We start from the raw sequence: 52,448 nt of genomic DNA on the forward strand, positions 1-52,448 counted from the left end.
CGTGTTAAAGCCAATGTCAATCCAATTTTAGCGGGCAGGCAAAAAAAAACCACATTTCTCATTTTAATGATATTGTAGCAGGTCAGCGGCGGGAACATTAAATTTTGTTAGTGGTGTAAGCATAATTCCACTTCGGCGAGTGAGCGAAAAAAAAATCACTTTATGTATTAATTACGATTAAAAGAGAATTGATATTTATATACCAATTATTATTGAAAGAATAGTGTATTTTCCAGCTTGGCTCGAGCTTGCTCGCCAAAATTGAATTAACATCACCTTAAACATGGTTGTGTAAGCCCCAATCTGCAACAACAAAAAACTGAAAATTATGTACCAATCAGCATCATTAAATTGTTTTGCTCGCTCGCTCGCCAAAATAGAAGTAACATCGATTTTACTATAAATCACGCTTGTGCCCGCCCCCGACATGGAACAATAAAATCAATTGTATGTACCATGTTCTCACTAAATGAGAACTTGTTTTTATTGCTGCAGGTCGGGATGGGCGCAATCGCGTTTAACGCGATATCAATTCCTTTTTGGCGAGCCGGAGAGGGCGAAAAAAACACTTCCATTTTTAATGATATTGTTGCAGGTCAAGGGTGTGCACAATTGTTTTCAAAGCAATGTATATTCCTTTATTCGCAAGCGAGCGTATAGCGAGCGAGAAAAAATGAATTAGTCTCTTTTAGTAACATTTGGTACATAAATTGGGTGTTATTGTTGCCATGGTTGCAGGTCGGGGCCCGTCGGGGCAGGCACAATCGTATTCTAGGCAATGCTAATCCTTTTCTTTTTTCAGGGGAATGAGCAAATGAAAACAATTAATACAAAATAGGCTAGCAAGCAGCTCGCGCCAGCGAAGAGTTTCAAATTTGTTATATCACTTATATATTTGTCTTTTTCAGGGCCGTATGCGGAATATTTTTCTGATGGGGGAGGGGGAAAGATGCGTAATTTTTTCTCGAAGAAACTCAAACGCGAAAGGAGTGAAGGGAGTTCGAGCGACCGAACTGGTCATGAGGGTATACTTCTGCATTTTCAAAAGTAGAATTGAAGGATTTGATATAGGCCTACAATACTTGTGAGCTTTGTTAAACATTTTCAGGAAAAAAACTGTACGTTTTCAAAATATCTGGGGTTAACTGCCCCCCCCCCCCCCGTGCGTACGGCATGGTCTTTTTTTTTTTTAATTTCCCCATTTTTTTCTTTCCTTTTCTTTTCCCTTTTTCTTCCTGTTCTCTTCTTCTTCCTTTTTTCTTTCCTTTTCCTTTTTTCTCTTTTTTTCCTTTCTATTCTTTTTCTCTCCTTTCTATTCTTTTTTTAGTTTCCCCTTTTCCTTTTTTTTTTCTTTCCCCTCCTTCCTTTTCTTTTCTTTCCCCTTTTTCTTTTTTCTTTTTCTTTCCCCTCCTTTCTTTTCTTTTCTTTCCTCTTTTTTCTCTTTCCCCCCTTTTTTTTCTTCTCCTTTCCCCTTCCCCCTTTCCCCTTCCCCCTTTTTTTCCCCTGGAGCCCGTCAGGGGGGGGGGCACTCTGCCCCCCTGCCCCCACCCCCTCAGGTACGCTACTGGGGAGGAGAGAAAGGAGAAAGAGAGAAAAAAAGCTAGAGAAAGGGAGAAAGACAGACACAGAGAGAGATAGATAGAGAGAGAGAGAGAGAGAGAGAGAGAGAGAGACGGAGAGAGGGAGAGAGTTCGAATAATGACAATACATTATAAATAGGTCTAACAAGATTTCAATTGATTGAATTTAGCAAACGAACAAGAGAGGGAACTGTCGATTGTTTGTAGCGCTGAGTTCTGCATCGTGGTATAGACAAATTAGTGCCCCCCCCCCTCTTCCCGGGCCGAATCATGAACTCACAGCTGACGTTTGGCCGATCGACATGGTGCTAATGTCAGGGAAAGGATAGAATATCAAGAAGACCAGTGTTGTGGTCAGAAAATTGATGTTGGACATCCATTGTCATTTTCCGACCTAATTATGACGTCGCGACGTCATAATTAGGTCGACATCGGGCCGACATCGCGACAAAAGAGAGAGAGAGAGAGAGAGAGAGAGAGAGAGAGAGAGAGAGAGGGAGAAGGGGGGGGGGGAGCCAGGGGAGAGAAGGGAGGGGGCGGGCGGGTATAGGCCTACGTGATATAATTCAAGATATTTATAGACTGGTAGTGGTAAAATTGCAGTTCAAAGGTTTTGGGTGCAAAATATCCATTCAATATTGTTTATTGCCTTCAGAGGTTTAGATGGCAATACATTTGCAAAAAAGCAGAAATATATGCACAAATGTTTAATGTTAAAGTGCATTCGCGATATCTAAAAGGATCTATCCAGGCCGGATTGATATGATAATGTACCAAATATATAAATTAGTAGGCAGTTTCCCGGCAAAATTTGGATCATCACGTATTATAATCAAAACATATTCTTTCACACTCAAAAAATGAAATGGAATTATAGCTTGTACCATGGTACAAGCTAATTCCATTTCATTTTTTGAGAGGGGGCGTTTCCCAAACTAGTCTATGAAGTTCCCATGGTCATAGCTGAGATATTAAACGTGGTGAAAGGCCTCAAAAAATGTTTGTGATACATTTTGTTTGGTCTAAATATATTTAGCAGCAAAACAATTACCACATAGCAAATACACATTCACTATAGTGGTTCAATGTGTTCTGCGCAAGACAAATATTATTACCATTTAAATATTGGTCGCTAGCTTCCTTATTGGTCACTGGTTTATAATTGGTCGCTAGCTTCCGAAATCATGAGAAATAGGATAATCAAAACATGGAAATTGGGTAAGATGTTTAACGGATTTGTGATCTGTCAATAAATGTGATTTAAATGTATTCGAGAACGACTATTTTTACATGTTCTAACTGGAAACAATTGTCTGTTTTTTAAGTAGCAATGTTTCATTTTTGTCGTGTAAACTATGATGTTTAGGTTTATGTCTACGAGTTATTTCATGCGATCATTCATAACGGTCCCACTTGTAGAAAACCCTGTATTGTGATGAGGCATAGATTGCAGTAGCCCGACAAATCGAAAGCTTCAGTCTCTGCAATCTCTATGCCTATGGGAAGGATTTTAGCACACAAAACCGAGTGCGCGATCAGACACCATAATTTTAGCCGATTCATAGTCATCAGTAAGGCCAAGGGCGGTGGTCCGAGAATGAGGATCGTCCACATAAAGTTGATAAACGAGGGTTTCCTCGTAAACGCAGATTAATAGCGTCTGAAACAGTGAAAATTGAAACGAATATTGCCATGGCAATTCGTGATTTTTTTCTGGGATTCTTTTTTTGTTTAAATAATAATAATATTTGCTTCATGATTTAAACAATAAATGATAATAGATCTAGACCTAGTCTAATAGGAAGTAAAGAGTCCCAAAATTAGAATTTTGTCTAATTTGTAGTCGGAAACCCCCTCCTATGTGTGTACCTATGCTGAGTGTGCGTCAGTTATGTGTGAAGTGCGCGTGCGTCACCTATTTAAAGCATGACATGTCAGTGTGTTATGTAATATTACGTGTTGGCATTGCCATTCAAGTTGCGCTTAAGTTAAGTAGGCCCTCTCTCACTTAAATTTGAAGCCACTCAACGGATCGGCCAATGGGAGCGCGTTTTCTAAATGTACAACACTCAATGTGAAAGTTCTATGTGCACCGTTATCTTTTATGGATTGTTCATCTTTCCGAGGATTTATCGCTCATAATCCGTGAAAGTTTCTGTACAAAGTCAATGTAAAATGCATCAAGAAAACCATTGCGGAATACTTTCTTCGCTTCACCAAAGCGCAGATCTGAAATATGATGATCCTTATTTTTGAGGAAGCATCTCTCCGCGTTTACGAAAACGATCCTCATGTACAGTATGTGGACGATCCTTATTCTCGGACCAGCGCCCCTGCTGATCATTCATACCCAATTAGGAAGGCAGATTCCCGGGCGTAAGTGTCTACGTCTATGATTTGTGCGCTCGTCGTCAAATTATGATAATTGCTAGATCTAAACAAAGTAGAAGATTTAGAAATGAAAACATTCTTTCGATTGAATATATATAAAACGAATAAACCTGTAATAATAATAATACATGAGATTTATATAGCGCCTTTTTCCATTTTAATTAAATGCTCAAGGCGCTTCAAAATATTAGGGAACACATTACATCATGACAAAGAATTGTGTACATTTACATAAGAAAGAAAATGCAAAAATGAAAGAATGAATGAATGTCTGTCTTCAAAACGCAAAATTAAACAAATAGGATTTACGGTACATGGAAAACAGTCTATATACTCCAATTGTGATAATAGGCAGGAAAAAACGTGCCATGCATTGAAGCTGTGATCATAGGCATGTACATGTAGGGCAGGTGCAGGTAGAGAGAGAGAGAGATAGAGAGAGAGAGAGAGAAAGAGAGAGAGAGAGAGATATACCTGGAGATTTGAGTGCTGCCTTTGCACGAACAAGAACAAAGGGAAAGAGGACAATAGGATCTCGTTCAAGTTGATTGTACAGTAGACTGAAATCATTACTCATTAGGAAATCAAGTTAAATTTAAGTAAAGGTAAAATCTAGGATTCGAATACATGATTCATTAGCCTATGTATTTGGGATAGGTGAAAGTACTCTGAATCACAAGAAAAGTAGTTTTTGAGGAGCCGAAAAAATTCAAATACTAAAACATGCATCCAATTGCATAGCTGGGATTATTTTGTCATTTTGAGTTGTTGTAGACCATGTCCGTTGATGTGAAGTTTGTTTTAATGGTGAAAGGCTGCCCAGGAGTCAGGGATAACTTGATGACTCGATGACATCTAACAACTACTCTATTGTCCAAGACGTTTTTTCAACATTTTTGTTAGCCTCTTTGGGAGACGATATGTTTTGCTTACATTTTCTGTAATATCTAGAACTAATTGAGACTAATTTTTTACTCTTTGTTCAAGATGTGTTTTTATTTCTTGTTAAAGTCTTAGATTGATAACGATCTCTGCATTGATCTTGATTTCATCCCCCTCAAATCCACTTCAAATCTGATTATGTATTATATTTTAGGCATCCCCTGATACATTTCCTGGAGTCGGAAAGAAAAGACTTACGGGTTATAAGAATTTGACATTCCTGTTATTCTTTCAGGCAACTTCGAGAGGTGCAGCAGGGAAGCCAATTTTATTCTTTCATACTTTGTATCCTACATACATGTATGTGCCATTCTATTGTACCTTCTATTGTATGTTTGAAATGCCAAATAAATAATAATAAATAATAATAAAAATACAATCTCCCTCTTTTATTATCTGCAGGAATTTCACTTCTTTCTTCCTACTGATATCTCTGTGCTGATTGAGAGCTTTACATCGGTCTTGACTTGGCCTTTGATCTATGGATCCGAGGATGGATCCCCGGCGGCGACGGAGACGGCTTGCAGACAACGGTGAAGACCTCTTTGCTCAGCTCCTTGGGCGCCGAAACATGTACGTCCCTCCACCCATTGCTGCTAACCACATACAGCCTGGACCTGTGAATGTAGGCAATCCATTCCGGGCCCCAAACATACCCCCAGGGATCCCTCCTCCAGGGCTGCGCTTCGGTCTTCAGGAAGAAGATAAAGAGATTGAATTCTTAAAGGGCCAGTGCTGCACGCTGCTTAATCTGTACGGGAAAGAGAGAAGTTTCAGGCATACAGGAGGAAGAAATAAACTGACTGCAGCATGTATAGCCTTGGTCGATTTAACAGAAGAAGAAAACTTCTTTGAGGTATGTAGATAAATCCCTAGATCTCCAAACCAAATGTAGTGTCAGAAAATGTTCCTTCTAAAGTTAAACTTGAGTTCTGGAAAAAAATTAAATGAATTCTCACAGAATTAAACGGAGCTTACACTGAATGTTCAAGATTACAAATAAATTTCATGTGCCAAACAATTTTGGAAGAAAATGTATACTGGCTGAGTAATGAGCATAAAAAGATAAGGAAATCAAGGTAAGCTAGCCCCGACACCATTTGTGTTGTCCCATATACATCTTTCTGTGTAAGTGCTTGTTACTTTACCAAGACTGGGCCAAATTTATTATGATTTTGATGACTCTAGAACCTTGCAGTGCACACCAATACTTACATGCTACATGATCAACTTTTTCTGATCCATTCCACACCTTTTCTTTCACAATGCAATGGGATGACCAGAACTCGTCTTTATCTTTAATTAGACATGGTTTGATAGATCAACCAGCTAGATGACGGTAGATCAGCTTTGTGCAAGATATATCAAGTTGTTTTAATTAATACTTGACTTTTAAAGACCGTCGGTACTAGTTTGGCTAGGAGGGATTAGACCACACAGCGAGGTCACTGACAGGTGGCTATCTCATCAACTCAGCTCTCAAATAACATAAGAAATAGAGGATCATGGGGGACCAACAGGCATAGATTGAGGAAGTTTTCTGTATAGAGGGAGCAATTAGCTACAAGTTGGACAGTGGGGCCTTAAATACAAATAATACAGTACATGTTTGTAGGTGATATCGTAATACTATGCATGAACCTGAAGTCTAACACTTTAACACTTTATGAAGATCATTGTAGGAGTATTTGGTCATGGAGTTCCTCCTCTCATGCTTATCTAATTGTGTGCATTATCAATGTGAACATGCTTCTAGGTGGAGATCAAGGGACAAGGTGTGGGTAGTGAGGAGATACGTGTTGGCCTGGCAATGCAGACACACCCTACAGATATGCATCTTGGTTCAACTAAAACTTCCATTGGATATAGCGTGTATGATGGTAAAGGGTACGTCTCTGCTGATATTCAATTAATGATAATAAATAATGATATCAATTTATATAGCGCATTGCTGTCGTCCCGGCTTTTATTTCGTGTCAGGACATTGCTTCAATTAATGGCTGCTGGGACAACAGCACCACAGCGCCTAGAAACAATGTATTATGCGCGTTATAAATGTGATCTATTATTATTATTATTATTTATATACTCTGCCCCGCTGTAATAAAAGCAAAACTTCTAACAGTGCTACCTTACAAACACAATACAAATATAAAAAAACATTAACAATTTCCTGAGAACTAGTGTGTCCTCAACAAAAGGGTCGATGAAAATATGTTATTATATTATATCTATTTTATTGTGATTATTAAGACACTTTAAAATAATTTATGAAAATAATGTTCATATATTCATTCTTGGGAACCTACAAAAACAAGCTATGCTTTCCTGTTTCATTTCATAATTTTGAACTTTGTAAAATATGTTCTTTATTGTGTAAACAATTGATATATATGAAATGGAATAAATTTGGAATCAATCAACAACAAAAAAGATCAAAGCTTTGAAGACAGTAATAGATGGGGCTTTTCAATTCTACTAGATCCACTCGCACTCGCATCAGGATCGGTCTCAAACTTGCACGCCTGTAGGATTTAAACAGAGCTGCCCCTAGATAAAAAACAGATTTAATTAAAGTCGTGTCAACTTTTTTCGTTGAGAAAATAAACTTCATTATAAGAAGTCTTTTCTACCGGGCCTCTGTTACAAAGTTGACATGACGTCTTGTAATTAAGGCTGGTTTGTGTCTTGCTCAGCTCAAATCAAGTTATTTGCTTTTCTGGGTCCCATCTTTAATGTAGCCTAAAGAGTTGCAATTGATTCAAATCAGTTGCCACTCCTGCAATCAACAGCAAGTTTGCAGTCTCCTTTCTCTTCATATTATGTATATAGTTACGATTGATCATTGATATCAATCGCAAATAAGATGCGATTAATATCAAATTTTTAATAAAGACGGGGGCCCTGGCACAACTAATGAAGAATATCGATTTAGCACGTTACTCTTTTTGCATTGTTATGCAATATATAGACAATAAATATATAATTCATCATCTTTCTTTCTTTTACTCTTTTTGTATTTTTATGCTATATAGACAATAAATATATAATAAATAATTTTTATTTTTCATTTAGCTACTTTGGCAAACCAGACATGCTAGTCTGCCCTCCAGCCCAGAACTTTGACAAAGTTGGAATCGCTCTTCACTTTGAAAAGGCTGAATGTTTGGATGAGGATGCAGGCACAGTCACCTGCCCACTCTCCGTTGTGGTCAACGGAAAAAGGGTAATTGACCGAATGACCCATTCTGAATTCTCTGAATTTCTTGTCCACTGTGGTTGACTAACAGAACAAATAGTGGACTGCCAAACTCAACAATCATCACATACCGAACAGTCTTAAAAAACATACTGTTCGCTTGAGCTCTTTTAGGAATTCTTGTTGTGTGACTGTGATTTTCTCATAGTGATATTAAAGTTTTTTATTGTTTTTTACCAGAGCACTTTCAGAGCTTTCAAGAGCTAAATCATTTAAAAATGAACACATTTTTCTTTATTATTTTGGTCAAAAAAGTGTGAGGTAGGCATTATTTTTATTTGCAGAACAGTCAAGATGATATTCACTACCCTTTTTACCTCTTATCAAAGATCACCTTTACTTTATTTCAGCTAAATGATAGTAAAAAAAACCCCTCTCACTCAGATACCAAATAATGAACAAAAAAATTGTTCATTTTGAAAAGATATACTGTTCAAAGTGAATGGAAAGAACGTACAGAAAGCTGAAATCAGAAAGCATCAATTTAAAAATTTAAAAAAAAATCAAAAAATAACAGGCTCTGATATGCTGTAGAGATCATAATCAGTCTAAGACTTTAACAAGAAATGAAAATACCTCTGGAACAAAAAGTGCAAAATTTTGATTTTGTCTCAAGTGGCCGAAAACCTCCTCCCTTTTTCCCCAACACTAATGCTTGTTTTCTCTATAGGGGCTTTTTTAAGGAGTTTATGTAGAAAATGTGATATTTCTGTCATTTCTGAAGAAGTACCTGATACAGTGAAACCTGTATATAAAGACCGCTCAAGGGAAGCACTAGAATTAATTGGTCCTTATATGAAGAGGGTCTTTATGTACAGGTTCCTTTAGAACAGGTTTCAATGAGAAATTGTATGGTCTTTATAGACAGGTGTTCGCTGAAGCAGGTTTTACAAATATTTAAAAAAATATTTTTTAATGGGTACTCAGGGATAACATAAAAGCCAACTGGCTATTTACAATCATGTACAGGAATGTGAAATGACAAAACATCCACTACAACTCAAATATAATGTTTTGGAAATGGAGGCTTAACTTGTCATGCTTAGCCGCAATTACATATTTATATAATATTAACTGGCCTTGAGGGAGATAAAACATATATTTCCCAAACTAGACTCATAGTGCCCGAGTCAAAGACGAGGGCTATATGGGTCTTGTGATGTATGTGGTATCTCCCGAAAGTTAAGCCAGTCAATATTTTTATCGTTATCCAAATCAGACATCTAGAGCAAGTACATAGATCAACCATGACAAATCTTAAAGAACTGAAAAAACTTTGTCAAACCAGCACTGTGCATCCAGTGCTTGACAAAATTTATGATACACTGCAACCAGTGTGCCTTTGGTGTGATTATTGTGTCACAATAGAGTGCATGCAAAGTGCGCAGGTTGTTGTACTCATAATAGATGCGCAATGAAATTTACAAAATACGGCACGGTCAATACGGTCTTATATTTACTGCTTTTTTAACATATAAAGTCCTTAGGCTTTTTCATGAGAGAGTAATATGGTCTTATATATACTGATTATCTCTTTTAGGATTACAACAACTGTAATATGATTTTGTAAAACCACTGCTCAGATTTAAAAAAAAAAAAAAAAAAAAAAAAAAAAAAATCAGATTTAGACTAAATTTTGATCAAAGATATAAGACCATGAATATTTTATTTCTCTTCTTTAGATCCTTCAACATGAGATAACCCTTGACCCCCAGAAGCCTTTCTACCCAGCATTCAGTCTCGGGGGCAGAGAGCAGCATGTTAAGTACCTGGGCCTGAGCCGATGGGCCTACCAGGAAGAGGACATGCTGATAGATGATGTCATGGAGGAACAGATGTGGAGGAGGGTCAACCATGCTACCACCAATGGACAGGTAAAGGTCAAAGGTCAAAGGTCAATCTTGTTATTAAACACCAAGTTTAAGTAGAGATGTGGGGAGAAGATGAAGATTTACAGTGCAAGAAGCCTTGATTAGATGCGTTGATAAACCACAGCTACCAACTATTAAGAAAAGTTTGTAATTATTACTTATTTCATACCCTCTGCACGAAATTCCAAATGCAGCTTCAATTATTACAAATGTGAGTGCACGTATGCATGCATGCATTGAATACACACATAGTACATGGTGCAATAGCGAACTCATATGAGGGCAGTTGGCTATTCCCACTATACCCATGTCAGTACATGTATGTACACACAGCCTTGCATGTACCGGTGTGTTGGCTCAGCCAGTAGAGCGTCCGCCTCACAACCGGGAGGTCGTAGGTTCAAACCCCGACCGCGTCATACCAAAAATGTTAAAAGACGGGAGTTGCTGCTACCTTGTTTGGCGTTCAACAATAAGGGATAGAGCAACGTCGATCTGGCGCTGCTCAGTGGCTGCCGGGCTCACGATCAATTGGGCAAAAAGAATTTCCATTTTCGGTTTAACTTAATAAAATTTGAGTTCGACTTTGAAAGATTATTATTATTATTATTATGTGAAGATTGCCTCGTAGGCTGGCTATCCAGAATGCTTGAGTTCAGTGGTTCAAATGTAGGAGCTCATTGAATATCATACACAGAATACGTTGCGCAACAGCGCACTTTTTTATAAATGTAATGCTTCCTGGGAGAAATTTCAATTATTAAATATATTTGTGGCTTCCACACAGTAAATAAGATCAATTGATCGATCTGTATCAATAAGGTCGATTGATCGACCTGTATTGAAAAACACAAGTCAGACTTGTTTTTCAATACAGGTCGATCAATCGACCTTATTGATACAGATCGATCAATCGATCTTATTTACTGGGTGGAAGCCACAAATATATTTAATAATTTCTCCCAGGAAGCATTACATTTATAAAAAAGTTACTGTCCTATGGCGGACTAATGAATATTAATGAGTCAGAATTAATCAGGAGAGCTTAGGTATTTGTTTCTAGTTCATCGTGACTGTGCCATGGACCAGTGATGGCCTGGTGGTAGAGTCGCTGCCCGGCAAGCAGTAGATGGCAGGTTCAAATCCCGCTGGTTCCAAGATTTTTTCTGACTTGTGTTTTTCAACAGCGCACTTGTTAGGTCATGGTCGGATATTCTTACAACATGCATTTGCAAAGTCAGTATGTACACAACAGCCATATGAATACTAGAAGTGCTGTGTGGGGTAGAACCAAACACTAGGTGTTAAGAAAGTTAAATAAGAATTATCAGAATTTATGCTCTGATCACAGATATTGCTTATTATACAGTTTGAAAGACTGCATGTTGGTAGGAAAATGGAAGAATTATTGTCACCAGCATGAGACAAACAGGCACAATCTCAATATTTTGTTCTTGTATCGACAACAGATTGTGACGTACACTGGCAAGGGGGAGGATTTCTCAGAGTTTGGCGTGGCACAGGGGCGTAAACGACTCGGCCCAGCAAACCACTATTTTGAGTTGGAGATTATTGACCCAGGAAGGAGTTGCTATGTGGCCCTTGGAGTGACCCGGAAGGACTACCCAGCTAATATGCATCCTGGCTGGGATAGGGGGTCCATTGCTTATCATGCAGGTGAATTTGAGTTTATACGTAACCTGCAACGCAATTTCATTTCTTACCATAATACTTCATTTGACGGCCCATCACACAAAGATGACGCAAGGCTCGTTGTTCGCCCATCTTTTGTCAAGATTTGGGAGAAGCTAGCTACCTGACACCGAATGCATATAGTGTGTTGCTAGCACGCTGTGCATAAACATACAGACCATATACAGAGCGCACATGTTAATAAATACCATGAATGTACAGCGTGTTGCTAGACTGCGGAAAGGTCCAGGCATGCACCGCGTGCTCAACGCACAGCCAGCTTGCGAACGGCAGCGGTCAGGTGACTGTGCCTATTAAAAGCAGCGGCTCGTCATATCAATGAGAGTCGACGAGTGTACAACTGAGCTCTTCAAGATGCCACCCAAGAGAATTAACCCAACGTCCCTGAACCCCATTACGCTATTTACATGCTAGGTATACGCTAGGAACACGAAAGAAGAACGTTTGGTACACAAGAGACCAGTTCAGCACTCGTTCAGCATGCTCATATTCTTGACATGCATTTTAAGCGCGCAAGGTATGCCCTATGTGTGCACTAGGCTTTTGCTAGACCGTGCGTCCCCCTGTGCCTCCCCTATGTGTGACCGCCCCATGAGATAAAAATATAACCCAGAATAACTTTTAACTGAGGTTTTGTTAGAGCATCACTATGCACTATGAACATGACGGACTAAGAAAGCGGACAAAATATACAGTTCCTCAGGCAGACAAAGGAACGTCCCTTCACTGCTATTATGTAAAAAGGTGAATATGCATGTGACACCTGTTCTACACATTTTTACATAATAGCAGTGAAGGGATGTTCCTTTGTCTACTTGAGGAACTGTATATTTTGTCCGCTTTCCTTGTCAGTCATGTTTATAGTGATGTCTGCTCTTCCTCAAAAAATTATAATAATTATAATAATAATATTTTTGTTTTGCAATGGAAGCCTCATTAGCATCAATGCTGTGTACACAAGCAATTGTCAGCTATCCATTTACACCTGGGTGGAGAATGGGAAATGCAGAGTAATGTTATAACTTTGGGGAATTTTTTTAATAAGAAAATGGGGAATTTAAAGACTCCAGGGTATAGGTTTAGTCTAGCCTATATAAGCCAGTTCGTAAATAGCTTAGGAACGCATGACCCCCAAATATCCACAGATCTTTTACACGATGGAAACGTCCCACTTGTGTATTTTAGAATAATCACTGCCGAAGTGATGGAGGTGCTTCATGAATACCTTTTGTTTGCCTCTTGAGAAGAATACTTCCACCTGTGTATCAAATAAATGTACTGTCAGTGCATAAGAGAGTACTGATTACATAACTTTCATGAGCACGATACCCGCATTTGTCTCGCTGGTTTTACTATTTGGGAACGTATGACCTTTATCTGCCCATGCGTAAATCCTAATTACGAACTCGCTTATTAATGCTCACGCAAGGCCAGGGCCAGGTCACAATCACATACAATTGCAGTCTCTGAGAGAAAGGAGTTATCAAACAATGATTTTTATATGACTGATGTTTATATTCACCAGAAACATAAAGGTGATATCCAATATATTTACTTGCCACAAGCTAATTACAGTTACATTTAACTCGCATTTGTACTGGTTCTTGCCCTTTGACTTGAAAAGCTCCCAAGCAACATCTTCCCAGCTCCTTCTAAGTTCCAAAACTGGTCTGACATAAAAACTACCTCAGCTCCAAAATTTTTACACAATTCCAATACCCCTGGCCAAATTGGGGGCTAGTCTCCCAATTCAGACCTCCCTTTTAAATTTTCGAACATCCAATTTCTGTAACAATATTATATTTCTAAAGAACGTTAGTTCCATGCGGGGTTCCTTTGATTGAGAATCCGATAAAGGGACCACTATCCCACGGCACTTTCACGTCATGTTTTTTTGAAAATGATCTTTTTCTTGCTTTTGATTTGGTAGATGATGGAAAGATCTTCACAGGTCACGGAGTAGGGAACCCTTTTGGACCTAAGTGCCACAAGGGAGACATCATGGGATGTGGTATTATGTTTCCTAGAGACTATCAAACGGACAGGTAAGGTCACCCCTCTCACCATCTCTCTCTCTCTCTGCCTCTCTGCCTCTCTCTGTCCCCCTCTCCGTCTCTCTGTCTCTCTCTGTCTTTATGTTTCCTAGAGACTATCAAACAGACAGGTAAGGTCACCCCTCTCACCATCTCTCTCTCTCTCTCTGCCTCTCTGCCTCTCTCTGTCCCCCTCTCCGTCTCTCTGCCTCTCCCTGTCATTATATTTCCTAGAGACTATTAAACAGACAGGTAAGGTTATCACTCTCATCATCTCTCTCTCTCTCTCTCTGCCTCTCTCTCTGTCTCTCTCTGTCTCTCTGTCCCCCTCTCCGTCTCTCTGCCTCTCCCTATCATTATGTTTCCTAGAGACTATCAAACAGACAGGTAAGGTCACCCCTCTCATCATCTCTCTCTCTCTTTCTGCCTCTCTGCCTCTCTCTGTCCTCCTCTCTGTATCTCTTCCAACTCTCTCTGTCTCTCTGCCTCTCTCTATCCCCTCTCCACCTCTCTATCAACTCTCTATCAACTCTCTCGATCACACATTATCTCTCTTTCTCTCTCTCTCTCTCTCTATCTCTCATTCTCTTATTTTCTCTTATCTGTAATTTTTTTTTGGTTTAATATAATTCTTTGTCATTATATTTTGTTTGTTATATCACTTAGAGACTTGTTGGAAAGCGCTTTATAGGCACCGTTTTGATATTATTATTACTATCAAAATCTGTCCCACCCCCTCTCTCTGCCCCTCTCTCTGCCCCTCTCTCTGCCCCTCTCTCAAGAAAAACAGGGTGGTCAGGTTTTGGGTCGCTGACACCCAACAAACTTTTGACAAGCAAAAGATATAACCATTATCAACATTGTCATTAGCATTACATCATCCTCATCATCCTCCCTCTATTCCTCCTCATCCTCAGTATAATCCTCTCTCCTATCTTTCTCTCCTTTCATGTCAGTGATGATGGTAGCGATACTGAAGAGGAGATCATTGATGACTCGAGACCTCATCCTCAGTATAATCCTCTCACCTTCTCTCCTTTCATGTCAGTGATGATGGTAGCGATACTGAAGAGGAGATCATTGATGACTCGAGACCCCATCCTCAGTATAATCCTCTCACCTTCTCTCCTTTCATGTCAGTGATGATGGTAGCGATACTGAAGAGGAGATCATTGATGACTCGAGACCTCATCCTCAGTATAATCCTCTCACCTTCTCTCCTTTCATGTCAGTGATGATGGTAGCGATACTGAAGAGGAGATCATTGATGACTGGACACCTCATCCTCAGTATAATCCTCTCACCTTCTCTCCTATCTTTCTCTCCTTTCATGTCAGTGATGATGGTAGCGATACTGAAGAGGAGATCATTGACGAATGGACACCTGGGAAGCCCAACCCTAACAGACTAGGGGAACCAGCTCAGCAAGATAACAATGATATCCGTCTCTACGACTTCTCAGATGACGATGATCTCTGGCTTGATGATGAGCTGATCAACGCTATGGGCGTCGGCGAGAGGAAGCAGGAAAGAACAAAAGTACAAGTAAGCAGACCTTAACTTTCAATATATTTAGTGCAAGGCCACTTTTCTGTAGGGCACATTCCTATATTACAGAACAAATAGGAAGAATTGAAAAGGGCACAACAAATATCCAAGGCCAGTAAGAGGGGCATTGAGGCCACTCAAAGGGGCATCCACGGCCATGGCCTTGCTGGCCTTGGATTAATTCAAGCCCTGAGTAAGTTTTATCAATAACAAAGGCAGATATACCATTTAAATCAGTTGATGTGATGTTTATTTATTTATATATTTATTTATTTATTTATTTATTTATTTATTTATTTATTTATTTATGCATGCATGTTCACAATTTCAATATTCATTGGAGTTAACATCACATGAAAAAGAATACAATATAACAAATCATTTTCAATTTTACAATCCATTTGAATTGACTTCACATGAAAAAGAATATAACAATGTTTTATCAAAGACAAGTTGCAACTCTTATACAGTTTAAAGAATGAACACACAATGGTGATGAAACATAAGCAAATAGAGCTTGAATCATTACAACACCTTTCAAATATATAATATATGACAAATAAAATTCCTGAAGGGTTGTGGACTATTTACACTATTTACAAAGAACAAGATTTTTAAAATATTTGTTATTAAATATGTATAATCGTAGAGGTGTTGTGGTCCAGTGGATAAGACTCGGGACTGTGAACACAACACTAACGTCCTATGGCAAGACGCTAATCTACATTTGCCACACTACACCCAGGTGAGGTAAATGGGTACCTGGTAGGATTATTTAACAATGTTAAATGTGAACTGCACGGCCCTACGTGTTATTATTGTCTGTGATATGGTGTAATAATGAAGCCCTAACAAAATTGCGCTTTCAAATGATCAAGAAGTGCCTCAAAAAAGTAAAAATCTTTGAGTGACCGGTTTTACCATACTCGTTTTCCCCAATAGACTGTAGTGTAATGAAATCTGTTTGGCAAACGGGTTTCAAAATTTGTAATTCCAATCATAAATATCTGATAATCAGACAGGCGACCGGCTTGTAAAAGTCATGGGGTTCTTGACTGACCTAATGGTTTATAATTATCATTGCAGCATGAGCTAAATCCAGGATTTTGTTAGTTACTGTATCCCTTTAAAGGAGACAAACTGATTAGATCTTGGGGTCAGTAGGTGAAGAGTCATAGGAACCGTTTGAGAATTTTGACTTAAAGGCTGTCTGTACTAGTTCAGCCAGAAGGCATTAGACCACCCAGCAAGCCAGGGAGGTCACTGTGACAGGTGGCTATCTCATTAACTCAGCTCTCAATTAACATAAGAAAAAGAGGATCATGGGGGACCAACAGGCACGGATTGGGGAAGTTTTCTATATAGCGGGAGCAAGTATCTACAAGTAAGACAGTGTGGCTTTAAACTAGATGCTAGTATGTATCACGATAGCAGGACAAAACGATCAGATTTCAGGGTTATTGGGTTAAAGGTTAGGGGTCAGGAAGCGTATGTTCTAGACTAATTAATCATTGGCTTGCTTTTGCTATTTCATGGCTTCATGTATTAGATAAATAGTAGTTATTGTCATGAAGTATGATGCATCCTGAAATGAAAGAACCCGAATGTAGGCGTGAGCATGCTTATCATCTTGTCTTCTTGCAAGTCTTTACTGCCATTCAAAGACAAACAGACTTTAGAGATGAATTTATCTTGTTTCTTTTAATACGTCTTCTTTACACGCGATGGAACAATGATACGCAGAAGAGAGATTGTCTCTTCACCTCTTCACCTACTGACCCCAAGATCTAGTTTGTCTCCTTTAATGCTGTTACATACTATCTCCAAGTTAAGAATTCATACCTCAGACATCATTTCAAATATTGCGATGAGGCTAAAACCTGTATTTTAATGGAAATTGGTCACTGTGACCTTTGACTTTTAACCTCTGACCCATTTATCCCAAAATCTAATTACATGTAAATGTTCTTCCTTCAGTGCAAAGACAAAGACAATGAATTCATCTTGGTTTTTTTCTTTCTAGGTCTTCTTTACACTTCCTAACAATTTCCTAACAATTTTGTTTTCCTTTGTACATGTAGGTCTTCTTTACACGGAATGGAACAACGATTGGTAGACGAGAGAACGTGACCATCCCAGCTGGAGGCTTCTACCCGACCGTAGGCCTCCTCAGCCCGGAGGAGAAGGTCAGGGTTGACCTTCAACCTCTCAGTGGATGAATATTCATCAAGTTCATTCTCATCAATATTCATGAGGTTCATTCTCATCAATATTCATGAGGTTCATTCTCATCAATATTCATTTCACAAGGAAGTTGGATGCTCCGCCGTAGGAAACATTGAGTCGAAGAATCTTGCTGATAAACATCCTTCTGGCTTTAAAATTTGTAGGTATAACTGAGCGCAGTAGAGTATATTTATATAGTAGCTGCACTATACAAATTCAACTTATTAATGTTTACGTGAATATCTATAAAAATGTCCATTCCGTGAGCAAAAATTATGATAATAATACATGTTTTATGCAAAAGATTACAATTAGAACTGATGAATAGTCATGAGGTGCTTTTCTCTTTTGAGGATTCTCAAAGAAATACCTCTGTCCTAATAAGAACAATCACATAATGCACATGATTAATGGGCTTATGAATACCCAGTAGTATTATGAATATTCATAAGGAAAGTAGTTGGTCATGGCTAAGACTCATGAATACCCATGAGGTGTTAAGTATCGGTTCGCTTCAAATAATCTATTTGTAGTAGACCATACATAACATTTGAATGCATTCGTAAAACGCTGTATTGAAATATAATATAATAGATGGATAATTTTTCATTGGTAAATGAATATTCATTCATTAGTAGATGAATATTCATGATGGTCACGGCATTGAATGAACACTCAAGGATATAATATCATGTTTCTTCCATTGCTGTAGCTTTATACAAAGTAGCCTAGTATTCTATATTATGTGTTTTACGATGCAGCGCTATTGCTATTGCAAAACAGTGTAAATATGTGGCAATCAACCGCGCAAGACAAAGAGGAGATAAGCTTAGTGCGATCCAATATCTTCTCAACCTTATCTAGTTATGAATTCTTGTAATGCTGTCTCACCATCGTTACATTAATTCAATCTAGCATTGTATTTTAAATTGTTTGAATTCATTGCCATCATAGGATTTTCTTCCTAGTCCTTATTTTAGTTCATATGTTTATTTCGATTTTGTCTTGCCTTTTAAAGAAAAAAAAACAAGAAAAGGAATATATATTTGAGAGCCATGTGGCCATTTATCTGAAATTTTGTGTTTTATGTTGCATATTTCAAATGGAATTGCGATTTCCTAGCAATCTGTTGTATGAAATTCTAGCTTTTGGATATTATCTTTGCTATAAATTAAGATATTTTTTATCACAACATTTTTTTGTGTGTGACTAGCTCTGCTCCCATGAAACTCCTTTTATCAATTAACATGTAGAGCAGAATTTTCAATTTTTTTTTTATCAATTCCTGTTTTTCCTTTCCTTATCATTTGTTTTGTCTGCTGTCTTTAGCGAGGAGGTATACTTTTTCTTAATTTTGCAAGCATTAGAACTGGATTTCGAGTTACAGCACACATCAAATACTTTTCTGTTCACAGGAGCCCATTATTGATTTGGTCTTGTTTAAAGCTGAAGACCAGTTATGGTCATGCGATTGCATTGTGAAAGAAAAGTTACCAGCACTGTACACAGAAAGATGTATACGGGACTACGCACACGTGCCTGACACGTGCGTTTATCTCTCACACACCAATAGATAAACTAATTTACCATATATATATATATATATCAATTAGTAGGCAGTTTCCTGGCAAAATTGTTATCATCATGTATTAGTCAAAACATATTCTGTCACATGATTGGTAATAAGAGCTTCCATTTCATTTTTTGAAATTGGGGCGTTTCCAATACTGGTCTTTTACCTTTAAGTGTGATTTTCATACATTTATGTTTTTTTTTCTTCCCAGAGCTCATTATTTTGTGGAGCTTTTGAGAGCTAAATCTCTCACCATTCTCAAGTATTTTTTTTTGCTGTCCTGAATACTGATAAGATTACATTTACAAAGATACATTGGGTGGTATTCTCATAAGTTAAGTCAGATACATTCAAAATTTGACCATTTTGAAAGAAATAGGAGCTCATGTAACAATGGACATCAGATATATTTCCAGTAATGTCATGAATATTCATAATAAAGGAATGTGGTGATTTAGTATTTAGTCATTATGCAGCTGATGAATATTCATATTATATGTAAATAACAAAACTTGATAGATTTGAAGAGCTTCATGATCCAAATGGTGAAACCTCTGGTTGAACTATTACAATTTTTTGTTTAGGTAGAGAACATTTACTTCATCTGTTTTTTTTTCTTCTTTTCTTTTCTTGTCTATTTCCTGTGAACATTGGAGGGGGGGGGGGGGTTATAAGAAAGAACATGTAATTGAGGGAGGGAGGGGCAGTGAGAAAGGAGTACCGGTGAGAAAGGAGTACCGGTATGTTTGTGTTCCTTTGATTCTCGTAAATAAAAGGATTGGTTTAGAAGATTTACCCACAATGCTTTCCAGTAATTCCTTCTTTTTTGATCATGATAGAGGGAGCTCTATAAATCATCCAAATTTTAAAAAGGTGTACAGCATTGATAATATCTTGTAGATGTATGAGGGTATAATGCATTGAATTACATTGAATCAAATTGAATTGAATTGAATTACCGCAGTTACAGCAGTTACAGCAGTTGTTCATTTTCTATATCAAGAAGTTATTGACAAGTGTTCAAAGATTTTTCATTTTAGGTCAGTATTTGTGCATCCACGGAATAGTACTGCTACATGAAGTGTAAAGTGTATCAATCACCTGCTAGAATGTATAAAATCATAAAACAAACTTCACCTAGTTTTGTCTGGAGGTAAGTGGTTGAGGACTATAAAGATCAAAGGATAAGAACATTAAACCCCTTGTAGGGAGGGGGGGGGGGGTGCTAAAGCCAAATTAAGCTTGTTTTATCATGTGCCATGATTTGAGAGTTCATGTATTGTGTGCATTGAATGGCTGCATGATCGAGCAGTGAATTTGTATTCCTTTTTGGTCCAGATTTACCGCGTATTGCCAGTTACACTACTGCTGCAAGTGCAATTTCTTATTTTCGAGGGCATACCATGCTAAAAATTCCTAATTCATATTTTCAAATGTTGGCAGGTATAGTCCCTTTTTGCTTATGTTAATTGAGAACTGATTTGATGAGATAACCACCTGTCAATGACCATGCAGGGAGGTTTAATCCATCCTGATGGCCAAACTAGTGCAGATAGGCTTTAAAGGTAATACAAAGTTTTGGGAAATTTTGAAAATTGGGTGGATAGTGATTCTTTACAATTTTGATATATTTGAATGCCCCTATGGATGTATTGAAAGCACTAGAAAAATTAGCCGTTAAAACACTTCTGCTTTCGAGAAAAATTGAAAAAAAAACATTTACCGGTGCTCCCGGTAAATTTTGATAAATTTCAAATAGCGCCTATGGCCGTACAATGGTAGCTGCGACCATGTAAATCTCAGAATATGTAGTTGTGATATATAATTTCCAAACGGGAATAGGTAATGGGTCGATTTTAGTCAAGAAACATTGTTTTATAGATTAATTAATATCTTGACCTTGAGAGGGAGCTATACAACTTAACGAGTTTATCATTTACAATTTCATAACTTTAGACTCAATTTCAACCGCGACAACGATGACTGAATATTGTAGGATCGCATATGCTTCCAATATGTTCATTTGAACCAAATTCATGACCCCATACCAAAACTTTGTATTACCTTTAAAGTATAAGAGTTAACGCCCCTTGTGGCTCTTAATGGACTTCATGTACATGAAGGTGTTATTCAAATAGTTCAATATCTAATACTCCAGACGGTGAAGGACCCACACAAAAGGGCATCACTTCGTGCACTTCCAAGCCTCTATTCTACCTTTTCATTTCTTAGTGGGTTTAGATTAACCGAATGCAAGGACTGAAATCATGTTGAACAATAGGAAAACTTTATATCTCAGTCAGCTCTTTTGTCGACCTTCACTTAATCGTCTTTAGATCTGATCTGAGCTTTGGCTTGTCAGCAGTGTTTTAACATGGACCAGTGTGCATGTATCTATAATCTCCCAAGGTAATCTTCCCCTATTTCTTCTTCTTCTTTTTTCTTCTTCTTCTTCTTCTTCTTCTTCTTCTTCTTCTTCTTCTTCTTCTTCTTCTTCTTCTTCTTCTTCTTCTTCTCCTCCTCCTCCTCCTCCTCCTCCTCCTCCTCCTCCTCCTCCTCCTCCTCCTTCTTCTTCTTCCTCTTTTTTTCCTTCTTATTATTGCCCTTCTCCTTCATCTTCTTCTTTTGTTTATTCTTCTTTCACTATCCTTGTATTTTATTTTATTTCCTTTGTGAAAGGTGTTTTTTTTTCTTCACCATTACCAGAAGTCCCTTTCACACTGTAGCTCATTTAATCAAGCTGTGAAAAGAAGTGTGAATGAGTCAGACTCGGTTCAAAGTCTGCTCTAAAGACCTGATTGTTTGTCAATGGTGACATGTTGTGTCCCTCTCTCTCTCTTATCTAGTTAACATGTTTACCAGATAAAAAATAGTCAGGGTTTAACTTCATAGTCGATTAGTGGCTTTTAGTTTCTTTTGAAGAGCTTGTCTTCAATTATCTGATTGCTCTGTCAGCATTGTTAGAGCAAAAGAGCACGTCTGCAATTTATTGTCACCCTTTTTCTGTGATTAATGTACTGACAAACTTTGTGGTACACCTTGTTATCATTGCTTGGGCTATGACAAACACGTCAAACCAGACAGATTATGGGATTATTGAATGGATACAAATATTGTTGATAACAATAAGCCAGTTCACGGTTGCAGTCTGAGCATGAGCCGAAAAAGGTGATTGCAGAATAAATTTTGAAATGCATGGAGACGAAATACTTGATACGTGCTCATGAAAGTTATGTAACATTATTCATTCATGCACATTCAGTGCACTCCATGATACACAGGTGGAAGTATTCTTTGAAAAGGGCAAACAAAGGCTATTTATATAGTACCTCATCGTTGTAGGAGTGATTATTTCAATATGTAATAAGTGGGACCTCTTCATGTTTTTAAGATCTGTGGATATTCGGGGTCATTGCAGTAATGTGCTAACTGTGAACTGGTCTATTGGTTGAATTAAGTTTGCTTATAAAATGGCATTGTTCATAAATGACTTTTAGCATGTTCAAGAAACGTGCACAGAAATATATTTAAAAAAAATATGACAGGAGGCAATTTGCTCTCTTGATATATCAAATGATAATTTTATCTGAACCTCCTCTCCATCTCCGCCCCCCCCCCTCCCTTTCACCTCCCCCTCTCTCTGTCTGTCTGTCTGTCCGTCTCTGTCTCTCTGTCTCTCTCTCTCTCTCCCTTCCTCCCCCTCTCACTCTCTCTCTCTCTGTGTCTGTCTCCCTACCCTCTCTCTCTCTGTCCCCCCTTCCTCCCTCTATCGCTCTCTCTCTCTCTGTGTCTCTCTCTGTCCTCCCCTCTCTCTGTCTCTCTCTCTCTCTCTCTCTCTCTGTCTCTTTCTGTCTCTCTGTCTCTTTTTCCTCCGTTTCTCTTGCCCCACTGCACTGATTTCCTTTGTCCATGTTTATTTTTTTTAATTTTGTTTTCTTCAGTGTGTTTCTCTGATTTCATCTAAACATGATATCAACCAAATTTCTCTGATTTAATCATAACTTGCAAATTTACACTTGAGTGTAAGTTTACAGTCCTTTTGACACTTGTGTGTAGCTTTTTGACTGTAAGAACAGTTTAATGGTTGCTTAGGAAGACATTTGCAGGATTTAGAAATTTAATCAAACTTTAATTTCATCCTTACAGAACTGTAAGTTCTCTAAAATTCTATTAAATTTAAGCTAATATTGTGTATTTTAAAACTGTTATTTTAATTTGGGGAGCTGACTATTTGTCTATATTTTCCTCTTTTTATTTTCCTTCTCAGTTCTCTTTGTATGAATCCCTCCCTCTCTCGGTAGTTCTTGTATATCAGAGAAACGTTTAATACTCAGTCTGCAGTGTGTGTGTGTGTGTGTGTATGTTAAATTTGTTTTCTTTATTTTTACACTGGTTATATATTGTTCATTATCAGCTACAAACGTGTAAGCAAAGCAGACTTCCATTTGTAACATACACATATCTCCCATGCATTTTTAAAATTATTTTCTTATAATGATTGTTGTTCTGACTTGTTTATAAATCGTTTCAGTTCATTTTTACCCCCATCAGTACTATATATGTTGCATGACAGTTATAATATTAAAGATTTATTACAAAGAATGCACTTTTTCATCGGATAGTGAAAACTAGGTTGTCAATTTACCCGCTGGTTAACCCACAGCAGTACATTGTCTTGTTTTATTGAGTGATGTGTTTCCATTATCTTTTGATCCAGAAAATTTAGAAATGACACTTTATACATGAGCACAAAGAAAATACTGAGTCTATTTTTGATGTCGAGCAATTTAATTGTAACCATTCATTAAAATCTCTTTATTGGATTTTGTGTGAAATATGTATTCATTATTTTTCTGAACAGTTTGGCAATTTTCCAGTTACATTTAGCATTTTCTTTCACAGTGTTTCATTTAATAACCATTATTTTGTTTCCTTCCAACTTTGAAGAAGTGGAAAAGGAGAATAATTGGCTCTAATTTGAAGATTTAAAATTGATTTTGTTAGCTTTAAAATGCTGTGGACTGCAACGGTTTACAAACTAGCTACAGATTAACAAGGTGGAATCAATGTATGCATTGTTCATGATTTGAATACCCATTTTAGACATAATAATAGCAACTTGAAGTTGATACTCATAACAAAATGAATAAACAAACTCGTTTATCAATTATGAGTTTAAAACCCCTACTATTATACTAAATATAGGCCTACCTATATCATGCATATTGTTATTGTTCATTGAAATGTATTTGAGGGACATACATTCATTACTACATAATAAAGAATGAAATTCTTATGAAGTTGTAATATTTGTATTACTCTTATTTTGATCTTACATTTATTTTTCACTTTATTTCTAATGTCGAATTATATTTTTGAGGTAGAATGATTACCTGTAAACTCTAAAATTGTATTTAAGAGACTATTAATTAATGCACAGTAATAGATCAATATTTTACTGTAAGAAGAACCATTTATAGAGTTGAATATTGTTGTATTTCTACAGTTCCACTGGTCATATTTTGAGACATTTATGCCAGTTAGCAAGAAATGTTTAAAAGGGCAGCGGCATAGCATAAGTTCATCATTTCAGCTCAGATGTACACTTATTTAAAGGTATTATGCGATACGAAGATGCAAGTACTGAATTACTATACAAATGTTTATTTGCTGTATATTATGTATTTATGGCAATAAATTAGCCAAATACCTTATGAATTAAAAGAGATTTAAATGATGTATTTGACCTCGTTTTGACTTTTATTCATTTCTGGAGTATTCTCTTTCAAATCTATTATTTTATTATCATGATGTTAATGACGAAGATGATGATGATGCTGATAACTAGTAGTAGTAGTAGTATTTGTTATATTTGTTATTAATATTATTGTTATCATTATCATTATCATCATAATCTTAATTATCATATAACATGACATTGAGAGACAATGTTAATGACGATAATGATTACTATACTATCATTGTTTTTTTTCCTCCAAATTATTTTTATTGATTTTGTTATTATCATCATTATGATTGTCTTAATCATCATAACATATGACACTAAGAGACATGAGAAGGTAAAATTAAATTTCCCTATTTTTCATACATTTGGTTTTGAACAGTAGAAAAGGAAAAATCCGAGAAGCATTTCATAAAAAGATAGAAAAATGCTGAAGAACTAGGAAGTTCACCAGTTTGGAAAGCAGCATAAATATTACTGTGCATATTAAAGAGGAGACCAACTTATTTGTAAATGATCAATTTAGTTTCATATGACTTCAGTTCTGTCATAAAACAACAGAATACAAGAGTGTAATTTATGTGACTTTCACGGGAGACTTCGATCTCCACACATTATTAGGGACTTTTAGATTTGCGTGGACTGATACGTGTGACGTCCATTCAAAATGTGTGAAATTTAGCCAATACGGTCATACCAATTCAGCTCCAGTTTTAAAAAAATACGGTGACCGTTAATTAGTTATCTAATTAAAAATAACAATACATGAGCCGGCTATTTGTGGGTACTATAAGCAACACGAAAATGCCAACAAAAATCCAATATCGGCATTGGCTGAAATACGACGTAAAAGGCGTTTTCGTGTTTTTTTTTCAACGGTTTTTTCAAATTTTTCAAAAGATCTGTGGAGGTACACAAGTATTAGAAATCGTTATATTTCAGCCGTCTCTGAACCGATTTTGATCAAACAAAGATGATTTTGTCTTTTAAATATTATGTTCTTTCGAATTTGACACCCACTTTTTCATTATCTCACAAAAACATATTTTGTGTAGCGCCCTCTGCAACAGAACTCAACTATCCCTTTAATTGCCAACGAACTACTTTCATTTATTATGATACATGTATATAAAGACATTGTAGCCTTCCTGCTCTTTTCTGCTTTTTGTTGTTCGTTCTATAAAGCGTTCATTTGAAGTTTTTATTCTAATTGTTCAGCTTCTGTATAAAGGGTTTGTTTCCCATGAAAGCATTTAACAATACACGATGCATGCACGCCGGGTAGCGTTGGCTATATAGGTCAGAAGTGATCTTTTGAGTATCAACATAGAGAGAGAGAGAGAGAGAGAGAGAGAGAGAGAGGGGGGGGGGGGGGGGGTGGGGAGGGGGCTTCCACACACCCTTCAATATCTTATGATATCACAATTTTAGGGGTAAATTAATTCATTAATTTTGTCTACTGTTATTTAAAAAGAGAAAGAGGGGAGTGGGGGGGGGGGGGAGATTTTTAGTGATTAAGAAATAAAAGTAGAAATTGAGAGGAGGCAGAGAGCAGAGAAAAGCGAGAATGAAAAGAGCAAACACGGTGCACATAAAGAACGAGGCATAAGAAGAGACATGATTGTGTATTCTTTTCATTTTCATGTCTTTTCGGTTCCTTTCTCTCTTCCTGAGACTGAGGGGGTGGGGGGGGGGGGGTCTTGTTGTATGTTATTTGCCTAACTTGTTGACGCAATACAATAAATACATGTATCGTCCGATCATGGACTTATGAAACTATAAGCAAGTCCATGGTCCGATATATAGGTCAAGTTTACTTTTATTATATTATAGCAGTTTGCTGCTATCGAGGTGGTCTAAAATTGTGACAATGCGGGAAAAATGTAACAAAAGAAGATTAAACAAAAATATACTCGTACGAGTCGTTTCATTGGCTTGAAGATTGTCTAATAATAATGTTTGATTGTGGTCCCATTTTAATATCAGCTAATATTGATCTTTAGATGTCATCATCTATAGTGCTTGCGTGCAGTGGCGGATCCAGGATCCCCCCCCCCCCCCTTGAGAAAAAAAATCATGCAAAATCACGCGATTTGTACCTTTTTGGGGGGTTGGGCCCCCTGGCGCTCAAGGGGGGGGGGGGGGGGTGCAAATTTTAAAATTTTCGAGGACCAAAAAAAAAAATTGTGCTCACTACCCCCCCCCCCCCCCCCCCCCCCCCCTCCCCCCACTGAGCGACTTTTCGGCTGGCTGAGTCGTTGCGATTTTTTGGGGACTCAAAAAAAAAAATTAAAAAAATGTCCGCTTACCCCCATTCTATTGTTATTACAGACAACAAATCAAAATGACTTCATTCAGTCATTCTTGTATTCCTTCCTTCGTTCATGCATACAAATAAAAACCGCTTCTTCACCCACCTTCTATCTCTCATAAACATTAATTCTCTACCAAAAGCAACTGTTAACACATTGAAGATTCATTCAAACTCTGTCATGTTATAACTATGGTGCAATTTAATCACAATTTGTTTAGTCAACCAACATTTTCCATTTCTATTAAATTCATTTTTTAAATGTATCAAATACAAATATTAACAATGTGTATCCTTGTGTACTCACAACAATACATACATTAGAATATAGCTTATTTTTTGTGCATTACAAATCAATACCGGTAGTTAGTATCAGACTGCTGCGAGACCATGTAAGTTACTTGGTAACTTCAGAAATAAAATTGAACTTTCATTGTGACCTTTTATCTTTAACCCATAACACACATGAAATTTGATTGTGAGTCTACGAAATATCCATTTAGCAGTCTGTTGGGTAACAAAATGTTATGCAAACCATATGATCAAATATTCATGGCAAGATCATTTTTTTGCTTTTCTTAATGGAAGAATTTTTTGGGGGTCATTTTAACATCCAAATGTTAAAAGTTACAATGGTGTGTTTAGGCCTACTCTGCAATGAATACATGTACATCATGCTCAAATAGTTTGCAATTTTTTGACATACATTTAAAGGCCCACTGCACTACTTGTAGCTACTTGCGCCCTCTATATAACAAACCATGCCTAATCGGTGACCATTGGTCCCCCATGACCCTCTTTTTCTTATGTTAACTGAGAGCTGAGATCAGAGATAACCACCTGTCCAGTGACCTTGCAGGGCAGTCTAATCCCTCCTGTAAACTATGGCAGATACGCTTTAACTAAAACTTGTTTAATAGAATGCACAATTAAACTTATTCTGTAGCATTGTTTGCGGAGTAGAAATTTGTTTGCCCTATTGTCCTGCTTTGGTTTTTACATGTACTCTCTTTCTACTGGTAAACCCTGGTATACAATACATGTTGGTAAAAACAAACATTACCAATACCGGTACACTGTAGCTACCAAAACAAACATATTTTCATTTAATGTCAGTTCGTCTTTTCCCTCTATTCTGTGTTTTGTTAGAAAATATATACAAATACAAATCATGGGGAAAAGGCCAAATAAAATCAGACATACACTTACCAAATCATTCTGTAAGTTAAACTTACATGTACATGTAAACAAATGTGTGGTACTTGCTTGAATTTTAAATCATTCCTCTTTGATAGCATCCTTCAAAAGTTGCTGCATTTCTCTTGTAATTAATCACACACAAAACGGTGTGGAAAAATGAAAATCACACCCATACATAATTCTATAAGATAACATATTTTACTAATACACATGTACTATGAGGGATACATGTACAATATCTTAAACCTGACCCGACTAGTGAATACAATGTGCATGGTTGCTTTGCATAAGTATATTCATAGTAAGAATGACATTATTTGGTTGAAGCTAGAGGGTCATTAAATGTCAGAGCCAGAAGGGCATTACTATTGAAGAACATGATAAATTTCTCATATAATATTTAGTTTATGATGGAGGAATACAAGTCATTGCAGAGTGAACACTAAGCTTGATCACACTCAACTGCACAGTCAAATACATTTCTTGTTCACATGGGCTTTATTTTGATCTTAAAGCTAAAGACCAGTTATGGTCATGCGATTGCATTGTGAAAGAAACGTTGTGAAATCGATCAGAAAAGGTTGATCATCTAGCATAGAATAGATGTACTGCAAGGTTCTGGAATCATCAAAATGATAAGAAATTTGGCCAAGTCTTCATAAAGTTAGAATCACTGTACACAGAAAGATGTATATGGGACTACACACACATGCGCGACACGTGCATTTGTATCTCTCAACAGGCAAGAGATACACTAATTTACCAAATATATCAATTAGTAGGTGGTTTCCTGTTAACATTTTTATCATCATGAATTATTCAAAACATTTTCTTTCACATGATTGGTAATAAGAGCTTCCATTTCATTTTTGGAAATTGGGGCGTTTCCAATACTGGTCTTTACCTTTAAAGAGAAGGTTGAGTTCTGGGAAGAGGTGAAAAATAAATTGTGAGCGTTATCATTGTATGATGCAAGTGCTGAAGAACATCTGATAACAAATGCTTAATGCTCCCTGAAAAGCACGGCTCTTCAAATACCTTAATATTCTCAAGATGGCATGTAAAAGCATAACAATCGAGACAGATTTTTATGACACATGTTTGTGTAGTCCCATATTCATCTTTCTGTGTAGTGCTTGTAACTATACAAAGACTGGGCCAAATTTCTTATCATTTTGATTTTTGATGATTCCAGAACCTTGTAGTACACTACACACCAATACTATGTAGATGATCAACCTTTTCTGCTCGATTTCACAATGTTTCTTTAACAATGTAATCGCATGACCAGAACTCAACTTTATCTTTAAGTGACACAATATGTGTGTTACCTTTCCGTGCTCATTTCAAGTAGTCTACAGTACATCACCCTTGTTTGATGCTGTCATACAATGCATAGTATTTTATTATGAGTCAATATCCAGGTACAAACACTTCTGCAAATATCAATACCAAAGGTTGAAACTTCAGACTTTTGACAATGAAGAACAGCTCCTTCAAAGAGCTAATAATAGAGAACAATAAGTCCTACTGACTGTGTACCTGGCACCTGTTTTACAAAGCCTATTCTCAAATCTCAATGACAAATTACAAAAATCAGTGACAAATCTGCTGATAACCAATCAGAAGCAAGGATTTCACTAGCTTGAGACTGTCATAAGTTACTGACACAAATTTTGGTAAAATGGGGCCATGTACAGTAACCTTCTCCTTCTTCTCAACATGAATTTGGCATGACCTTGTACCATTGATATTTGTATTGATGAGACATCGTGCCAGCATGCTGCTTTAAGGCTTGCAATCGAATCGAATCTACCCTCAAAGTCATCAACTTCTCACAATAGATTGGTTTACTATCATATTCAAGCTTTAAAGGGATTGGGCATCTTTGCTTCAGATTCTAAACAAAATCCTGAATTTAGCTCATGCTGCAATCATTATTATAAACCTTTAGGTCAGAAATGAATCCCATGACTTCTGTGAGCCAATCGCTTGTTTTATTATCAAGTCATTGCAAATATTCACATACTACATAATGGGATCTGCCATCTATTAATAACACATTCACCTATATTCACCTGTATTCACCTGTATTCACCTGTATTCACCTGTATTCACCTGTATTCACCTGTCTTTTCGGGCTCCTTAGTAAGACAATGTCTTGTAATGCCCTCCCAAAGTTCATCAGTACACCACTGCAAAGAGTTAGTTCCTTAATACAATAGGTCCATTGCTGGATCTGTGGGAAGACTCAACAGGATTATCACCTGCTGGGCCTACAGGTATAACTAAACTTGTTGAGCTGTGTTGAAAGATAGGCATCCACCTCTCAACTCTGATTTGAATCTGTTTATGGTTGAACATGAACAATGTATTTTACCAGGTCTTGAAAAACACAGGATAAGATTTTTAGTTAAGTTTTTGCATTTTACTTGCTATTCTTTCTTATCGAGTCTAGCTTTACAAATCTGTACATACGTGTACATGTACAGTAGGCACTAAAGGCACTAGTGTCAACTTGAAGGTGCTACCTACGGTACTCAAATTTTGAAAGTAGACAATACGTGTGCATAAATTAAGTTGAACAAACAAATTGAATGAAAGTGAAGATTTATTAATGGTGATTTCATATTTCTTGATAATGCCAATCTTTAAATGTAGCTCATAACAGGTAAAACAAACATGTGAAAAATCAAATATCAGAATCACCATTAGTATATCGGATCCTTTAATAGTCTTGGACTTTGCAGTACATGTAAAAACTTAAATAAAAACTTATATAGTCAATCACCAACTCAAACTTTGAATCAACTTTACAACACATGAATCTTGAAAATATTAATAAACCCGTCTTTAGACTTTAGTTTAAATCAGCAACAATAATCAGTGGTAAATAAACATAGGAAAACTGAATCTGAACTTCCGAAGAAATATACAATACAAATTCACAATTTGTAAAAGGATGTCAGGTAGATGTACATTCCCATATTATTGTTGAACAGGTGTATTTCTTAAACGCATGGTATGGCCGTTTCCATTTGAAATCAGGTGATCCCCCTTTCCATTGATGACGTCATATGTCCCATTCCCGTTGACCTCTGTGACCTTTTTGCCGTCTGCTACATCGTGCGATTTACGTGCACGCGGCCCCTTGATGTATGCATTGTAGAAGAAATTGGAGAAAAGTACCATGTAACTTGTATAAATGGCGACTCCAAAAATGAGCTCTGGTGTTTTGGTATCGCAGCGGTTGCCGTTGACTATCTGATGGACAGCGTACACAACCGCAAAAATTCCTACGAACATTTGCAAAAGCTGGAGTGAAGTTATAAGCATCGCGATTTTCTTGTTCACGCGAAAGCCCGCGGCGCGGATCGCATAGTAGGTGTACATTAGACTGTGCACGAAATAGTTCATTACGCAAAACCAATAGGCGACTGAACTGCGAGTGGAGTACATTCGCCAGGCGAAAACGAGAGTGCTAGCGTGGTGGTACCAGTGCAGGAAAATCAATTTCTGCTTGCGTAGGATGATAAAGAGGGTATCAACTAGCTCGGGAATTTTAGAGCAAATGAAAAGGTAGCCCCAAATACCGACATGCTCTTTGGAGAAATAGTTACTCTCGCATAAACTGGCATAAAATCCGTCGTGGTAGATGGAATTGAAGAAATCTGGCAGAACACGCGCAGTTCCGATGATGCTGAACATCCCTATTATCATATTCCAAGCGAGGAGCGGTCCACGTAGCTTGTATGGATCACGAGGCTCCATCCATTGTCGTAAGGGGTATATCAACATCATGTAAATGATGGATATAATGAAGACGATATACCATGACGATAAGCCAGAGTCAGGCCAGGAATCGTCAAACGTACCCTCCAAAGCAGCGAGTGGTTCACTTATCCAAGACAATTCTGCCATTTTGTCTTCAAAAAGAGCTTTCCAGATCAAAGATTAACGGTTTCCTGTATCAATGTCCGATAAAATTAACGTAAGGCAAAAGAAAATCCAACCGCTAAATTGGAGTAACTAATGCTGTGTATGATGAGCTGCCTGGCATGAACAAATGACCGGTACTCCGAACCCTTTCACACGATCCTGCCTCCCGTAAGCCGGCCGAGGAAATACTATCACTAGCTGACTCGAGCCCGACACAATGCTGCACGGCACAGTTTGGCGATTCTGCTTGTTGCTGTGCTAAAACTAGACAGTTTTAATCTCCTGTAAACGAAATGATCCACATCAATACATTCGACGCTCATAAATAGCTGTATTTCCAGTTTCAGTCACAGCATGCACGCAAAGCCAGCTAGCTCAACAGAGAATTTTGTGCACAATTAATTACGGCATGCATTTCTACATGCACATTCATTGTCATTGAGCTATGCACAGGGCATGCGCACTAAATCCTCAATATCGAACGATCTGCATAGTACACGTGCGTGGGGAGATCGAGGGGGCGGGGCATTTGCGGTCCATGGTCAAACTCTTGCCCCCCTCCCCCCCCCCCCCCCCCCCCCCCCCCTCTCTCTCTCTCTCTCTCTCTCTCTCTCTCTCTCTCCTGAAACAAAATGTATGCAATTTTGATGAGGTGGTCCAGGCAAGGCTTACCCGATGTAGCTCCAAAATTATGTATTTAGGGAAATATCTCTTCTTTGGTACTTTTCTTCTCATTACCTTTCCGCACAGCCCCTCTCCTTTGATGGTTTGCTTTTTTGCCTTAGGGGAATTAAAATATGAAATATATAAACAATGAAAAGAAAATAGAATTTCCTTTGTCCAAATTAGAGAACAGGCCAGTGAAGCTTTTGGATGGTAAAGTAATAGCTTATTTTTTGTCATGTCTGTTTCTTTCTATGCGGTTGTTGTTGTTGCTAAGACCTTTCTCGTGGTATATTCTCTGATCCAATTCTATTTTTTTCATAACCCCTTATATTATGAAAGTATAACCTTCAATTATCAAAAGAAGAAGTCATAGAAGAAGAAAAAGAAGAAAACAAAAGAAACAAATATCGTGAAATGTAGTAAACAAAATTATACCGGTCACCCCTTGATCGGAGAGGGCGTCCAAAAAAGCGGCCCTTACTTGTGATGAAATACAGTATCAGTAAATATTTTCAAAGAAACTTTGAGACACCATAAGTTTGATGTCATGTAAGGCAGCATGAAATGAACTACATTTGATCTAAGTTTCAATAGATCCGATTAATCAACGTCACAATACTTTAAGCCAGTAAAACTTTATTTTGTTCTTCTTCAAACAAAAAAGAAAACACCAACTATTTTCAAATTCATATGTATCAACATCGGAGAGGTATGTTTTGTTGTTACTGTTCAGGAATTTAGGCTACTCATGTAGGCCTATAAGGACAATGTTTTGTGCCAAGGAGAGACTTGTATATGTTTTCAGTGAAATGTTGGAGCGACCAAAAGTTTTCGACAAAAACTACATTTTGCCCATATTTGTATACACTTACGCATATGACATTTAGTTCAATATGAAGTAAATCGAGTTTATAGGTAACTTTTAAGTGAAAGCCTAAAAAATCAACATGGGCTCGTTGTCATAATCAATTTGGTTTATTTATTCATTAATAGCTGAACGGGGACACATTTGGTAATGCGGGAAAAATTCAAAAGGTAATGGATGCAATGAGTGCAGTTGATAAGTATTTCTTCCGAACTGTGTAATGTTTCTTGTGGGCATCTTTGGGCAATTCCTCCTTCCCCTAAAAAGTATCTATACCCCTCCCCCTATCTGACTGTTTGCAATAAACGTGCCAAGGCAAAGACAAATATTTCAACATGAGGAAAACAAGGGAATTAAAGAAAAAAAATCTTGCTTCAGATGTAGCTGCATGGGATACCGTACCGACAGCCCACGAGACTAACAATGTTAGACCCTCGGAAAAAAAAAATTGTCAAATTATGCCCATGACGAGACTGACACTCAGTTTTGCGAATCCTCAGGTATTGTTTGTTCTTTCTCCAGAAGACATTTGAGACAATGCATGCAGGATGCCGGAGCGTTTATGTGGCGTAAATTAATTTTATTTGGCTATCAAAATAATCTTGGCCAAAAATTTGCTTTCTTTTCTATTATTGAAGAAAAAACATATAGAAATGAATATCATTTTGCTTAACAACTTTAGAAATGTACTTTCGTTCAGTTTCGTTGTTACAGCCCCGACCCCCCCCCCCCCCCCCCCCCACTCAGAGGTCGGAGTGACCGCATGCGTGTTGACAAAATGTCCGGTAAAGGGGTACTTTTCGTGCGACAAAGTCCGGCCCGAGAATTGTAAAAAAAAGGGGTGTATTTGACATTTCACCCGGAGATTTCTTTAAAAAGGGGTGTTTTTTCTTTTTTTTCTCTCATCTCTTTGGACTCTTGAGATATTATTCCGAATTTAGGGGGGGGGGGGTACATAGAGCATTTTTCCTGATTTGGGGGTCTCCAAGGCAGGAAAAGCCCGCGAAAAGCCCGCGAAAGGGGGGTTCGAAAATATTGGCAGTCCTCAGATAGGGGTGCTTTCAAAAAGAGGGAACAAGCATAATGCGTACCCTAAATAACACTGAGTGGGGGGGGGGGGGCCGGGGTTACAGCTGATATTTGTATTCTTCAGTCCAAATGACAAGAAGTTTCTTTGCTTGTAGAAAACATTCGAATCTGATTCAATTCTCAAATATTCATTCCTCATCCATGCAGGTCCATGGGTTCGTTTCCACTCTGAAGCTGATGATAATTATTCTGGTTTTCTCTCGCGCTGCTTACATTCAGCCTTCTCATAATCTCGCATTGTATGTTTTCTTACCAAGAGGTGGCGCTGCACCTCTTACAAGTATTCGGAGAGCAGTAGTTTTGACACTGCTTCTTTCAGTGCAATTCTGAGTGAATATTCATTTGATCCAAAGGCAGTGAATTCCTTATGTCAGCGATAATATTCATATTAGGTTTTTTTCGTTATTTAATCAAATTTATCAAACAAACATTGTTAAGTGCGTCGTTTTATTATCATTCACCAGTTATGAAATCATCATTATCATCATCGTCATCATCATCATCATGCATTGCCAATATCACCTCATCAAAATGTGTATTTTAAATTACGTATCAGTTCTGCTTAATAAGTTTTGTCTGGGGCTGTCATATTATCAAGCAATCTGCCTACAATGACAGTGTTCCTTCCGCAAATAATGTTATAATGTTTTATAATGTTTGAGGAAATTTAGTATTTATGACAGTGTATCATTTTGTTTTTGAAAATAACAATTTTGCTTTTTTCTTATTTATGATTCATTGTTAGAAAAATACTTATTGTACTGGGGAGATGGTGTTGAGTACAAAATAAAAAGTGAGTACTGCCCCCCCCCTCCTCCCCCTCCTCCCCCCTCCCCCCTCAATGAGCAAAAAAAAAAAAAAAAGATAATAATAATTGTCACCCCCCAACAATGAGTAAAAAATCCGTCGGCTTGATTTTCAAATTTTCGGGGGCAAACAAATAATAGTAAACTTAAATTAGTGCTCACTACACCCCCCCCCCCCAACTGAGCGGAATATCCGTCGGCGCGATCTTAAAAACATCACTATTAAGTGCTCACTTCAACCCTCCCCCCCCCCCCCCCCCCCCCCCCCCCCCCCCCCCCCATTCCCGCAGGCTGAGAGAAGAAATATCGGCCGGCTAAATTTTCTCACGATTTGGGCCCCTTCTTTGGCCCCCGCCCCTGGCTACTACAGTAACAGCGAAGTGAGTGCATGAGGTACTGAAATACAAAACGTTTTTTTTGGCCAAATCTACGGGCGTTCTCAATGACGCCTCAAACAGCCAATCAACCCGTCCCCCCGAGGATTACCGCCCCTGCTGGGGTCTAAACCCCGAAGATTTCTCCCACCAATAACTCAGATGAAAGGCATAATGGTGCATTTATCTTTATTTTTTTGCTTATAATAACTTTCTGGCGGTTGTAGCCGGCAGCCTCATACCTTTTATGACGCGGACTCTTACTCATACCTACATGATTGTGTCTCTGATATATTATATCCAACAATATTCTTTTACTGAAAGGGAAAATAATCATAAATAATATTTATATAAACAAATCCCTCACACCCTTCCCCATAATCATGATAGGCCTGTATTCAGTGTCCTTCTTTCCATTTTCTTTTAAATATTGTCTGCATTGGGGTGGTGTCTCCGTATTTTCAAATTTTATTCACTTACAACAGCCGTACAGCATCGTACAAGATCCACCATATATAGTCTCTGTCAAAGAAAATATGATAAAAAGAAAAGAAGAGAAGAGAGAGAGAGAGAGAGAGAGAGAGAGAGATTGAGAGAGAGAGAGAGAGAGAGAGAGAGAGAGAGAGAGAGAGAGAGAGGGGGGGGGAGCGCGCGCGAAGTGGAGGGGAAAAACTCTCACATTTAATTGTATTGTGGGTGATGCCTTAGTTTTTTCACGTCTGGCACATTTTGCACCACCCCAACGCTCCGGTACCGGTATGTGTGCTCCCCCGCCCCACCCTCAAAAGAAGAAAAAACTGGTGTCGCTACCCTGACAACCCTGGACTCTTACTCCCAACAAAATGGAATGATCACGCACTTATTGTCCTTTAGACACAACGATTCCTCGTCTTCAAAGGCACCCAATGGTGTTATATACCTCCCGTTATCAACAGGAGGTCACTAAACTTACTATCGCATGGTCTTGATATAGATCAAGTGAAATAATATGTTATATCTCTTTTAAACATTTAAAATCAGACGTTTCTTTTGAATACGAGAATGTTAACTGCAAATTAAATATTTAATCATTTTCTCATGGTTTTCGCACATTTTTGTTATTTTCGTGGAGATTTGAATTCCCTAGATATACCTGTGTCAGTTTGAATGCAAGTCAATCAAACTCCACCGGTGGGGGGGGGGGTGGTATTACCCCTCCCTCCCTTGAAAAGTATCGTGGGACCACTGGAGATTAACACATACTAGTTTACTCTAGAATCTGGCCGGTTCTTTATAATTATTCCCTACACACTGGATTCAAGCCGCCAAAGATGGCGTTATCATGCAACGAACTCATAATGCTCACCAGTCGGACGTCCTAATCTAATGATCACGCCATCTTCGGCTGGTAGCAAGTAAGTAGGGGTGATAGCGTTTGTGTGGTGGAGATCAAAATTAAATAGGCCAGATTCTGGACACATGCTAGTTAGGTAAATACCGCGCAATCTATTTTTGACGAAAATCGGACCATCCCTGGCAAGGTGGAACGATATTTCGTAGTCGCATGTTCAAGCCAGAAATTTAAAATAAAAAATTAGAATAAAAATAGCTTCAGGCTTATTATGTTGTTGTGTAGAAAATAGATGACAAATATATTGCTTTTCATCACTACCCCTAAGCTCTGTCAGGTAGTGGCGGATCCAGGGGCGGGGGGGGGGGGGGGGGCCGGCCCTCCCCTGGCCCCCAAAATATAGGTTTACAAAAAGATGTTATCGTAAATTTCACCAAAAAAGAAGACGGTGGCCCCCTCCCCTTGCGACAATTTTTTTTTTTTTGTTGCTCAAAGGGGATAGGGGGGGGGGGGAGTTAAAAAAAATAGAGCTCCACCCCCCAGTCGTACCCCCAAACGAGGGGAAATAGTGCTCACTACACCCCCCCCCCTCCCGGGGGAATCAATTCATATATCTGTAAAGCGCTGACACATCGTCACAAACCTACACAAACTCGAGGATATATTATTACAAATCGTTGTATCGATGTATTGGGGGCTACGTAAAAGCGGAATATTATTATTATTATTATTATTATTATTAAAAGGCTGCTGTCTTTATAACGCATTGTAAACATAAAAGAGAAACTTGGCTCGTATTTCTTTTCATAATAAACCCCGACGCTGTGCTTTTGTTCAAAGTCGGATTTATCACTGAAGGAAGTTTGTATTAATGTGATCATAATTAATTGTGTACACAGATGGCTCCAGCGGGGAAATGTTTTTCACTTATTGTTTTTATGTTAGTTCCGAAGAAAAATTTGATGCTAAAAATTATTCCATTGACTGATTATTGAAAATCGGTGCGAGAAGTGCCTACATTTTATGGTTTAGGGGGCCCACCAGTATTTTTATGCATTTCAGAACAAAATAATAACAAATAATAATGACAGAAAATGTTCGTTTGGTGATAAAACCCAATTGGCCAAAATGCATTTAAGAGGACAACTTAAAACTATTTTAGGGGGTAATAGGATTACAGCTAATCTATATTTGGTATCAATATACAATGATACATTGTAGTTTAATACGAGGCTATGATAGCCAAATATGCCTCAGGTACCCACAATCTAATCGTAAGGGCCCAAACGTAACATAAGTGATTCAATAATTTTATTTCTACATACATTTGACAGTATGTAATGATAAAGGTACCAGTTAGTTCAACAAAATCATTTTAGGGGCACCTGAGGGGGAGGGGGGGGGGTCGGGAACCATCTGAGGGGGCCCTGGGAACCATGAGCTATTCATCGCAACCCAATCGGAAATGTGTGAGGGGAGGGGCAAGCTTTAATACACACAACGCGGTGACAATCGTGTTGACTACCATAACGATAATTCCATGTCGAATCAGATTAAACCCTTGAAAATAAATTACAGGAAAAACAATTTAAGAAATGGTGACGTTCATAAACGTATTTATTGCCCAGTTTTGTTATCCTTCAACAGGTTCTTTTTCAAGTGAACGATAGTTTCGTCAATACAAATTTATGGTGTAAGTTAAGAGAAATTATTACCCCGGTCATCGGATTCAGGCTTACCCATACACAATGTATGCACATTATCCACTCCCTGGGGAGCATTCCGGCCAGTCGCCATTTTACAAGCGCCACTTGCTCATCGAACCACATTAACTTTCGCATCCTAACCATTAAACACCTGGGTGGATTGTGGCAAATGTAGATCAACGTCTTGCCAAAAGACATTGGTGCCGTCTCGCGGGTAGAACCACGACCTTCGAGTTTCAAGTCAACTGCTTAAACCATTCGACTACGACATTTCTACAATAAGAAAGAACTGTTTGCCTTTCTTACATCCAAAGTAAGAGTTTTTCACATCAGGAGAAGCTGTGTCATCATCTGTCGGGTCTAGCATAGGCATGGGAAACTGCAATCACGAAGAAGCCGACACGAGGATTGTGGTTCATATTCTGCAGGCACTTAGAGCGAACAGTAGACTCTGATGCTGTAGTCATCCTTGTCGGCAAATTCTATGATCTCCTCAAGACTCTACCGTTAACTGAAGTCTGGGTGGCATTCGGATGTGCATACAGATCAATGCCATTTGTGGGAGTTTGGGAGAGTCATAGTCACAAGCCCTTCCTGTGTTACACTCATATCCGGGTTGCGACACGACATCAGAATTTCTTGGCAAGGGAAAAAGTCAATCTGGCAGGCTTGGAAAGTGTACGACGATGCCACAGAGATATTTGCTTATCTAGCAAGCATTCTTTTCAGAAGATGACCGTTGTTTTGTACGACAAATCGAGTCCATTAATCTCTATCAATGAGACAAGAAGAAGCCTCTTCTGCCACGAAAACATATCGATGGAGAAACTGCCACCCGCAGAACGCACTACTCTAGCTTGTAAAGCGGGCCGCTTTTCAAGCAGGAATCTGGACATCAAGCACGAAAGCTAATCAAGATGTTCCATCTCCACAGGACTATGGATGGACCAACAAATGGGGGTCATGGTTACCAATGTGGATGACAATATCGGATGTGTCTAAACTCTAAAGCATGTCAGGAACTGATCAAGTGTTTTGCAAAGTAAGCTGTTCTACCTGCAAATGTGACAAACCAAATTTGGACTGCTCACCACTCTGCAGGTGCAATTGTGATAAATAGACTTGAGGTCAGATTGCTGACAGTGACAATATTAGGGTGAGCCTTTTTCTCTATAAGTACACAGGTCAGGCGCGGATCCAGGATTTCTGAGGGGGGGGGGGGGGGGGGGGGGGGGGGGGACCCAAATTTGAAATTATGGGTCCCCAAAAAAATCGCAACGACTCAGCCAGCTGCTGAATAAGCGGTGGGGGTGGGGGGGGGGGGGGGGGTAAGAGGACATAATTTTTAGGTCATCTGTAAGGATTTTTTTTTTTTTTTTAATTTTTTTTTATTAACACAAAAAAAAACTCAAGGGGGGGGGGGTTAACCCCAAACCCCCCCCCCTGCGTACGCGCCTGTGCGAGCCAAATATTGGTACGTAATGGTGACCAGCATTGACGTAATGTGGGGGGGGGGCAGGAAGGGGGGATTTTCCCCTTCCCTCCTCCACAAAGCGCCGAAGCTTTGACGTTTTATTAAATTATTAGAGAAAGAAGACGATTCGTTGTACCGTTCTCGAAAATAATCCTCGTCTGAATACAGCCCCCCCCCCTTCCCGCGCCGAAGCGTGGAAGCTTTTACGTTTCATTAAATCATTAGACGAATCGTTGTACCGTTCTCGACTCTTAATCCTTGTCTGAATTCAGACTCACCCCCCCTTCCGCGCGCGCGAAGCGCGGAAGCTTTTACGTTTAATTAAATTATTAGAGAAAAAAGACGATTCGTTGTACCGTTCTCGACTCTTAATCCTCGTCTAAATTCAGTTTACCCCCCTCGCGCGAAGCGCGGAAGCTTTTACGTTTCATTAAATTATTAGAGAAAGACGACGATTCGTATTACCATTCTCGACTCTTAACCCTTGTTTCAATTCCCCCCCCCCCTCCCGCGCGAAGCGCGAAAGCTTTGACTTTTCATTAAAATCATTTAAAGAAAGAAGACGATTCGCTGTAACGTTCTCGTCTCTTAATCCTTTTCTCAGACCAGTCCCCCCCCCCTCCTGCGCGAAGGCTTTGACATTCCATTAAATTATTAGAGAAAGAAGACAATCGTTGTACCGTTTTTGGCTCTTAATCCTTGTCTGAATTTCAAAAATGTTTTTTTGTCAGTTCCTTTTTCTTCCTACGTCCTCTTCCTTTTCTATCCTCTCTTATTTTGGCCGGCTTTTTTTTTTGGGGGGGCCGCCCCAACCGCCCCCTGGCTACGCGCCTGCGGTCAGATGAACATATTTTGATACCTTGTCCGCCCCCGGAAACTTAGGGGTTTAAGGCAATAAATTACGGTCAGATAAGCATTCAGGGTTCCGCCTAAGGGCCCCTGGTGGGGTCGAGGGTGCGGAATCCCCGGAATCTCAGGGGTTTTAGGCATTTGATTACGGTCAGATGAACATATTTTTATACCTTATATTTGTGAAACTGGCAGGACACTGATTGGCGTGAGGTCCAGCGGGCGGAGCCCCCAGAAGCTCAAGGGTTTTAGGCACTAAATTACGGTCAGATGAGCATTTTTGATACCTTATTTTGTTGTGACACTGGCAGTTAAATATCTTTTTCTTTCTTGCTCTTTTTCTTTCTCTTTCTCTTTAATTTTCTTTTTCAAAAAATTCGGGGGGGGGGGGGGGGGGAGGGAGCTGGGCCCTGGGCCCTGACATGTAGGCATCTCAAGAGGCATATTTCTTGCCTGGCTGTAAATTTAGGAATTTGTCATTTTACAACAAACGCAGAAAAAAGTATAATTTACTAAAAAATGAGAAAAAATCTCGGAAAATTATGTCATTTCAGCATTATGTGTAAACCACCGTTATGGAATTAGAAATAAACCCCGATCTCCTTCTTCCCGCTTTTCTTTTCTTCTTCTTCTTCTTTCTTTCCCTTTCTCTCCCCTTTCCCTTCTTTTTCTTCTCTCTCTCTCTTTTTCCCCCCTTTTCCCCCCCTTTTTTTCTTTCCTTCTTTTATTCCCCTTCTTTTTTTTCCCCAGGGGGGAGGGGGATGGGCGGGCCCCCCGGCCCCCCTTGATCCACCACTGTAAGTACATGTACATTGATTTAATGAGATCACATTTGTGATTTACACTATGCCTTAACTACTCACAAGCCAACATGTCCCCCCCCCCCCCCCCTACTTCACGCATATTTTGTTCCCTTCCAAGTTAACTGTATTTCCACTAATATATTTCAACTGATGATTAAGGGGCAAGAAGATTAAAAAAATTTAAAAGAAAGGGACAAATAACTAAATTGTTATTACAAAATGACTACGCCCTAGAACCCCCTTCCCCGATCGTTAGCACCGATGTTTGCTTAGTTATTGTTGTCATGTTTTACTGGGAATAATTACATATATCAAGTTTTCGTTTAACAATATGTTACTGAATTTTTGATATAAGGATAATGATTATTTTGTAAATAATGTTGGGGCTCTGACTCACCGCTCCCGCCTAGGACTCCTATTCTAATATCGTTTAGGAGGTCCTAATGAAGCACAGTACCAAGTATGGTCTTTTTACAACAACAAACCAATGTTATTTTACGTTTTATATTATTTGGGGGCTCCGGGACGACGCCCCGCCCCACACCCTTATATGGGAATTTTGCCGGGGGCTTCTACCCTAATATCGTTCAGTAGGTCCTAAGGAAGCCCTGTTTCTAAAATGGCACTTGTATCCGGCCGGTATACGATAATATCACTAAGCTACCTGATTATTTCCCTCCCCTCGCCCTTCCTCTCACTATTGGTTCTGTGCCCATGGTTGGAGTTAAGAGTTTGGTTTATGTATGACACTAACCGCAATTAAAAGCCTAGTTTAGAATCTTACAAAGATAAAATTCTCCGAAATATGATATGAATGGAAATTTACAATTTGTTAAAACTACAAAAGCAAACAAAACAAGGAAACACAACAACAACATCAGCTTTCCATCGTGGCCTTGATTGCGTGTAAGTGTTACATTGGACTGACGTGGGCAAAATACACTTATTAAAATACAAATGATAGTGAAAATAGTTGGTTAAATATGACCCAATTATTTTCCCAATAAATGCCAGTTGAATACAATAAATACGGGGGGGGGGGGGGGAGGGACCAATTCATAGAGGACCGGATTTGCGATTTACCGCAAATAGTGATACTTTCATGGGTCAATAATCACTTTGATACTTCAGATTTCTGTAACAAGCACAGCCGGATTCAATGGGCTCTTCGTACTAGAGGGAAGTTCGTATAAAGAAACATCATATATCACAAGGGACGAACACAGACAGGCATTATAGCTAGCAACACGCTCTTTATCAATTTGTATTCTGACTATTGAAATACAATTATTCAAAACATGTGACTAAAATAATTTGTAACATTGTAATTTACAAAGATTTGTGCATTAAATGTAATTTCATTCCGAAAATGGTCCATTCTTTGTTTTTTGTTAATACTAAAAAAGGAATCCCGATATCATGCTTTATCTAATTTTCGTTCAAAATTATGCTAAAACATGTGTTTTGTTATCATGGTCTTACGACGTTCGGACTAGATATAAATGAATTACTTATTGAAGAGCTATATGGCCTTGGCATAGCTACGATTTCGGAATAACTCTACGATGAATTCTTCCCCTTTCCACGGGGTTATTTATTCATTAAAACACGTTTAACCCCTTCAATCATATATATATATCCACAAATCAAATCGTCATCAATCATTGTCATCCCTGAGGAAGGGAAAGGCCCCCAAAATTCTGTAAACAAATTTATCAAGTTGGCATAAAATGCTATCTATGTGTTATCTCTATAGTATCGAACACTGCCTATACGTGGATGAATATCCGCAAGTGATATGCAAATAATCTACAAACTATATCTCTAAATGAAGGCTAAAGAAAGGTCATGAGTACACAGTACTTTGGGGCACAGATATTTTTTTTAAATGACAAAATGGTTATTTCAATACATGTGATATAAGAAATACCCGGTGAAATATGTGATCAATTTTATATGTCACGCTGCCATCCCCCTCAAATCGTTATTTAAACGGAACCATTTCTATATCAAATTCTGTGCTTCGAGAATCGTTTGATATATGTGTTTCTTCCAGTTCACAACATCTGGCATCAAATACAATTTAGTCGAATGAATGAAGGTACTTGATTTCGTAATTTAGAAGAAATTATACGATGAATTTACGTTGTGTGAATAGTGGTGTTACAATGTGGTCATGCAGCTCTGGAGAACCATTGTGCTACGTCTTTTTTGCACACGTTTTATGCGTGCCTGGACGAGTTATCCGCCCACCACATCAAAATCGAAAATGAAAATATGACGACAGATATTAGTTGGATTTCGGTGTTTACAGAATTGTCTATAAAAAGTCTTTTTGATCTCTTCATCATTCATTGTTCATCAAATGAGCGTCAGGAGAACTGATAGTAGGAGATAGGTCGCCGAAATCAACAGATTTCAAGCTGACGTGGTTCGAGTGGACATTACGCCAGAAGATTCTCAAATTTCAAAGAAAGAAGTCTAGAAGTTTTGCTGAGGCTCGGAGACGTCATCACAGGTAAGTTCACAAAATATGTCCCTTAAGAATATGCCATTAATTTCCTGACTTACTACTGCGTCAGCGAACTACTGCAGCCTTAACGCGCCACATAAATGTAATGCCAGTTAAAAAGCATGTCGTCATTTACTGACGTATGGTTGCGTCATCGACTAGCGCACCCTTTGTGCGCCATGAGGGAGTAATGCAAATTGCACATGATGCGTTAAAAATGTTTCCTGGCGTAGGTTGCGTCAGCGTCTTCAGGAACAGGCATGTGGGACCAATGGAAGTTGCACAAAAGTCGTTATTTGTTGATAAAGGACTGTGCCAGCGACTCGCGCGGCAGTTTTAGTGCCATGTGAAAGGGATGTTATCCACACTCGATGAGGCTTTTTGTCTGACATCATCTTGATTGCGTAAGAAAACTAGCGTCACTTGATATTGACGTTAGTTACACACCAGGCGTCAATTTCTTCCGCAGTCTTTGACGCTCGATACACACTGTACATACAATGATCACAACAGTTAATGCAACAAGACGAACACAAACGTTGTTTTCAATCGCTTCGCTAGCGCATGTTTAGCGCACTCGAAATGATGCCTCGACTGTACCGTATTTTAAACCCAGAACGCGCGTGGGGGTGGGGGATGTACTACAACCACCAACTACTACTACTTCTACTACTACTACTACTACTACTAACTACTACTACTACTGATACTACGGCTACTACATAAATAAATACCATACCATACCATACTACTATACTACTACTACTATTACTACTACTACTACTCAGGCGCGTACGGAGGGGGGGGGGGTTTGGGGGGTTACCCCCCCCCCTTTGGTAATTTTTTGCGTGTAAACCCCCCTAAAACTCCCCTAAAACCACCCCCCCCCCACCATTTGGATTTTTTTTTTTTTTTTTTTTTTTGGAAATTAAAAAAAAAAAAATTCCCATGAGTGACCTAAAAAAGGTGACCTTACCCCCCCCCCCAACGGAGCAAAATGTCAAATTTTCAAATTTCGATACCAAAAAAAAAAAAAAAGTGTCCTCTTACCCGCTGCGGTGACCCGCGTCATATGCGAACAAGGTTTTAACGTGTCAATATCATTGTCACTTTGCAATCAAGCGAAGCGACTTAAAACCAGTGAAATCCACAACTTGAGAATTTCTTCCCAAATTTCAATGGAAACGTTTGATTCCTAGGATCATGGTATTGAATTAATACTGAGAATAAAACTGATACCAATGGGTTATTGTACAGTGCTCAGGTCTGTCAAACTTGATCCACCCATTGACCTATTACGGATGGACATTCAACGTGATTCTTTCTTTGATCCAATCATAGTCGCCGCCTTCTGATTATGTGCATCTTAATGAGAACATTCAGCTGTTTTAACAATAACGACTGCGTAAGCATTTTCGGGCATTGACAAAGGAGCAGTTTCCCTCTCTTGGGTTTTGTTTGGATGGTGTGCTCTTTAAGAGTGTGTCTTAAATAAAAGCATCCCCAATATAGGGAGCAGCAAAGTTGAAAAGCAGACGATTTTGGTGATATGAAATGTATTATTACTGATTCGCAAACTTTCGCACACACCTATGACCTAATAAAATAATTAGAATGCCATGATCTGTATCAGCCCTGTGCGTTGTAACTCTGGAATATTATGAGGAAATAGGGGGAAACGGGATTTTAAATCACAACCAAAGAATCCAAAAATAACCTGTATCTGGCAATATCAACAGGTTTTTCAAAATAAAATACACGTACAGTACACAGAACAACAATTTCCGATTATAAGTCAGAACTGCACATCGATTTTCCATGATTTAGGCGAGTTATTATCTTCTGCGCATGTAGATTAACATGTGGAAAATCACTATCTTGATTCTGTCCCGGCTTTTTGGCGGCGACCATGATGAGATCAAAGAGAAGAAACATGAACGGAATGTTATTGAGACGACATTGACGAAGACAATCACAATGAATTCATTAAGAAAACGATGAATGTCCATTCGTAATAGGTCCATGATCCACCTGACGCTCATTACCTCAGCTTTAGCATGATGGCTGTCAATACGGAGCTTTAGCATTTCAAGGAATTAAGGGGACAATCCAACCCTTGTAATAAATTCATATGTATGAAAGCAAGAAAAAAAGATCCATAGAATGGCGTGAATTTAGAAATAAATATGACCGATAATAAGAAAGTAATGAACGCTTGAAATATGAGCACGAACTGTGTATGCTGATCTCAAGCTAGCAGTTTTGTCAGAGGATTGTGATGTAGTCGCGGATAAAACCATCCCGTTTGTCGAGTTTTAACAAAATCGAACTGTTTATCTGCTACGTATCTTCTCCCTTGGGGTCACTGCCCTCAATATATTAAGGATAGCATATCATTATCATCTAAAGAGAAAATACCCTCCTGAGGCATACGCTTTTGAGAAATCGAAATTTTAGTAATTTTGTGGGATCAGTATGTTGAACAAATAAAAAGGGTCTCCGCCTTTACATCATAGAGATATGGCTCTAGTAATTTAAAGAGCCCATACCTTTAGTGATTACTACATTTAAAATAAAATAATCAGAACTTTATCATATTTTGAACGATTTACTTTCACTTTTCATCAGTCTACTACTCTGATTTTTCCGCCTTGCTCTAGAGTAGATTGCAATCAAGGTAGGATTTTCCTATGATTCCTACAAGGTATCCGTTTTCTTCACTTGAATCTAGTTTGGCAAATATAGATTAATATCTTGGCAAAGGACATTAATCTCGTGTCAGTGGTTCGAACCCCGTATCGTGTGATTCGTAGTAGGGTGACTTATCGAATAGACCACTTCACCTTGGCTAAAAGAGTTAACGAATGGAGAGGGGGATGGCAGTTAACACAAATATTACAATAATTAAGCACCATATCAATCTTGAAACTTTACGTTTTAATATTGTATGGATAGCATGTCATGATAGGTCCTCCAAAGTGAAATGAACCTCCAGAGTCATACAGTTTTGAGAAAAACAAAGTGAAATTTTAGTCGATTTGGGTGTTGGAACAAATGGAAAAGTTGTCTGCCTCTACATCACAGAGATTAGGCTAATTTGAAGAGCCCATATCTTTAGTGGCTACAACCTTCAACAAATTCATAACTACATCATATTTTTAACGATTTCATTCAATTTTTCACCAGCTACCTTTCTGATTTCTCTGCTTTGCTCTAGAGTAGATTGCAATCAAGGTTGGATTTTACTATAATTCCTACAAGGTAAACGCTTTCTTCACCTGGGTCTAGTATGGCAAATATAGATTAATGATGGCAAAGGACATTAGTCTCGTTTTAGGGGTTTGGACGCCGTGTCATGTGATTCGTAGTAGTATACAAATAATACACATCAGCAGGCACGTAGCCACGGGGGGGGGGGGGGGGGGGGCACGGGGGGCACGTGCCCCCCCTAAAATTTCCAGGATCGGTTAAAATTTTGTAGACCCCTTTTTTGACCTCGATCGATTACATGTATGTACCCCCCCCAAACATCAAACTCTGGCTACGTGCCTGCACATCAGTAAGGGCAATAGTAAGAACTACCCACACAAGGTACCTTTGGAACAGTCTTACACACCCGAGGCGGTAGCCGAGGGTGTTTGGACTGTTTTGAAGGTACCGGGTGTGGGTAATTTTACTAATGCCCGAACAAAATTAAGTTTTACAAGATTATGTTTTATTTGTTTTATAAAATGATGTTTTATAATATGATTTTACTAATGAACGGTCATTAGATTTGGATAACGACCGGTCATTATCCAAATTATGCGTTAGGCAAAGTAAATGCCTGGTCACGTGTACGCTTTCAACCAATTTTGATTAGGATCCACGTCACGTGTACGCTTTCAACCAATCATTTGATTAGGATCCACGTCATCATCTTATCAAGTGACTTATCCACTAGACCACAACACCTTGAATATAAGAATTGGGGGGGGGGGAGGGTTGACAGCTAACACAAATATTACAACAAAAGAGCACCATATCAATCTTGAAAATAAAACCATAAATACCACACTTTTCATAATATTTCCAGGGATACTCAGCTATTGTACCAGCAAATCTATTTCATACTTGTAGAAACCAAATCCTTGTTAAAACGAAACCCAAATCTTGCTACAATAGGCCTCAGGAATCGGGACTTTGCTTTTGTTGCCACCTGAATGAATATGTACTATTTCTTCATAATGATGATGTGCTTCTAAGCTGTGATGGAAATGCATGATGCTTGCTTTGTCAAGAATGAAACCATCAGAATGGGGATATTCAGGCCGCCATTGCGGGTTGGTGTTAATAAAAACTCTACATCTTTTATCTCATGGATTAATGCAGTCATGGCAATCAACCCGTTGCCCACTGGAGCCGGATGGCCATTGACAAAATGGGCCAAACTTCTAGTACATGAGGGGTATTGTAGGGCAAAACCACATGAAATGTTCAGTCCATTCCCGTTGCAGTTGTGCAGTTCATGGGCACAATGCATTTTGAAATGATCATTAAAGTCTCTAAATTGGCAACGCGGAGTTGAATGCATGATTACTACTATACCGTGATACCCCATACCTTTATTCATTTGCGAGTATAGATTAAAGTCAATGGCTACAATAAGTTCCCTCCAACTAACAATCTCTATCGGAGGGAACTATTTCAGCACTTTATGAATTTAACCCTTGCATGTGCGTACGCGTTTGCTTTTAACACATCTGAACTGGAGAATGAATGTTTTTCAGCTACAGAATTCAAAAATGTTTTTAAAAAAATACAAATTTTAAAGCGAAACTACTTGCAATTCGTTTTAGGTTCCGAAACTCAAAAATATTTATAATTATTTTTAAGAGGCCCTATTTACTTGACATACATCTCGTGAACTAAAATGTAAAAATATAAAGAAAATCTAGATCCTTCTTTCAAAGAATTTACGCAATGCATGGTCAATGGACCGTGCGTGATGTCATGATGAACACATCATGCAGGCTTATAGCATTGTCTAAAATTGTCTGAACGTATGATTGGCGGTTGGGTGCTCGGAGAATTTACAAACAAAAAGACTTCTCTTTTGCCCCTCGGATTTTACGGGAAATATATCTCAAATAGCACTAACCATTATGACTGTTTGTTCTTTATAAATTTCCAACATTATTCTTAGAATATTAATTTTATGAAATATTGCTTGTAAACTTCTTCAAATCGTTGTTTTCAATCCACTGTCCGGACACACAACGTATGGGTATACTCGAAAAAGAAACTAGATTACACTTAACTTTTACTCATTATAATTTCGTGTCACTATCCTGTTGAAATAGTACATAATAAATTAGAATGTTCTTAATGTTATGTTCGAGTTTTATGGGACCCCAGGGCATCGAAACCTTCAACAGATTTCTCCCTTTGTAAATTTGATAGGTTTCTCGTGATAAGCCTGCCAGTGATTAGGGACTTTTAGATTTGCACGTCGACATAGTGGACTGCTACGTGTGACGTTCTTTTAAGGCACTGCCAATCTAAAAGTCCCTATTCATTGTTACAACTGCGTACTACCCTTTTGTTGAAATGTACTTGCTTCAACTCTTACGAACTTAGGATCCTGCACCCCTCTCTCTCTCTCTTTCTCTCTTTTTTCTCTTTATTTCTCTCTTTTACCCTCCTCCTTCCTATTCTTTCACCTTTTATTCTTTTCCTTCTTCCCTTTTCCCTTTCTGTCATGGCACTAATCTCGTAATTTCCCCTTTTTTCATTCTTGAATACAAGTTTGATTTGTTTTCTTCCTAAAATGGAACCTATAGCTTCACAAGCTCTGATTCTTTTATAGGCTCCTCCACTTTTTGTCAAATTAAGTATAACAAATAGAAAATCTAGGTCCTTCTTACAAAGAATTTACTCAATGTATGGTCGATGGACCGTGCGTGATGGTATGTCGAACACAACAGGCTTGTAGCATTGTCTGAATCTTATGATGGGGGTGGGGGGGGGGAGAGGGTGTCCGGACACTTTATAAACAAAAATACTTTTCTGTTGCCTTCGGATTTCACGGAAAATATACATCAAATAGGGCTAACCATTATGACTGTGTGTCTTTTTTAAATTTCCGACACAATTCTTTGAATATTTACGAAATATTGCTTGTAAACTTCTTCAAATCGCTGTTTTCAATCAATTGTCCGGATCCACAACCTGTCCGGACACACAACGTCTGGGTATACTCGAAAATGAAACTAGATTAAACTTACCTTTTACTCATTACGATTTCGTGTCACTATCCTGTTAGTACATACCAAATAAGAAATACACTGCCTGTGGTTGATCTAAATGCTAAATGTTATGTTTGAGTAATTGGAGCCCAGGGCATCGATACCTTTAACGGGTTTCTCTTTTTGTAAATTTCAATAGGCTTCTCGTGACAAGCCTACCAGTCATTTAACTTTTCTCCTTTCCTTCTTCCTTGTCTATCCTATTTTTATCCCTTTTCCCTTTCTGCCCTTGCACTAAAATCGTCATTTCCCCCTTTTTTCATTATTGAATACAAGTTTTGTTTTTTCCTAAACTGGGACCTCTAACTTCACGAGCTCTGCTTCTTTTGTAGGTTGCTCCACTTTATCTCAAATTGAGATGTAATTAAGAACGAGCATATTTTCTACAATTCTTTGATAAGGCCAAAAAAAAATTGTTTGGTTGTCCTCGATTACTTTTCTGGAGTAGGGGCGGGCGGGTGGATTTTTTTTTTTTTTTTTTTTTTTTTTTTTTAACTTCATTTTGTGTGAGTCTTTTTTTTTTCTTTCTTTTTTTTTTTCCCATTTTTTTTCCCCCATTTTTTTTTTCCCTAAAAAAAAAAAATCATTGGGATTGTCAAGCATTTAAACAAAGTCTATACAACACTTTAATATGGTAAAAGACTAGTTTAATGTACAATGAATATCAAGACCAACACAGGAAGTATTTTGGGCTTTGAAATACAGCACCTTTTAAATCTCCATTGTACTACTTATAGCTACTTGCGCCCTCTATGTAGCAAACAATGCCTAATCGGTGACCATTGGTCCCTCATGATCCTCTTTATCTTATATTAACTGAGAGCTGATTTGATGAGATAACCACCTGTCCAGTGACCTTGCAGGGTGGTCTAATCCCTCCTGTAAACTAGTACAGATGGGCTTTAAAATGAGTTTAAGAATGCTCAGAACCTGATTTGAATGAACGGCATTTTGACATAAAAAATAAAAATGGCAAGTTTAATAAATACCTAATTGCGTACTGAAAAGACAAAACTGGCAACGGGACGCATTTTGATCCTTGCAAATGCATAAAATGGTATGTTTGGCATTTAAGATTGCTCCCCCCAAAAAAATTATTAAAAAAAAAAAAAAAAAAAAAAAAAAAAATGAATTTAAAATAATAAAAAAATTGAATTAAACAAAAAATTTAAAAAAATGCGAGCGGCCCGAAAATGACGAGCGGGCGATCGAAGACAACCAAATGATTTTTGTTTGGCCTAAGGATGAATATATCAATTATGTTCACTAAAGACGTATGTATAGCATTTAATGATTGCAACATTAATGTTGTACTGATTTTGGTTAAATGCACTTATTTGGATTGTTTGTTTTATTAT

General features: G+C 38.3%; 1 protein-coding gene and 1 pseudogene across 1 annotated transcript; one reads left to right on the forward strand and one right to left on the reverse strand.

Moving 5' to 3' along the window:
• The first annotated feature begins 2,726 nt into the window (after nt 1-2,726).
• On the forward strand, nt 2,727-18,602 carry LOC588645 (SPRY domain-containing protein 3). The gene is made up of 9 exons (XM_788319.4): nt 2,727-2,798; nt 5,316-5,769; nt 6,670-6,800; nt 7,989-8,139; nt 9,855-10,046; nt 11,513-11,720; nt 13,687-13,801; nt 15,127-15,334; nt 17,419-18,602. The coding sequence occupies exons 2-9, from the start codon at nt 5,395-5,397 to the stop codon at nt 17,554-17,556; spliced, it is 1,518 nt and encodes a 505-aa protein (XP_793412.2). The 5' UTR covers nt 2,727-2,798; nt 5,316-5,394; the 3' UTR covers nt 17,557-18,602.
• An 11,168-nt stretch (nt 18,603-29,770) lies between these two features.
• LOC100892942 lies at nt 29,771-32,758 on the reverse strand (annotated as a pseudogene).
• Between the last annotated feature and the right edge of the window lie 19,690 nt (nt 32,759-52,448).

This window comes from Strongylocentrotus purpuratus, unplaced genomic scaffold (assembly GCF_000002235.5).
Source record: "Strongylocentrotus purpuratus isolate Spur 01 unplaced genomic scaffold, Spur_5.0 spur5_scaffold_20, whole genome shotgun sequence".
Taxonomy (NCBI): domain Eukaryota; kingdom Metazoa; phylum Echinodermata; class Echinoidea; order Camarodonta; family Strongylocentrotidae; genus Strongylocentrotus; species Strongylocentrotus purpuratus.

Bases quoted from the DNA above. Each gene is read 5' to 3' on its own strand.
- LOC588645 (XM_788319.4), top strand. From the start codon at position 5,395: ATGGATCCGAGGATGGATCCCCGGCGGCGACGGAGACGGCTTGCAGAC. The intron at 8,140-9,854 runs GTAATTGACCGA...TCTCTTCTTTAG, and splicing joins TTGTGGTCAACGGAAAAAGG to ATCCTTCAACATGAGATAAC. The intron at 11,721-13,686 runs GTGAATTTGAGT...TTGATTTGGTAG, and splicing joins GTCCATTGCTTATCATGCAG to ATGATGGAAAGATCTTCACA.